This window comes from Pinus tabuliformis, chromosome X (assembly GCF_031772625.1).
Source record: "Pinus tabuliformis cultivar Carrire ecotype Pingquan chromosome X, CPIR1, whole genome shotgun sequence".
NCBI lineage: Eukaryota > Viridiplantae > Streptophyta > Pinopsida > Pinales > Pinaceae > Pinus > Pinus tabuliformis.
The window spans coordinates 1,184,214,941-1,184,287,029 of record NC_142308.1 but is presented as its reverse complement, the minus strand read 5'-3'; the positions used below and the strand labels follow the sequence as shown (position 1 = coordinate 1,184,287,029).

General features: G+C 37.1%; 1 protein-coding gene across 1 annotated transcript; it reads right to left on the bottom strand.

The window, feature by feature from the left end:
* Positions 1–29,376: 29,376 nt before the first annotated feature.
* On the bottom strand, positions 29,377–61,585 carry LOC149144174 (uncharacterized). Its single transcript, XM_089447157.1, has 2 exons — positions 59,532–61,585; positions 29,377–29,424 (listed from the first exon to the last, which is right to left on the bottom strand). Exon 1 carries the CDS (start codon positions 61,461–61,463, stop codon positions 59,664–59,666), a length of 1,800 nt encoding a protein of 599 aa, XP_089303283.1. The 5' UTR covers positions 61,464–61,585; the 3' UTR covers positions 29,377–29,424; positions 59,532–59,663.
* Positions 61,586–72,089: the final 10,504 nt, after the last annotated feature.

Genomic DNA, 72,089 nt, shown 5'->3' with positions numbered 1-72,089 from the left:
AACACAGAACGCATGTCTATTATAAATAACACAACATGGTTACAATTCTAAGGCATTTCAACCTTAGGAACAGACTCCCTCTCGACTACATCTTTTTCTGCTCTATATCACTCACTCTATATTGCCTCGAACATGCAGGTTCAACACATATTTATAATAAACATTGTTGGATCGGATCACGGAAGGATCCGATCGATCCTCTAGCCAAAAGCCTAAAAGCTCTTGCTCCATAATGCATGCATATGTGGCAAATTACAATTAAATCAAATCTTTGAGACTTATCCATTCCATCTTTTAAAATCTTTAAATCTGTTTTAAAACAGATTTTTCCCTGTTTTTCTCCCCTGGTCCACGCGCTCCTCTTTGCTTCGCTTTGGATTCCTCCCTTTATCTAAGGGTGCTGGATGCTCCTACATCAGACTCCCGAGGCACAAAAATTTACGACCTCCTGGTCATATGCTTCTCCTTGTCCTTAGCAATTCTACCCACTGCATTCTTCAGTGGAACTGCCTTCATGGTCTTTGTGAGTTGCAACCAAACCTCTGCAGTCACAGTCTCCTTCTGCTACATGATGCCTCACCAAGCTCTCATCACACAGTATTTTGGCATCCTTCAGGTTCTCTCCTCTGGAACCATATGAGCACACCTTGCTCTAGGTTTGCTGCAATCTTCTCACCTTCGGCTGTCATTCTCTGTGCGACAGTAAGACCATAACTCTCCAGCTCTATCAACTGTACCTCCTGCTCCTTCTTCTTTCTCTCTGGAATCCTTCCCCTCACAGGAAAACTTTCCCTGCTCTGATACCACTTGATGGAAAGGAGATTTTGGGGGTTAATCAAAATCTCATTTCCTTAAAAAATCAATCTTGAGGCCTGTGGGTTATGGCCCACTAAGCCTATCAGAAGCGTTCTAGGCTTTAAGCCTTTTAAACCATGGACTTACATTCAACTATCGGGAGCTTTAAACAATGCTTTTAGCCCTTAAACTCCTCGGCCACACATATATCGGGTTACATGGGATAACAAAGAACCCGCTCTGAAACCTTTGTTCGGATCTCAAACACTATAAGCCCGTGACTAGAACTGTCGGTGGGTCTGCTCCTTCTTAACATTCCGTAGCGCCGATCTCCATTTCCCAATCTCCGATCCCGAAACCTGATCGTCGATTTGTTTATCGGCGATATCGCCATCGGCGTATCAGCCATCGCTCTTCCGTCCGCCTTTGACCTCTCCGACATGCGATCACCGATCGCATCTGCATCGTCGATCTTGAGCCTCGATCCGACGGTTGCGATTTAAATCGCATTTCACTATCGCCACTTCTCATTAGCCGGTTCCGATAATACCCGAGAGGCTCCGCCGATGCGATAAAGGTTGATCTGAACTGTAGATCATTCGATCCAACGGCTTCTGTGTGTTCTCGCAATTTTCCTCCTTAATCTAATTTTGCTTGCTGACGAATGATTTTTGTGTTAAACACAGTTCTCTGCCACAGTATCTCAAACATGCATAGTTCCATTAATATCTTAGGATCGCCATCACGCCTGATGGTCAATCAACATGCATACAAAATTGGAAATTGAACCCGTGGCACATATATATATATAGATAACAGAATTGAAAAAGACATAATACGCAGACACACGGGAAAACACAGAACACATGTCTATTATAAATAACACAGGATCACTACAATTCTAAGGCATTTCAGCGTTAGGAACAAACTCCCTCTCGACTACATCTTTTTCTGCTCTATATCACTTACTCTATATTACCTTGAACACGCAGGTTCAACACATATATATAAGAAACATTGTTGGATCGGATCACGGAAGGATCCGACCGATCCTCTAGCCAAAAGCTCGAAAGCTCTCGCTCCATAATGCATGCATATGTGGCAGATTACAATTAAATCAAATCTTCGAGACTTATCCATTCCATCTTTTAAAATCTTTAAATATGTTTTAAAAAAGATTTTTCCCTGTTTTGCTCCCCTAGTCCACGCGCTCCTCTTTGCTCCGCTTTGGATTCCTCCCTTTGTCTAAGGGTGCTGGATGCTCCTGCATCAAAAGGCTAGCAAAGGAACCACTGCAGAGAAGACATGGGCACAACACTAGAGAGCACAAGGAGGAGACCAATGAAACGTGCCAAAGGCTTAACCAAAATCCACTCTAACGCACTAGAGAGGGGAAGGAAACCGTTAACTTCCTAAGCAAAGATAGGAGGAATGTTCTCCTAATCAAAGATAGGAAGAATGTTCTCTCTGCAAGGAAGTGGCATAATGAAGAAAGAAGCTCCCATCAAATCGAAGACTAGCAAAACGTAGACACCCACAAATAGAGAAAAAAATATGGCATCAAGCATGCATGAGGGAGTAAGCTTGGATATTAATGTCATCCATGAAACAAATCTATGTTGAAAATTATGGTATGTCAAACTTAAAAAAAAAAAAAATGAATAAATAAATAAAAATTAAAAATTAAATATAATTTATAATATATTAATAATTAAATTAAAATTTACCAATAATACATTATTACAAATTTTAAATATTTTAGTTTTTTTTCAATTAAATATAAATATCGCATTAAAAATTATGGTATGTCAAACTTAAAAAAAAAAATGAATAAATAAATAAAAATTAAAAATTAAATATAATTTATAATATATTAATAATTAAATTAAAATTTACCAATAATACATTATTACAAATTTTAAATATTTTAGTTTTTTTTCAATTAAATATAAATATCGCATTAAAAATTATGGTATGTCAAACTTAAAAAAAAAATGAATAAATAAATAAAAATTAAAAATTAAATATAATTTATAATATATTAATAATTAAATTAAAATTTACCAATAATACATTATTACAAATTTTAAATATTTTAGTTTTTTTTCAATTAAATATAAATATCGCATTAAAATATAAAAACTTTATTTTCACTTATATTAATTTGAAAATCAATATAACCCAATTATACTAAAAATTTGTACAAAATAGCACCAAATTACTAAATACCCTTTACTTATAGCATAACAAAATAATTGATTATTATTTTAGTTTAAACAATAACTTAATATATGCTCTTGCCTAAATGGAAAGAGAAAACATCACAATGTGTTACAGGATCGTGAAACAATCAAATTGACATATGAATAAGGATTTTAGTGGGTGGATAAGGTTATTTGTGAAGTATGTCTTTTATCGAGTTTGAAGTTGGGTAAAGTTGCAAGGTTGACCATGCGTTTTTTTTTTGTGATATCCATTTTCATACATATAAAGTAAACATAGATTTATTAAGCATATAAAGAATGTTGCATTTTAATCTAGATTAATTACATTTTCGCATAAAATATCATAAAAATAAATTGTTGCATTTTAACAAAGACTAACTATATTTTCACGTCAAATATTATAATAAAGAAGTGAATAGCATCTCCAAGAACATATCTTACTTGTGTCACTCAAAAATATAACCTACCAAATGGATATAACATTTGCAAACTACTTTGTTTAAACAATAACTCAAAACTACTTAATTCATATCTTTACAAGCTAATTTGTTTGAACAATAACTCAAAACAAAATGTGTTACTCATAAATACAGCTTACCTAATGCATACCCTTGTGTAAATTACTTTGGTTAAACAATAACTCAAAACAGAATTTAATTTACATGTGGAATACATTAATGTGACACCTTACTTCAAAGAGGTCATGATTTTGGTTTTTACTTAATTTATTAAGTATTATAAATAAATTAAAGTGTTTTGATTATATATAAATGGAGTAGTCTAGCCAGGCAGACGAATTTCTCGGTTTCTGTTCCCGCCCCCGAAAAAGACGATTCTTATTTCATTGCCTATAGAATAGTTAATGCCGCCTGACATGCAGGCATTTAACTATCCCCTTTCAGTGAAAGCACGTCAGGCATTTAACTATCCCCTTTCAGTGAAAGCACGCTCAGAGGGAGGGGATAGTTAAATCCCTGCATATCAGGCGGCATTAACTATTCTATAGGCGATGCCCGAAAAGCCTCTAGCTCCCGTTGGGAATCCTCCAACCACGACGTTGATGCGACTGTCAGATTCTATCAAAATCAGAATCTAGCGCGATCGGGTCACATCCCCTCCGTCCAGCGGGCTACTCCGCTCGCTCGTTAATGCAGCAATGAGGTCGGTAGGCGGGTTTACCATTTGAATTCAAAACTACTCGAAAAATTGAACCGCGCCCCTGCTTCCAAAACTCATCACGCCCCTACTTCCAGAACTCATCGCGCCCCTACGTCTCCAGAACTCATCGCGCTCTAGAACTGCTCGAGCTCCCCACGCCTCCAGAACTACTTGAGATCCCCGCGCCTCTGGAACTCCTGCACTGTAAGTCCTTCATCTCCATGAAACCTGCCTTCTTTGTCCTGTTGAAAAACTGATTACCGCGACATGAAGAATGAGATACATGAATCTCTCATCACAAAACCATGACTGCTCCACCATCAAGATTGAAACCGACCAAAAGATAACCTTGATGCAACATCGAAATGGTTTCAATCTGATTTTCTTTGAAAAGTTGAAGAATGCACCCTACATATAGCTATGTATTGATTTCTTAAATCATTATAAATTGTTTATAAATTATAATTTGTTAAATCATTAAGTTGAACTCAAATTTGGCATTGCTTTCAACTTTCCATCCACTTAATAATGCAACACTTCATCATTTTGGCCAACCCTCCTAAACCAGCGACAAGATTAACATTAATGTTGGAAAATGGACACTACCATGAACATGAAATACAGCCAAATGGTTTCCCATTCTTGAAATTAAACAGACTTTTAGAACAAATTGATACTTTTAGAACACGGCTTCCTCTCTTTCCAGGCAATTGCTTCTGACATTTTGACAACCTCCCAGTTCATCCTGGGCATATGGATATCCTTGTTTTCCCTATTTTTAATGCTGCCTGTCTAGTGGCAGCCTTCACAAGCACCCTACTCTTCAAGACTTCATCTAAGTTATGCCCTTCCCTTTGTAGCTTAGCTCGAAGACTCCTTCGATGTGTCCTTCGTAATTTGACTGGGTCCCTATTGGTAAAGATTGTAAACATCCTTTTTCGAAATCCACCCTCTGCATGGATATTAATATTTCTATCTTTTGAAGGTTCAAACATAAGCTCTGGAGGCACGTGATCATAGAAGTGTAGTTGATCGTAAGGGAAAGATTCTTCAGGATGTGTCTGAATGTCCAAAGACTGAAATGGATGTCTATGAATGAGACCCCTTGACTTGGATACAAACTGGGAAGCATCTGCCAAAACTTTCAGGTAAGGTAGCAACATTGCAGGAGTCTGTGACCTACCCTATTTTGACTGCCAAAGCTAAAAATATAGTTAGAAAAATTTATGAAAATATAAATGTTGTTTTCATAGCCCATGCCCTTCTTAGAAATAAAAAATAATATATCATGATTCATAAGTACTTAAAGAAACTTGGAAGCACATTCATAGTAATGACTTATGGTGTTAAATAGGTTAGAAAATCAGAACACTGAGAAATGACCAAATCATTGCAATGCTAGAGAAATTTGCTTCTAGTGAAGTTGACTATCCCCAAATTCTACACTGGTACCCATGATTACTGCAGGCTCAGGAGGATGAGACCATTCCATTAAATAATTTTCACTTGTCAACTTGAGAGATTCACTTTGAAGAAGTTTTCTCTTGTTTTAACATTTTGACAAGCTCCCAGTTCATCCTGGCATATGGATATCCTTGTTTTCCCTATTTTTTAATGTTGCATGTCTAGTGACAGCCTTCACAAGCACCCTACTCTTCAATACTTCATCTAAGTTATGCCCTTCTCTCTGTAGCTTAGCTCGAAGACTCCTTCGATGTGTCCTCCGTAATTTGACTAGGTCCCTGTTGGTAAAGATTGTAAACATCCTTTTTCTTGCCTGCACTGCATACTTGTGATCTCTCCTTATGCCTCTCTTCACATCCATGAATAGTAGCTTTTCAAATCCCCATTCCCTGCACACCAAATTTATCACCTTGAATTTCAAACCCAATAATGAAGAACTGATCAAACAATAATAATAGGTAATTAGATTTTTTATAAGAACTAATAACATCATTAACAATAATGAGATCCATAAAATGAAACAGTAACCATGAATATGTGATTAACTTATTATACAATTACCAATCTCATCGAAGAGCCTAAGACAATCTAACTATGGGCTCCCCTGTATATTTTGTCTTTATCCTACTTCACACACTAGCGATTTCACCTTCTTGCTTGGTCCTCCTAGATTCTGTGTTGTTGGAGCATAACATGGGTGTAGCTTTTTAGTATCCAAGTGATTAAGTTAAAAGGCACAAACCAAATAAAAACAATGATAAGAATTGACATTTACATGCCATGATCTGCATTGAGTCTTCAATCCCTATCTAATACAGAAGATTTTTCATTAAGGTGGGTTTGTCCTTTATACATAATATGATGAAAAATTGTCATCCATTGGTTAAAGAACAAGCTACAAACCAAAACTTGGAACCTTAATCAACCCTTGGTTGTGGGAAATGTTGATGCAAGCAGCATCCAAGGTAATATTGCTAGTGAATACTAATAAGCCTGGATAAAATATAAATCCAAAAGGGTAAACAAAAATTATTTTCCCTGACCTGCTCTTGATGCTTGTTTTGTCAATCATGAAAATCTATCTTGAGTCCTGACTAAAGTTGTAGAGAAATCACAGGTGGTTCAAGGCCAACTTCTTGTCTAGAAAGTGAAATCCCAGATATATAGATCTTCCCAAGATGAAAGTGGTTAATCGAGATATCTAGCCTAAATATTGGTAGTGTGTGCAACTTACCAAGTACAGCTTAATCTGGCACAAAGAAGGTGGCGAGAATCTGGCTCTAATAAAATACACAGAATGTCTGGTAAACTTTGAAAAACTATTTTACATCCAACAATTAAGTGTAAATATGACCACATGTAGAGCATTTAATTACTTATTTCCTTGATGGAATTTGACCAGTTTGTGTCATGTGATCAATGCCACTGCCTATATAAGAAGATAATGTGTCGGAATAAATCAGAATATCCTAAACTGTGATGGACTATCCTATTAAATGACTCAATCTAAAGGAGTATATGATTTTGTTTTGTGGCATTTTGTATCTAGCAAATTTTAAGAAAAAGACATGCCATTTTAAGGAAAAGATTCAATAGGAGCGATCTCCACAATATTAGTTGATAATACAATTGTGGGATTATTACTGAATTGAAAACTAATCGATCATAAATATGCTTGACTACTATTAACATTAACTTGTTAACAATCTCATAGCAACTCAAGATTAAACAATTGTAATATGCGAGTAACGTTCAAAATGTTCTTGCAGTGGCTTTTGAGTACATCTCAAACCGTCCAAACCACTAATGTGCATCTAGTTTTAGTTTGTGAGCATCACTTTACACTTAGCTGATTCACAGAACTACTATCTCCATGTAAGGTTAGTTTGATAGCAAATAGAACTCTTTCAATCTTTCCACACCCAATAGGCATGTTTATGGAACAAATAAAAAAAGCATCACATACTGAGAATTCTGAGGATTGCTATCAAAACCTAAATGGTCATCCTAAGTTTCCAAGTCTAACATTTTCAAACAGAAAACAACAAACAACAAACTGATGTGTACCTCACTTTTCAAAGAGAAAACAAGGCCTCCACCCTAATGCAATGATCTAAAAATCACTCGTGAATGATCTCAGTTAATTAATGAAGGTATTACAGACTCATGTGTTGGGGTGTGCATATGTTATTTTAAGCAACGGATCAATAAGATTGTGAAATACACAGGCACTTGAAACAGTAAGAGAAACACAGTAAGCAAATACAAAAACACAACAAATTTAATAAGGAGTTCACCCAATCCTCCTGGGCTACGTCTCCTGGTCCAGCCTTCAGTGGTGGCCTTTTCTATTGTGTCTTAAAGCATAGTTTTTACAATAAGGAGCTCAATTTGAGTCTCACTTAACAGATGATGGTTAGTAGGGTGGTACTTGGATTCCCCAAGCCTCTAGAGTACACAGACTCCCCCCTTACTGAGTCTTGACCTCAACTGGTCTTAGTGGTATGAGTCCAATTTGGTACTCAATACCTGACAGGTATACATAGAGGAGTTGCTTGAACCTCTCAAGCCTTCTCTGGAGTTCACAGACTCTCGAACTCTCTTTGTTCTGTCTACTCAATGTTGCCTTTGCTCTGCAGGTCAGCTCGGCTTCTCTGTTCTCTGCAATTCACTTCTTTCTCTACTTCTATCTCCTCTGCTCTTTGTCTGTTCGTGGCTTAAAGCCAATCTACTCCCTGACTGTTCGTTTCCTCTTCCCGGCTCTCTGGATCGCCTGCCTCTATCTGCTGGAATTCCCCTGCTCTGCGTCATCATCATTGTGTAACGCTGCACAGAGAGGTGGCCACTTGTTGCCTTGCGAACTAAGTGTCAGTTTTCTTCAAACGATCGTTATTTCCATTACTCCAGGATTTGCCCGCAAAACTGATTCTTCTGCCAGCTCATCGGTCATGCCGGACCTCAAATCTTTATGTGCCTCAGTCTATTTCCTTATCAAATCTGGTCATCCATCGGGTTGAATCTCCATCGTTGATCTAGAGCCTCCAGATCCTACGGTCTCCATTGATATCACGCGGGTAAGTTGCTCGACCGTTACTCACGCGATGTAAGTGGTTTTCTCTCTCATCTGCTAGACACGCGTCACCCGGTGTGTGGCATCGCTCTGAACTCAGCCAAACCCGCTTACCGCTCGAAGTGCACGTGATATCCTACCGGTTTTGGGCACGGGACCCACCTCTGACGGTTTCCGTACGGTTTTCCTATTTTTCCTCGTGACCGAGCACTCGGGGCTTTCCTTCACTAAGAGTTTTTCTCTGCTTTGCGCTAATCGCGTATTAGAAACTGCCTCTGTTTCTGGATCCGGGCTTCCGATTGCCAATTTGCGTCCATGCGCGGTCTCCATGGGCCAATGGTCAGCGTGCTTTGACCGAGGGTCCTCGTTGTTCCGTGCAGGCCACAATTGCCATTGTCCAGAGGTCATTTCTGATACTTGTTATTCATAAGATTTGATCTGACATAATTTTGAAACAGTCATGAGAAATGTTTAAGGATCCAATTCGGATCACGGCCTTCCCACTGAAAAAGCTTTTGGACCACCAAAAGTTGGTTTTCAAGCATCGACTAAGTGAGGATATAATTGTCTCACTTGTCCAATCTCTATCCATTTTGCATTGCTTGGCTTTGAACCCTTGAGTCCAATCCTGAGGTACTCAACATCTCCCCTGCGCGTCGTCCTCACCTTCCTATCCAGAACTATGTCTTCCTGCAATTCATTGAGATATTCAGGTAACATGTCATCAATAGAAGGCAATTGATTCTACTCTTCGGGATCTTCAATTAATGAAGGTTCAAATAGTCTCAAGATGTCTGCATCAACGACCGAGTAGATGTGCATGTAAGCTGGTAAATCAAGGCAAAAAGCATTCTCACCAATTTTTTCAAGTATCTTGAAAGGTCCATACCTGATTGGCTTAAGCTTTTTACCTTCACCTTGCATTCTGTCCTTGTTGATATACAGCCATACTTGATCACCAACTTGGAAACTATGCTCCATCCGATGCTTGTCATGCCTTGCCTTGTACTTGGCTTGGCTCTTTTCCAGTTGTTCCTGTACTGCTTGGTGAATCTCTTGGATTTGTTCAATGAACCTGGTTGCCTTGTCCACATCATTGTGTCCATCAACTATTATGTCTTTACCAAAGACAAAATCCAAGGGAGACCTTGGTGTGAAACCAAAACAAGTCTCAAAAGGAGATCTCTGTGTAGAAGAGTGCTTTGCTCGGTTGTAAGCACGCTGCACATAACACAAATGTTCATCCCAAAGCTTGGGATGCTTGCTGCAATAGCCTCTGAGCAACTGGATCACTGTCCTGTTGACTACTTTTGTTTGGTCATCTGTTTGTGGATGAAAGGTTGTGCTTTTCTTCAGTTTGGTGTCCATCAGTTCCCACAGACTCGACCAAAACTTCCCAAAAAATCGGGTGTCTCGATCAGATATAATGGAATTGGGTAATCCAAAATGAACCCATACATGGTGAAAGAACAACTTTGCAGTTTGTTCAGCTGTAATCTGTTTGTTACAAGGTATCAAAATACACATTTTGCTGAACCTATCCACAACAACATATAAATAATCATGACCTTTCCTAGATTTGGGTAGTCCTCCAACAAAGTCCATGGAAACACTTTCCCAAGGATGGGAATGAACTGGCAGTGGAGTGTACAAGCCTAGTTTTCTATTGCTGGGCTTGCTTTTAGCACACATGGTACACCCTCTTACATATCTAGAAACTGTCTCGTTCATTTTTGGCCAATAACCGTTTTACTTACACCAAAGTGACCTAATATTATAGAAGTGTGTGCTTCCTAAATTATCTTTACTCTTTCAGTTTGTGGAATGCACAGCTTCCCACAATGATACAAGAGTTGGTCCTTAATGTGATAATCCAATTCTTCTACTCGTTTGCCTTGACTTAAAGTTGCATATACATCTTTAAAATCTATATCTTGAGCATATTGTTCAATGTAGCTCTCATGCAATACTGAGTTATGCTTAAGTATAGTAGATGCATTTATAATTGGTTTGGATAACATATCTGCAACTTTATTGTGTATTCCCTTTTTGTATATGATGACTAAATGAAACTGTTGTAGAAAACCCATCCATCTATAGTGTCTTGATTGCTGCAACTTAGTTTGGGAGTGTAGATATTGAAGTGGTTGATGATCAGTATGTATCATCGTCTCTTTGCCCATTAAGTAATGTTTCCACTTTTTCACACTATGTACTAATACATACAATTCTTTATCATATGTGGGATAGTTAACTACTGCAGACTTAAATGTCTCAGAACAATAACATATGGGTTTACAGTGTTGTATCAACACTGCTCCCATGGCATAGTCACTGGCATCCTTTTGGATCTCAAATGGTCTTTGAAGATCAGGCAGTGCTAGTACTGGTGTTGTACTAATCTTTTCTTTCAAGGTGTCGAAGGCTTTCTGTTGTTTGCCTCCCCACTGGAACACCTTGTTCAATCCTGTTAAAGCATGTAAAGGAGCTGCAATTAAGGAAAATTTAGAAATGAACTTTCTCCAATATTGTGCTGCTCCTAAGAAGTTTCTAACTTCTGTAGCAGATTTGGGTTTAGGCCAGATAACAATGACTGCAACCTTAGAGGGATCTATCTTCAATTCACCACCCCCTACTATATCTCCCAAATAATTCAAAGATGTTTTGCCAAATTCACATTTTGAGAGTTTAATATGAAGTTTTTCTCTTTTCAAAACATCTAGTGTTTGCTTAACATGCTTTAAATGTTCTTCCCATGTTTTGCTAAATATAAGAATGTCATCCAGATATATAATAACAAAATCATCAAGAAAAGGTCTGAGTACATCATTCATTATTTCCGTGAAAATAGCAGGAGCATTAGTTAAGCCAAAAGGCATAACCAGCCACTCATACAATCCCTGCTTTGTTTTGAAATCAATCTTCCATGCATCTTGTTCTGCAACTCTGACCTGATGATATCCACTATGCAAGTCTAACTTGGAAAAATAAACAGCTTCTTTCAATTGATCTAATAGATCATCTATACGAGGGAGGGGATAACGATTTTTTATCGTTATCTTATTCAGTGCTCCTGTTGACTACAATGGAATTGGGTAATCCAAAATGAACCCATACATGGTGAAAGAACAGCTTTGCAGTTTGTTCAGCTGTAATCTATTTGTTACAAGGTATCAAAATACACATTTTGCTGAACCTATCCACAACAACATATAAATAATCATGACCTTTCCTAGATTTGGGTAGTCCTCCAACAAAGTCCATGGAAACACTTTCCCAAGGATGGGAATGAACTGGAAGTGGAGTGTACAAGCCTAGTTTTCTATCGCTAGGCTTGCTTTTAGCACACATGGTACACCCTCTTACATATCTAGAAACTGTCTCGTTCATTTTTGGCCAATAACAGTTTTACTTACACCAAAGTGACCTAATATTAGAGAAGTGTGTGCTTCCTGAATTATCTTTACTCTTTCAGTTTGTGGAATGCACAGCGTCCCACAATGATACAAGAGTTGGTCCTTAATGTGATAATCCAATTCTTCTACTTGTTTGCCTTGACTTAAAGTTGCATATACATCTTTAAAATCTATATCTTGAGCATATTGTTCAATGTAGCTCTCATGCAATACTGAGTTATGCTTAAGTATAGTAGATGCATTTATAATTGGTTTGGATAACATATCTGCAACTTTATTGTGTATGCCCTTTTTGTATCTGATGACTAAATGAAACTGTTGTAGAAAACCCATCCATCTATAGTGTCTTGATTGCTGCAACTTAGTTTGGGAGTGTAGATATTGAAGTGGTTGATGATCAGTATGTATCATCGTCTCTTTGCCCATTAAGTAATGTTTCCACTTTTTCACACTCTGTACTAATGCATACAATTCTTTATCATATGTGGGATAGTTAACTACTGCATAATTAAATGTCTCAGAATGATAACATATGGGTTTACCATGTTGTATCAACACTGCTCCCATGGCATAGTCACTGGCATCCGTTTGGATCTCAAATGGTCTTTGAAGATCAGGCAGTGCTAGTACTAGTGCTGTACTAATCTTTTCTTTCAAGGTGTCGAAGGCTTTCTATTGTTTGCCTCCCCACTGGAACACCTTGTTCAATCCTGTTAAAACATGTAAAGGAGCTGCAATTAAGGAAAATTTAGAAAGGAACTTTCTCCAATATTGTGCTGCTCCTAAGAAGTTTCTAACTTCTGTAGCAGATTTGGGTTTAGGCCAGATAACAATGACTGCAACCTTAGAGGGATCTATCTTCAATTCACCACCCCCTACTATATCTCCCAAATAATTCAAAGATGTTTTGCCAAATTCACATTTTGAGAGTTTAATATGAAGTTTTTCTCTTTTCAAAACATCTAGTGTCTGCTTAACATGCTTTAAATGTTCTTCCCATGTTTTGCTAAATATAAGAATGTCATCTAGATATACAATAACAAAATCATCAAGAAAAGGTCTGAGTACATCATTCATTATTTTCATGAAAGTAGCAGGAGCATTAGTTAAGCCAAAAGGCATAACCAGCCACTCCTACAATCCCTGCTTTGTTTTGAAATCAGTCTTCCATGCATCTTGTTCTGCAACTCTGACCTGATGATATCCACTATGCAAGTCTAACTTGGAAAAATAAACAGCTTCTTTCAATTGATCTAATAGATCATCTATACGAGGGAGGGGATAACGATTTTTTATCGTTATCTTATTCAGTGCTCAGTAATCAATGCACATTCTGCACGAGCCATCTTTCTTTCTCACCAGAACAATTGGTGACCCACATGGTGATGTGCTAGGTCTGATGAACCCTTTCTCGAGCAACCCCTGCACCTGCTTCTTGATTTCTGCATTCTCTAAAGTGGACAACCTGTACATTCCAATGTTAGGCAATGGAGCATCTTGCTGCAAATTAATATCATGCACTATTTCATTTTTGGGTGGCAGACCTTTAGGTTCTTGAAACAAGACATCATACTTTGAAACAACTTTTTCTAAATCAGCTTGTTGTTTAGCATCACAATCCTCAAATACATTGGTTTTATTAGGTTTTTTTCCTTTACAACCATCAGTAAAAATTGATTGCATGAATTTACAATTCGTTTCATTTGCCCTGAGTTTATGAGAGTGTAATTATTCTTGAGCTTATGAGCTCTTACAAAGTATTTGATTCCATCTTTAACGAGTAGATACTTGTTCTCAGCTCTATAGAAAATAGCTTTTCTATCGTACAAGTAAAGACTTCCCAAAACAATTCCACATATATCTAGAGGAATTATATCTAACTCAACCTCATCTACAAATGCTGACCCAAAAGAAAACTTAAGTTTGCATTGTCTAGTCACTTGTAGTTGTACTTTATCACTTAACCAACCTAATGGGTATGGTTTCTTGTGAGGTGTAGTCAGTAATCCCAACTTCTTTACAATTGCTTCAAAAATTAAATTTACTTGTGAGCCACTATCAAACAAAGTATCAATCTTTTGATGCTTGGAAATAACTCGAATATGGAAAAGCTCATGTCTTTTTCTCTCATTTTCTTCATCATTAATAGATTGTGCAGAATTACTAGTAGATGCTTCAGAATTTTTACCTTTTATACCTGTGGCTGCAATGGTTGTTTCATCTCCTGAGTCCAACCCCAAATCTTTCTGAATAGTTGCAACAGTCTTCTTCTTCTTGCCCTCGAACTTCTTAGGTCTTAGCTCCGAATGCAAAATCCAACAGTGCTCATCATCATGCCCATCCTTCTTACAATGAGTGCATGAAGACTTGCTTTTCTGTGCAGTATTGGCCTTCCTTTCTTTCCATTTCTGTTTTCTTTTCTCCTTATTCTTGCTTGCAATGGATTTGGATGATCCCCCAACTTCAGGGTTCTCGTTCTTTCCTCTAGCTTCTAGATGCGTAGCTTGAATAGATACTTCATCTATATTAGTGGAATTAAACATGAGGATAGTGTGTCTCATGTCACTGTGTAGACCACCTATGTACTTCAACAGAATCTCAGGTGATTCTAATGAAATTCCTAGAATCAAAGCTTTTTTCCTAAATTCTTGGGTGTAACCTTGTACACTTTTCCCTTTCAATTGGCAAAGAGTTTGCTAGCTCATCATGGCTTGCTGCATGTAAGCTAGTGGATAGAACTGCTTTTTGATTGCAGAAACAAATTCACTCCAAACAGAAAGAATCTCACCATGTTTCTTCATGTCAGCTTGTGTCCTGCCTTCCCACCATACCAAGGCAGTGCCTCTGAGGCGTAGATTGGCTAGCTGAATCTTACTTTTGTCTGAGTCGATACTCTACACTCTGCAATACACATCAATTTGTCTAATCCAATTATTCAGCTTCTCTGCATTCAACTCTCCTTCAGAGATTGGTAAATCAAATTTAACATCTAATTTAATCAAAGATGTCTTCTTTTTATGTTCAGGGCTATTAGGAGGTGTGAGAAAGTTTTCTTCTTTCCCTTTGCCTTTTGAGTGGTCATGGAGGAGAGACTCTTCTTCTCCTTTTTCTTGTTTGGAGCCTGATGAATCCTCATCTTTATGTTTCCTAAAGTCCCTATACATTTCCTCTACCATGGACCTCATGGCCAGGAAACTATCTATGAATTGAGGGTCTGGCCCCAAGGGACTTTCCTCTAACATTTTCTTCTGAGGATAGACTCTTCCAATCTCCGGGTTAGTCTCAACCAACTCTCCTTCTCCTAATTTAAGCTTTGATCTAGTTAGCATTCAATAGCAAAATCCAGCACAAGCTTGTCTAACCTTAAACAACCTAAGAGCTCTGATACCACTTGATCTGAAAATCACTCGTGAATGATCTCAGTTAATTAATGAAGGTATTATAGACTCATGTGTTGGGGTGTGCCTATGTTATTTTAAGCAACAGATCGATAAGATTGTGAAATACACAGGCACTTGAAACAGTAAGAGAAACACAGTAAGCAAAGACAAAAACACAACAAATTTAATAAGGAGTTCAGCCAATCCTCCTGGGCTATGTATCCTGGTCCAGCCTTCAGTGGTGGCCTTTTCTATTGTGTCTTAAAGCAAAGTTTTTACAATAAGGAGCTCAATTTGAGTCTCACTTAACCGCTGATGGTCAGTAGGGTGGTACTTGGATTCCCCAAGCCTCTTGAGTACACAAACTCGCCTCTTACTGAGTCTTGACCTCAACTGGTCTTGGTGGTATGAGTCCAATTTGGTACTCAATACCTGACAAGTATACACAGAGGAGTTGCTTGAACCTCTCAAGCCTTCTCTAGAGTTCACAAACTCTCGAACTCTCTCTGTTCTGTCTGCTCGATGCTGCCTTTGCTCTGCAGGTCAGCTCGGCTTCTCTGTTCTCTGCAATTCACTTCTTTCTCTACTTCTGTCTCCTCTGCTCTTTGTCTGTTCGTGGCTTAAAGCCAATCTGCTCCCTAATTGTTTGTTTCCTCTTCCTGGCTCTCTGGATCGCCTGCCTCTGTCCGCTGGAATTCCCCTGCTCTGCGTCATCATCGTTGTGTAACGCTGCACAGAGAGGTGGCCACTTGTCGCCTTGCGAACTAAGTGTTAGTTTTCTTCAAATAGTCGTTATTTCTGTTACTCCAAGATTTTCTCGCGAAACTGATTCTTCTGCTAGCTCATCGATCATGCCGGACCTCAAATCTTTATGTGCCTCAGTCTATTTCCCCGTCAAATCCGATCATCCATCGGGTTGATTCTCCGCCATTGATCTGGAGCCTCCAGATCCTACGGTCTCCGTTTATATCGCGCGGGTAAGTTGCTCGACTGTTACTCATGCGATGTAAGCAGTTTTCTCTCTCATCCACTGGACACGCGTCACCCGGTGTGTGGCATCGCGCTGAACTCGGCCAAATCCACTTACCACTCGAAGTGCACGCAATATCCTGCCGGTTTTGAGCGCAGGACCCGCCTCTGACAGTTTCTGCACGGTTTTCTTGTTTTTCCTTGTGACCAAGCGCTCGGGGCTTTCCTTCACTAAGAGTTTTGCCCTGTGATACGCGATTAGCGCGTATCAGAAACTGCCTCTGTTTATGGATCTAGGCTTCTGATTGTCAATTTGCGACCATGCACGGTCTCCATGGGCCAACGGTCAGCGCGCTTTGACCGAGGGTCCTCGTTGTTCCGTGCAGACCACAATTGCTATTGTCCAGAGGTCATTTATGATACTTGTTATTCATAAGATTTGATCTGAAATAATTTTGAAATAGTCATGAGAAATGTTTAAGGATCCAATTCGGATCATGCAATGTCATATTTCTAATAAAGTGACTTTTGATTTCAAAGGTGCAATCATCCTATAGTACATCTTTCCAATGGATCTGGTAAGTGTTAATTTTTTTCCACCCCACATTCCCAAAAGACATTAACATATTGTTTCTTTTCTCAATGAGGATGAGAAGGCTTCGTGACTCTAGTTTTTTCCAGTCTCTTCAACTAAATGACCTTCTATATTATTAACCAGGTGAAATTCCTTAAATTGTAAGGATATCTAACTGTCCACAATGTTTTTTCATCTTGAGTACTGAACTACATTCCACATAATTAATGCCTCAGTTTTATTAAAGAGTGGTACAAATAGGGCTCTAAGTAGAGGGAGAGAAGCAAATCCTTAGAGATTGCTTCTTTATTTGAATTTAGCAAGTTGTGTTTCATTTTTTGTATGAGGTATGTAAGGTTAAGAAGAAAAAGTATTTTAGAATATTTTCCTGCTTCTGCTAGTGCCGCTAAGAATTATGTGGTACTCAACTTTTACACATTTTTTTGTTAGTATGCGATCTGAGTAATTGAAATATCATGTTGGATAATAAATTGCTGTGTTTTTGTTTACACTCCACAAATTATTTAATCCAAAGCCAAGCTCTCACGCCAGACTTTTCTATAAACAACCCCTTTAAATCAAAACCCAAGAAAAACAGCCAAACCCTCTGACCTCAAAAAAAGCATAAAAGATGTTTTATATTTATATATATGTTGGATAACTTGCTAAGCTTGAAAGTTCAGCTTTAGGTCTATATATCTCTATTCATACTGCACGGTCTTTGTGCTCAGGGCAGACCATCCATAATAATAAAATTTTCAACTTGGATACCTCTTCCCACATAAAGACCGTTAAACTTATTGGGTGTGAACAGCGAATTAGCCACTACAGTGCTTATTGGCTTCTGCTACCATTGCTACTTGATTAGGGCATAATCTGTGAGACTTCCCATGTCATGTCAAAACTTGAAGCTTTATTTGCTATAGCCATTCAAAAATAAATAACTAGCTAAGGAAGGACTAATCTCAATGTATCATTTTCTATCTATTTGCTTTTGTAGTTTTGCTTTAGAATGGATAGCTTTGATGCTAACATGTTTCTATATAGACTATTTATCTGATGTCCTTGCATATTGTTTGACCAGATCAATTCAAAATAAACAAGCGAATCAAATGGAAACATATTATGGATCTTGAGGTGCAAGACCTCAAAGGCAAAATGACCTTCTCTAGTAAAGACTTGGTTTGGATGGAAATAAATCGAAAAAACAATAGTATTGATCAGGTTGTCTTAATCCCATTAGGATGAATTTTTGACTTTATCAAAGTAGAGGAAGAAAATCCTATTGCTCCATGTAAATTCATACTAAAAACAAACAAAGAACCAAAACAAAGAGCTACCGTTGCATTGTAATATGAAATGTGAGTATTTAAAAAATGTATTGTTTAGATCTTTTGAAACTACGCTTATATTTATTTGTATGTACTAACATTTGAAATTTTTGGTGTAGTTATCATTATTCATTTGACAAAGAGGACAAAAGAGAAGATCCTCCAGCTAAACGAAGGACCTCATTTGTGCAAAAGAGGGGTTGCCAATGCCATTTTATTGTGAAAGTTATGAATGAAATTCATGATAGAGAAATACTAACTTTCAATATGTATGAACATGAAGATGGGAAAGGTTGGGCTTGTCATGGTTAATGTGACACTTCAGGTGAGACCAGGACCTTGCATAGGCCAAAGCTTTCAAAGGAAGTTGTTGCATATGCAGGGAGTTGTTTCTTTTTGGTAGTGTATGTTGATATAATGTATAGAACCCACATTAAGAGACATGTTAACATGGATGTAGCAACTTGAGATAGAGATTTCTTCTTATGCAGAAAAGATATTATAAATATCTATAATAGGTTGGCAAAGGGAAATTATCAACTTCACAAAAATAATGAAATGAGTGTAAACATTTGGTATCAAAAGCATCGGGAAGATTTTTTTTTTACCAAAATCCCAAAGGTGTGGAGCTCCCTTTTATAATAAGGATTCAAACAAAGTGGATGTTGCATACAATGGTCAAGCTATCGCGCAATAGCTTAATAGTCATGGATTCAACATTTAATACAAATAAATATGGAGTAAGTCAGATGCCAATGATTGATTGAATATATTTATTTAAGTTGTAGACATTCAGAATGATTAATAGCTCGTATTTGACTTTATGTAATGTTAAATATAACAGTATCAGTTGTATACACTCGTGGTATTTGATGAACAATAAAGCGGGGTTCTAGTTACATGGGTCGTGGCATCACGAAACACATCAGATGATATTGCAATATGGTTGGAGCAGCTGATGCACAATTGTTTCCAAACCCATCCCTATTGAAAAGACAATGCTTTCATGGTTGATGATGCGTTGGCTGAAATCACTCCCTTGAGGTAACTTTAACATTGTCATGATATAACCAAACTTACATTTTTTCTAAAAATAGCACACTAAAATGCATTGAATATGGCAGGAGGATCACAAGTTGTAATGTGATCTTATGTGTTTGGCATGTACGCAGGGCTTGGTTAAAAAATGTCAATCGGTTGGCCACTAACTCCATAAAATCCAATGAGATGTTCATTGAGTTAGGTTTTATCATGAAACACACTCTCAATTATGAAGTGGAAGATGCAATCAATCATTTTTTAATCAAATTTGCAGATGAAGAGAAGTTCGTAGACTATTTCCACAAGAATTTGGTCACTGGAGATCAGATTCGTAAGTAAACAAATTTTTCGTATTATATGCATTTTTGTCTTCTATAAAGGTGATATATTAAGACTAACATGGTTCTATTTGCAATTAGGGATGTGGGTGAAAGGTTTTCGGGAGTTTCTTCATGCAAATTAGGAGACCAATAATGTTGTTGAGTCATACCATTGTTACCTAAAAACAACCTTTCTATCTGATAGAAGGAAAAAATGTGCTCGGAGGATGGATTGGTTATTGCATATGCTACTAACAACAGTTGAACCTTGTTATCGGTTCAAGGAAATCTTTAAAAAAAAAAGGATTTATAAACAACTACAAAAGAGAAAAGCAGCTAGAATCATTAGTGGAATGAGCAAAAAAAAAATTGGATATTGATTGTTGTCCTCATGAGAGCATAACTCGTGCTCACTGGGTGATAAGTCAGACAGATCGAGATAAAAAATACCTTGTCACCTAGTATCGTACTGATTCTATAATGTGTGAATGTCCATGGTCTATCTGTGGAAACATTCGCAAGCATGCCATAAAGGTTAATTGGTTGTATTTCTACACAGATAATTCAAATCCATTGCTTCATCAACATGCAGAGGATAACATATGCAATGACCCACCTGAGATTAATATAGAGCCTCAAAACCATGATGCAGATATCGTTGCTACTCTTACAGCCACAAATATTGTTGATGCAGATGTCGAGGCACTTAATTTGACAAGAAAGGAGTTGTTTAGCCATGTACATCTTATTTTAGATAACCCTCCTACTACTTTGACAAATACAAACCAGTTGACTAGTATGCTTAAAAGAATGTTGGATGAAGCCAATAAATTGCACGTTATGGATTTTGACTTCACACCTGGTTTGGGTTCTCTTGATTCATCTTTAAAGAGGAAGAAGAGTTTTCTTAACCCTACAAAGAAAAAAAGAAGCAGTAGGAAAAACAATGGTTTGGAAATTGATTTAAATGTTGATCCATCAGAATATGAACCATTTGAGTTTCGATACCTCAATAAGTGAGGACGTCATCGATCAAATAATGCCTTGTCTATGGTTCCAGGTTAGTTTCATGTGTTGAATAGAGTCAAGGTTTTATATTTAAGTATTTAATCATCACCATTCTTTAATATGTGATATTTTTATTTTTATAGCAATGCATCAATCCACAACCATAGCGATTGTTGAAAAATGGCAACAAGAAATGCTAAAAATAGAAGTGCTAAAAATAGCAGTTTAGGTACCAGTGCTGGATTGAGCAATAGGGAATGAAAAATGGAAGTGCTAAAAATAGCATTCTATTTTTAGCAGTTCGGGATGGATTCCAATTTTAGTTAGTCCCTAGACTAAAAATAGGAAGTAAAATTCGAATTTGATATTAACAGCAGTTTGTAAAGTAATTAATTAATTCATCTTGAGTTAATTAGTTAAGGAAAAACAAACTTGAAATCTATGTGAGGACATGCAACAGTTTATCTATTAATTGAGGAATTTATCCATCAGTTAAAGAGATAAGGATGAGTTCTAATTTGAGTAGTAATTAGTTGGCTCAATTAACAGAGTCAAGTCCAGTTATATTTGATTTAAACAGTTTGTTTAAATTAAGTAAGTTCAGTCATTTAATGCATGCTAGCATATAATTGTTGTACTTCAGATAACTGAAGATTCTCTCATGAATAACTCATGCATGTCAGTTCAGACAGAGACCCAGTTGAAATTAGAGAAGGGACAGTGTACTATCAGTTGGATGAATATTTTTCCTATAAAGGAAGCTCATCCATGATGAGGATTTATCTCCTTCAGGACTGCGTAGTTGGATCAGAGATTAGTGAGTGTGTGAAGAGGCCAATTCACACAAGTAGCTACACTGGACCCCAATCAAAATTGCACAAAGAAATAGGAGGCTTGGAGGGCAGACCAAAGGTTAGATAGAGGCCTTTGACTGTCTATGAGCAGCACAGGTATTGCAGAGAGAGCAGGATAGATTTTGAGCTGATTCTTTTTGTAATACTGGCTATATTTCCATTTGTATGATAACATAGAAATGGGGTTTTAGGTTGGTGCTTTCCCCTAGTTATATATTTTGTGTTATGTGTGATTGATTTCTCCATATCAGTTATATGTGTTTTTATTGATGTTGCTCATGTTCGATTAAGCTTCCGCTAAATTGTTTGTAGAAGTAGATCAAGTGTTTTGCTTTAATATATTGCATTACCAGGTGATCTACATGTGGGAATTTCTACAGCGATAACCCAAGACCAAAGGGAGATGCAAGACCATCCAACCTTACCTGCCATGCCAGGTACATTTGATACTTTATTTCATTGTATGTACACATATACCTTGATGCTCTAGCAAATTTCATTGCGCTAACATATGACACTTTGCTAAGTAACTATAGAACAAGTGGAGAAGCATCATCTTCTATCATGACTGATCATCCATGGAAGGGCTTCAAATCTAGTGGGAATGAATGAGGTATGCATAAGGAATAGATAAGCATTTTCCAGAGAGTGTATTAAAAAACAAACAAAACAAAAAAACAAAAACAAAAACAAAAAAAACAAAAACAAAAACAAAAACAAAACAAAAAAAAATAAAAAAACAAAAAACATTTTCTTAGGCATCACAACTTCCATGTCACTAGACCCAATTCTGAGTTTTATTAAATCATATAAAAATTAAATACAATATATAGATATATGTTTTATATAATGTGATTCTCAGTATTTTTCTTGTGCTCATTTGTTGAGTGTGGACTTCTTGCAGTTTTGTTACTATTTGCGGCATTCTCTTATGTGCAACACTATGCCTAGAACATCTTCAAACTATGGGATTGTGATGGAGATCCAGCTGGTTCCTATACTCCTGAAAAGAAGTATTATGGGCACTCATGACAAAATCAGCTCAAAACAGAAGAGGAGAACTTGCATGGGACCAAGGACTTTATTACACAACCAATATTATCATACTAGCAGCATTATCCTTATGTCATATTCATATTCACTTTGTTAAAAACAAAATACTCCTGCCATGGCTAAGATAACTTGTGTGAAAGCATGGCATAATCATATTTTTATTTCTGAGTTCATATATTTAAGATCATTGTATCACTGTATATTGGACAATACGTATGCTAGCCAGATTTCACACTTTTTCATGCAATCTTATGTATTGGTATCCTCTAAATGGATTGAAATTTATTGTTGATAAGTATTTGAATGGTTTTTTAATTCCATATGTGAGCAGCAAATTTGATTCCTTCTTTTGACTTTGATAAAATTGTAGATGAAAGCAGATTTTATTTTCTCTGCAAGCAGTATTGTGCTTTTCGATCTATGGGTTTCTAATATATGTACTGTATTGCTCTCTTTCCAACATATGATTTTCAAAATTTATGTTATTTTCTTTCATTTTTTCGTTTTGAACATTACATGGTTAATGGCTTTATATTGATTGTGTTTTTCGATCTATGGGTTTCTAATATATGTACTGTATTGCTCTCTTTCCAACATATGATTTTCAAAATTTATGTTATTTTCTTTCATTTTTTCGTTTTGAACATTACATGGTTAATGGCTTTATATTGATGTTACAGTTTTATGGATAATTAATAAAGATTGCACCACATATATAATATTATCATCTTGAAAAAACTTCAGTCCACGGGATATTTTAATAAGTATGTTCTCTCATTAACGCCGCAGCATTCTCGTGTTTGACATTCTACATCTAATCATTCTCTGATGAGCTATATAAACATTGCAAACATTTTTTCACTTTAATCTAAGCCACCATTTTGGTTCACTTTCCCTCTTGAGAAGCTTTCTCATAATGAATCTTGGACCAACAGAATGAACAAGAAAATAGATTGGGATAATGTTGGATCATGAAGGCAGAATGAATAAGAAAACAAAGATGTGGATTTTAGCTTTATCCATCCTTTTGAAAGTTGGGTGTAGGTTTGTCTTTGAGAGCCAACCTAGCTCCTTGTCTACTTTTTTCTCTCTCTAGAAAGGTGAGATACACCATCAAATCCTCATTATTCAAGGTTTGCATGTCAATTCTGCTCTCTCTAGCAAGGTGAGATACACCATCAACCCCTGACTATTCAAGGCTTGCATGCCAATTCTGAGCAAATATTTGGGTTCCTTGTAGAAAAGTGAATCTAATGAGGTTGCTTTCATCCACATGCAACAAGTTGCTATCATTGGTAGTGTAACTTTAGATTTGCTATATTTGGCAATGGTCACATAGACATGACCTTCATTTTCAATCTTTCTTGCTTTTTTGGGTTTTTAAAGCTAAATTATTTTTTCAAGTATGTCTATATTAAGCAGCATTTATTTGTGGAAGGTACAGTTTGTGATGCAATGGTTCAAAGTGTCCAATGATGTACTGGTTCAAGGATTTCATTGTCAAATTTGTGCATATCATTCCTTAGTTCGTTGTACTACCCAACAAACTTCCTTTTACGGACTAGAGAGAATAAATAAGTTCTTGTCTGCGTTTTACACCATTTGGATGAGGTCACAGACTATGTGACATGATTTTCAATTATAAGGGGGCATCTACTTGTGTTATGTTCACTCATATTTGGAAAATGCTAAACACCTATGATAGTCATCCTTCTCAAATGAGTCTTTTACAAAATGTTAATGTTGAACTTGATGGTAAAATTGACAAAAATGGACATTGAAGTTACATGCATACCATGAAAGTCAATTCCTCTATAGTTTTTCATCTCATTATGATTCCTCTTCAAGGAAAGGTTTTGATGCTTGATCATGTTATCTTCAAATAAGGGACATCTGATAAAAGTGCATAATGTTTTAGAATGCCCAGTTTATATGGCTGCAACAATTCAACTTTCATGCTTCAATAGGTAAGAAATAGATTTTGATCAGTTTGAGTGTGTATATTTCAAAGGAGGATCTCATCTGTGGGTGGCCACCTTTCTTTGTCTTTCCAGGATTGCCATGAGGCGTTTTAGGGGTTTTCCTGCCAATAATCAGTGACAGTGATCATTTGATGAGCCTACATAGAATCTTTCAGTGTTGGATTTCTCTGTTAAGCACATGGTATGGGTCATCTATATTGTGATCATTATTGAAGTGTTGTTCTATTTTTCTGATGTGTTTTGCTTGGATGGATTAGGGTTTGTTGTAATGTTCACCATAGATAAACAATCTCCTTATGACCTTGACATTTTGTTAGATAATGATGAACTCTTTCGTAGACAACTATTAGTTTTTATCTCCAAGATATAACCTCCATCATATGACTATTGTGTTAAAACATAATATTGCAATTTTGAGAACAAGGGATTTTATGATTATGGATATTCAAGTTAGGCCTTTTAAGTTTTAATCCAACACCCCGCACATTGTAAATGCCTAGCATGCAACCATTTTTTTCATGTTAGTGGTAAATTATACAAGTGTTATTTCTCATTTGGAGGTTGCTTTGAGAAGTACACCGCAGGGGTGGAGGCTCATCTGCATAACACAGAGTTTTTACAGCTTAGTTGCCAGCTCTGAGGGGTATTTATTTCACCAAATTCACCAGAGACTTGTATCCAATATCATCTCTTTTTAACATACCATTTGGGCAGTAACATACCATTTGGGCAGGGTAGAACATAGTGAGAATGGAACTCTGGAGGAAGGTTGGATACTCTATCAAGCTCACCAGTGGACCAATGCTCCTGTGGCGATAAAAAAATTTCACTTTAAATCCAACTGTATAAAATGTAATCAAAATAATCTATCAGCAATTCAACTTATTCTGTTGATTTCTATATAGGTCAAGCCTTTCATATGTTATCACTGCATCAGATCTTATGATCTAAAATGGTCAAATAATAAATTGAAGTGGTAGTGGAGGGACAATTGTTCAGTTTTAAGGAGTTTATCTTCTACTGAACATTTAAATATTCACACTCAAACTGATCAAAATAATAGTAGATGTTGTGGATCATCTATGGGTGGCCATCTTTCTTTGTCTTTCCAGGATTACCATGAGGCATTTTAGGGGTTTTCCTGCGAGTAATCAGTGACAGTGATCATTTGATGAGCCTGCATAGAATCTTTTAGTGTTGGATTTCTTTGTTAAGCACATGGTATGGGTCATCTATATTGTGATCATTATTGAAGTGTTGTTCTATTTTTATGTTGTGTTTTGCTTGGCTAGATTAGGGTTTGTTGTAATGTTCACCATAGATCAACAATCTCCTTATGACATTGACATTCTGTTAGATAATGTTGCACGCTTCCGTAGGCAACTATTAGTTTTTATCTCCAATATAACCTCCATCATATGACTATTGTGCTAAAAAATAATATTGCAATTTTGAGAATAAGGATTTTTATGATTATGGGTATTCAAGTTATGCCTTTTAAGTTTTGATCCAAGTTACACCTTGCACATTGTAAATGCCTAGCATGCAACCTTTTTTTTCCTGTTAGTGGTAAATACTACAAGTGTTATTTCTCATTTGGAGGTTGCTTTGAGAAGTGCACGCCAAGGGTGGAGGCTCATCTACATAACACAGACTTTTTTCAACTTAGTTGCTAGGTCTGAGGGGTATTTATTTCACCAAATTCACCAGAGACTTGTATCCAATCTCATCTCTTTTTAACATACCATTTGGGCAGGGTAAATCATAGTGAGAATGGAACTTCGGAGGAAGGTTGGATACTCTATCAAGCTCACCAGTGGACCAATGCTCTTGTGGCGATAAAAAAAATTCACTTTAAATCCAACTGTATAAAATGTAATCAAAATAATCTATCAGCAATTCAACCTATTCTACTAATTTATATAGAGGTAAAGTCTTTCATATGTTATCATTGCATCAGATCTTATGATATAAAATGGTCAAATAATAAATTGAAGTGGTAGTGGAGGGACAACTGTTCAGTCTTAAAGGGTTTATCTTCTACTGAACATTTACATATTCACACTCAAACTGATCAAAATAATAGTAGATGTCGTGGGTCTCCTATTATTTAGATGTTGTGGATCTCCTATGTCCTCCTTAAAGACATAAAAATTCATATTATTCTCCTTCAACACATAAAAATCCAGGTTGGCAACTGTATTTTTTTTGTTAGTTCACAGTCAACAAAGAAAGTGAATAAGCATGATGATGTTATTTTTTGTATTCTAACTCTTATGTCTACCTGTTATGATTTGGTGTTCATTAGAGGTAATGTAAATTGCACTTAAAAGAGAAGGGAAGTCTTTACAATTAGTGATAGTGTGATGCCTCCTGCTGCCAAGTCTACAGTAACAGTCTTTGATCACTCAGTTGCTGCCTTACAACAGTAAAATTTGAATTTAAAGAGAATTTAAGCAGTCTCACCACCCAAAAATGACATGCATGCTACTCCACTGGTCACTCTAAAGACTAGTTGATGGTGCCATCTTCTCTCGTGTGTGAGAAGTCGGACACAAGGCTATGAGAAGTCAGATTAATGCCTGATTAATAACATCCTGATTAATGCTACGAGTGCACTAACTGTCTTACAAGAGTGCAGGAACCTCACAACCTTGATTCTCTCAATCAATTTTCATGAGGGCCATATTCCTACAGATATTACGGGTTTTCGACAGCTTAAGATTTTAGCTCTTGGAAAATGTGGCCTTTCAGGCCAGGTTCCCAAATGGCTGCAAAATTGTAAAGAATTACAGGTTCTTGATCTCTCGTGGAATAAATTTACAGGAAGCATTCCTCCTTGGCTTGGCTATTTCAAATTTATGTTTTATTTGGACATGTCAAACAATTCCCTCTCAGGAGACATTCCCCTACAGCTTACCCAGTTGCAGAGTCTCACATCAATACAGAGCCTCACAACAACAAATAGAACTTCTCTGGAATTAACTCTTCACATCCTGGGACAAATTTGACCAATGCCATGATCTAGTGCATTGATATCTGAAATTTTGGGCGTTAACGGTGAGTCATACTTGCAAATAAAAGTGTAAAGATAGCTTTGCAAGAAGAGAATCTCCAACTTAAGGTCATTTTCCACTTGTGGATAAAGCAAGTTAAGTTTGGTTGGTTCTTGATCCAAAAATCCATAACTCAAACTATAATATGCTAACAACAAAATAAATAAATATGACAAAAATGAACTGGATTCGAATTTCAGTAACTCATGGTAAGTTCAATTGCTTTTTGACCTAAAAATTGGCACCTCGATTGCACTTTTCTAACACTGGCATAGAGCCATCTTAACCGTGGATCTGCAATATCAAAAACCTCAAGGTGCAAACCTCAACATTTTTTATCCCTCTCGAAAAAATACCAGGGAAAAATGCAACTATGATAGTTTTATAGTAGTCATTGTTTAAATATGGTAACAAAGATAAATATTTGTTGGTTCTTTCATATATTTTATGTTATAGCAATTAACAGAAAAGCCATGATGTAGAACTAGATCCACCCACCTAGTTGTAAAGCACCTTGACCTAGCTATTCTCTGTGCAATTAAATTAAAGCAAACCAACTGGATTTTTCTCCTTCGCAAGAAACCTTCGTGCATAATTAGGAAAAACTACAGGAATGGACTTCAGTCTTCAATTTATCTTGGCAAGCTGGCACAAAAAGGCCAAACCACTTCACTCAAAGTATACCAACTAGTATGAAGGATCTAAACAAAAATATTCAGATGATAGTCTTTCACAAAACAAGCATATAAATACTTTATCAAGAATGCCCATAAATTGCCTTGTTATAATATAAACAAGAATTACAAAAATTTGATATATGGATGTTATTAACTATTTTTGAAATATGAATAGATTAACAAATGTCCATGGAGTTGCAGGGGAAATCTACCAACAATAGTTGTACATTTTGAGACAGATACAAATCAAATAATGATTTGACTTCAAAAACAAATTGCAAGATTTCAGCAAAAAATCTAAAAGATAAAACTCAATTAGACAACACCATAATGTATTAATGATAATCACAAAACCATGAACCAGTTACTTTTCTCAAAATACATTTGTCCATATACATGGAATATACTACATTCGTCCATAAATTTGTCTCCCATACAAAAAACCGTAATTGTTGCAAGTTGGAGAAAAATAAAACATTAACAGGGTCTTCTTTAGTGAAAGAACCATGCTATCATAGACCCAAGAAAAATGATAACAACGACCCATTCACATACTAAGGATCTATATTGATGGTGATTAGTGATTTCAATTGCAGTGGATGGTGATCCTATGTCATATTTGACATCTACATATGTGCTTAACAATGCTTTGGATATTATATCACTAGACATCTTTTCAATGTCTGCAGAGTGATTGATGGTAAACTATTGAAATTGACAACTCCAATTTATTGTTTCCTTATAAAAGAATTTTAAAGTGTCCTTCTGAACCTGATAGATGTCTTTCATCTGATTACATATCAGCTCCGAATTGGTGAAGACTTCAATATCATTGTCATCATGTTGTTTTGCCTCTTTTAGCCCTTCAACAAGGGCAATGTAGTATGCCTCATTGTTTGTCATCATTCCAGGCACTTCTCTATTTCCATAAAATAAATAATTTGTTTCCATTGTAAAGGACAAATTTAACAAATGCTCGACCTAGATTTGGAAAGCAAGACACTTCAATGCATAAACGCCACTTTTTCACCATTTTTTGCACTTCAAAGCCCTGAAAAATAAGATAACAATAAATTCATGTTAAACGAGTAGACAGTTATCTATTTCTTAATACTCGGCATGTTTTTCAATGATATATAATTGAAAAAAATATTTATCTATTCCTAATCTATTCCACTAACTGCTAATCAATTGAATAGTCATAAACCATTCCATTCTTCTTTCATTTCATGTCTTTCAAATATCACTTGAATTTAATGGTGTTTCATATGGAACATTCATTCAAAAAATGTTAATTCTTTGTATATTAGTAGCCATAAATCCCAACAACGTTATGAATCTAAATAAAACAACAAGGGCCAAAGACATCAAAAATCAAAATATTCATGCTTAACATGGTGCTAATTAGCATTATGAGTCTGTTTATATATGTGTGACTATGAGGCTATAGATTTATCACAATCCATGTCTTCTTGTCTTGTTAGGAAATTTCTTTCGTTCAGTATATTTGGCTAGGAATGTGGTCCTTGCCAATTTTGTCCTGAGGTTGTGCTTGTTGTCTCAAGTCACCACCCATCATGGAGTGGCAAGCAGTTTTTAGAAAGGTGTGATTTGGAAGTAGCAACAACATCTCTGAATGTTGAACTTCATAAAAAGCAGATCGAAAATGGCAGCAGCAAAAGAAAAGGCAAAAGGTGCTTCTTCTAGTCTCTCACTAGCTCTGCAACAACTGACCTCTGAGGTTGAAGAGGCTAAGAAAGAGGTTGAAGTTCCTAACTAATTTCTTTGTCCGTTGTGATAATTAAGGGAAAAAAATTGATTCTGGCTTAGAAGATACTTCCAATAGTACATGCTTGAGTATGATTTTCCATGACTTTGATAAGCTTTAGCAGCGCTAAATAGTGACTCTTGAAATACCCTTTCTCATATACTCTTAAGATAGTAGACAAGTCCAACACTGCTAAACAAAGTACAAGAGAAATTGAAGCAGAGGCAAAAGCATGGGCATGGTTAAAAGAAGGAAAATCCTAAAGAGGAAAGCATAGCTAGTGTTAGCAGTGTTGAAAGTAACTGTATTACCAATAAAGGTGAATGAAGTTGGCTAAATTTCAAAGAACATGATGGTCTTATCAAGGAAGGGGATACCATAAGGCAACATCTTGTTGTACCAAGCAGTGAAACTCTCTAAAGTTGGTTGGTAAAAATGATGGGGCCCACATATTGAACAGTTCTAGCATCCCAATCTCTACTAGTGTTGTATGTGATGCTTATGGAAAAGACGGTGAACCTATTGGCTATTTCCTACTCCAGGAAGGTAACAAATGGGCAAATTCATGGAAAATTTGTTCCTCTATATGCAGACAAAAGTGTATGTAAATTGTGCATTCTTCACATCACATTGGCCCACAAGGATATTCTGGATGGGCATTGTTATGCATTTATTAGGCCATCTCTCTCAAACCAGTGGTATAAGCTTGATGATGCAAATGATACAGGGAGCAGGAATTCTAAGAAATGTACTCTGATTTTAACAAAGAGAGAGTCAGCTAAGGCCCTTGCGATGGCAAGGTTGGTTGTTGTTGGTCAAAACCATTATGGTGTGTTTCCTTCCAGAGGTAAGTTGTTGAATGTAAGGGAAACCAGCAATAAACAAATCATGGAAAATGCTGAGATTCAACATATCAAGCAAATCCTTGTTCTGCAACATGAAAAGGAATATGGCAATATCAAATCTCTGAGATATGGCCATCTTATGATTATGGAAGATCAAGATCATGATGGTTCACACATCAAAGGATTGTTGATCAACTTCATACACTCTTTCTGGCCATCCCTACTCAATACTCCCTCATTTCTTGTTGAATTCATTACTCCTATTGCCAAGGCAACCCATAAAGATGGGAATGAATTGTCTTTCTATACCATGCCTGAGTATGAATCATAGAGAAATTTTTTGGACTAATTAGCATCAGGGTGGACCATAAAGTTGCTAACATTTCGGGCTGGGAACTTATTCGGACCAGACTGACAAGCTTATCAAGTACAACAACTCTGTAAACAAGGAATTGTTCATATTTTCCATGGCTGGTTTGCAAAGCTCCATCCCATCCATGGTTGATGGTTTGAAACGAGGACAAAGGAAAATACCTTTTTGTTCTTTCAAAAGAAATTTTGTTACACAAGTGAAGGTGGCTCAATTCTTGGGTTATGTCTCAGAGCATTCTGCTTACCATCACGATGAGCAGAGTCTTGCTAGCACAATTATTGGAATGACACAAGATTTTGTTGGGAGTAACAACATCAACCTTCTTGTTCCACTTGGACAATTAAATAATACAATATTGAAGGTCCTTTTACCTTTTCCTGGGTGCTCATTTTTACAAGCTATCCTTGATTCTCAATTTGTGATCCTAGGGACAATCAAAGTTTGGTTGGCCGAATTTTCGTCTCCTATTTGGGGCAAATTGATGGTAAATAATGGTGGTGGTTGTACACCATGGTTGCATGGATACCCTTATATAACCTACTAAATGGAGCTCTCTCTAGCTCAGACCATTGGACGGATCTACCCCCTTCTTACAATACACTTACAAATGAAACCCATGTCTCAAGGACTCGTTATCTAGTGCCACTTTCTTGCCCGTTACTATGCTTATCTATAACAACATCATTAAATAAATGCATTAGAAACATTCAGATTGGTGTCAAAATTGATGACATAAAATTTCTTTAAAATTTACTTTGCAGGAAGCCCTTGAAGCAAATGATATTTGTTGTTGTCAATCATTTTGGGCTTTTGTCACTGTTTCATAAGTTGTGTTCTCCAAGTCTGATTCAAATAGTTTTTCAATACAAGAAAACAAACTTTGGAGAATTCATATTTTTATGAACTCTGAATTCTCTTGTTGGATAGATGAATTTGTTGGATCTTTTGTGAGTGGTAAAGAGATGATTACAACAGGAGTATCAAAATCACATGGCCATAAAGCCATCAGAATGTTGGTGAATTCCCTGTCAACAATGCTTGAAGATTTCATGAACGAATTTATCCTTATGTTATCTAAAGTAGGATTCTTATCTTTTCCAAATCAACCGAGGTAGAAGAATTGCCCATCAAAATCTGTTCTAAAAGTGTAAGTGAAAATATTGTACTATAGCATCTCAAAAACATAGGCTAGTAGCCTCAACCGTAGTTGGATTGGTGAAGTGTGTTCAAATGCCCATGTACAGAGAGAAGATAAACAGGGGAAAACTTCTTCAAAGTGAATCTCTCAAGCTGACAAGTGAAAATGATTTAATGCAATGGTCTCGTCCTCCTGAGCCTACAGTAATCATGGGTACTAGTGTAGAATTTGGGGATAGTCAACTTCACGAGAAGAAAATTTCTCTAGCATTGAAACAATTTGGTCATTTCTCGTTGTTCTGCTTTTCTAACCTATTTAACACCGTAAGTCACTACTATGAATGTGCTTCCAAGTTTCTTTAAGTACTTACGAATCATGATACAATGATATATTATTTTTTATTTCTAAGAAGGGCATGGGCTATGAAAACGACATTTATATTTTCATCGAATTTTCTAACTATATTTTTAGCTATGTCAGTCAAAACAGGGTAGTTCACAGACTCCGGAATGTTGCTACCTTTCCTGAAAGTTTTGACAGATGCTTCCCAGTTTGTATCCAAGTCAATGGGTCTCCTTCATAGACATCCATTTCAGCCTCTAGACATTCAGGCATCCCGAAGAATCTTTCCCTTATGATCAACTACACTTCTATGATCACGTGCCTCCAGAGCTTATGTTTGAACCTTCAAAAGATAGAAATATTGATAATCGTGCAGAGGGTGGATTTCGAAAAAGGATGTTTACAGTCCTTACCAACAAGGACCTAGTCAAATTACGAAGGACACATCGAAGGAGTCTTCGAGCTAAGCTACAGAGGAAAGGGCATAACTTAGATGAAGTCTTGAAGAGTAGGGTGTTTGTGAACGCTGTCACTAGAAAGGCAACATTAAAAAATAGGGAAAACAAGGATATCCATATGCCCGGGATGAACTGGGATGTTGTTAATTTCAAGAATGGGAAACCATTTGGTTGAATTTCATGTTCATGGCAGTGCCCATTTTCCAACATTATTGTTAATCTTGTCGCCGGTTTAGGAGGACGGGCCAAAATGATGAAGTGTTGCATTATTAAGTGGATGGAAAGTTGAAAGCAATGCCGAATTTGAGTTCAACTTAATATTTTAACAAATTATAATTTATAAACAATTTATAAGGATTTAATAACTCAGTACATAGTTATATGCAGGGTGCATTCTTCATGTCGAAAGCAGTGCATAGCTATATGCAGGGTGCATTCTTCAACTTTTCAAAGCAAATCAGATTGAAACCATTTCGATGTTGCATCAAGGTCATCTTTTGGTCGGTTTCAATCTTGATGGAGGGGCAGTGGTTCTGTGATGAGAGATTCATGTATCTCGTTCTTCATGTCGCGATAATCAGTTATTCAACAGGACAGAGAAGGCAGGTTTCATGGAGATCAAGGACTTACAGTTCAGGAGTTCCGGAGGCGCAGGCAGCTTGAGCAGTTCTAGAGGCACAGGGAGCTCGAGCAGTTCTGGAGCGTGATGAGTTCTGGAGAAGCAAGGGTGTGATGAGTTCTGGAAGCAGGGGTGCAGTTCAATTTTTTGAGTAGTTTTGAATTCAAACGGTAAACCCACCCACCACCCTCATTGTTGCATTAATGAGCAAGCGGAGTAGCCGACTGGACGGAGGGGATGTGACCCGATCAAATCGCGCTAGATTCTGATTCTAACATAATCTGATAATCGCATCAGCGTCGCAGGTTGGAGGATTGTTGGCCGGAGCCGGAGGTTTTTCCGGGCGAGAACGGAAACTGGGCAATTCTTCCACCTGGCTAGACTACTCATATATAAATAGCGTCATTGTCCCTAATTTTTTCAAAAAGATGGTATTCAAAGGAATTTTTTTGGTTAAGCATTGATGGGTTGGTCAAAGTTGTCACTTGAATATGTTACTCATAAGAGTAACCTACCTAATGCATACCCCTTTGCAAACTACTTTGGTTAAACAATAACTCAAAACAAAATTTAATTTACATGTGGAATACATTAATGGGACACCTTAATGCAAAAAGGGGTTGTGATTTTGGATTTTACATTATAAATTAAAGTGTTTTGTGTTTTGATTTGATTATATATAAATAGCATCATTGATTTTTTTTGGTTGAAGCATGGGTGTGTTGGTCAAAATTAACTCACTTGAATTTGCAAAGAATATTTGTAGAACCATGTGTACCATTTGACATTAATTAATCCTGAGTTATTGGGTAGAGAACCTTTGGTTTGCATTAAGAATGATCAGTTTCAACCTTTAATATATCTTGGTTACTACCGACCAAAACAATATTGCAATTGAGCTTTAAGATATGATTTTCTTCTAAATTGTGTAATAAAGCATTAATTAGCCAAGATAAAATAGGTTGTCATTTTGAGAATAAATGAATAATATATTTTATCCTACATTTGGTGATAAAACACTGACTAACCAAGATAGGAATAGATAGCACCATTTCAAAAACATAAAAATAAAGCATTTAGCCAGGGAGATGTAGCTTTTGCTAGCCATGAGATATACTACTTGGAAAAATGATAGGAATAGATATTGTCATTTAAGAACAAACCAATATTTCTTCTACATTTTGTAATGAAACACTAACTAACCAAAATCAGAATAGATAATGCAATTTCGAGATCAAACAAATAAAGCATTTAGTTAGAAGAATGTAAATTTTGCAAGCCATGAGCTGTTGCACTTGGAAAAATGGTGTTCTTGTTTTATCATTAGGGGATTTTTGAGGTCTAAAATGGGCCTCTCAAGGAAATTATAAAATAGTAGTGGAAATAATAAAATAAGATTATATGACATCATCAAAGTTTAGAGAGAAAAAAGAAAAAATATTTTTTCAACTCATATTTTCAACTTATCTCCCTATGGGTTTGCTCAAATTTGGAGCGGAAACACTCGTTGAATGCATAATTTGATTCTTCATCCAAGGAGTACCCATGTTTCCTACTTTCAATGGACCCTGTTACACGAAAATTAAGAAATACATGAAAAATGCGATTGCAATCACATTTTTCCATGTATTTCTCATTTTTCATGTAGCAAGGTCCATCAAAAGTATGCAACATGGATACTCTTTGGATGAGGAATTAAATTTTGCATCCAACAAATACTCCCACTCAAAATTTGAGTAAAACCTTCGGGAAATAAGTTGAACATACGAGTTGAAAAAAGCAATTTTATTATTTTATTGTTTTTTAATATTTTTGTCTTTTTACTCCAAAAATGGTGAATCATCCCCCGTGGTTGACATCATCATCTTGAATTCTATTGGTTCTTATAAAGTTTATTTTGATTGTACATTTGTATTAGGAGGCCCATTTTAGACCTCAAAAGTCCCCTAATGTCTTCTGTTTGCAAGGCTAATTTTTTTTGGGAAAAAGATGTTATGATGGCAAGATAATGTCTTTGAATATGGCATGGTATTTTTTTTGCTTAAAGATGTGGGAAGGTTCCTATTGAGTTCAAGATTATTTTCTCTTGGATTTTTGTGTCGTTGTGTGGTAGTGAAGTTTTTGACAACTATAACTATTAGTCCATAGAGGTTTTCGATTAATCCAAAGATATATGATGAATCGAAAAGCATGATATTAAAAGTGTTGGTGTTGTTATAAGGATGCTATCACAAGGACTTACAATTCAAAGCCAAATTCCATGTTGAAAAAGGTTTTGGTGCAAATAATGCCTTATTGATCTTTTGTATCTCACACTTGTTATGTATGTGGAATTATACAAAACACACACCCAACAACAATCTCAACATGTACTTAGATGAGAATGAATGTGAAACAAAATATTGACATATTGATATGTCAATGTAGCTAAATAACCTATAACATTATATAGATAACAATCACAAGCCAAAGACAACCCACAAGAAGTGACACAAAAATCGTCGTCAATATCAATAACAAAAAATGGAGAATGCTAATGCAGCGAAGAAGCCTCAAGCCATTTTTGAAGTTAAACAAGCTTCAATACATTTTTAAAGTTTGATTTCAATTAAAATATCTTTGGAGGAAATATCCAATTTAATGTGATCATATTCCCCTACAGTTTAACAAGACAGTATTAAAGGCATACCTTGTAGACCCTGTTTAACTTCAAATTGTATATGTTTAATTCATTACAATCACAAATTCTACTATTATGATGAGAGAGAGCTCTTTATAATTAATTCTACAATCTAATTATATATATAAATTAACTATAATTTTGAAGAGCCTTTCTTCATATAAAACTATATATATATATATATATATATATATCCTTCTTATCTTTTAAATGAATAAAAATATGCAGAATATCTATTGCATAAGCAGGGTTGATTAAGTTTGAATTGAAACAATTAAATTGAAAGGGCTTGAGAAAAATTCAAAGTTTGCATGAACTTAGCATGGATAATAAAAAATAATAATAATAATAAACAGGTTAAAAGAATAGCAAAGATTAATATATTAAAAAACAAATATTAAACATTAAAAATCTTCTCTGATTTAGACCTTAATTTAAATTTGCAGTAAATCACATTATTGAAGTGATTTTGTTAAATAAGTCACTTATTTAAAGTAAATGTAACCTAAGCACTTCCAATTGAAATATGTCATAGGTCACCTTAATTAAGTGATTAAATTAAACATGTAACTTGTGTAGAAAATCCACGAAATTTTGATATGCTAAGAACACTTTATTTTCATATAGACACAGAGTTTTTACTAAAATTTGCAGCGGAATAGGAACATAAATAAACACAATCACACAATAAAAACACATTGTTTTTCTAGGGAATCCAACTGGGCAAACCCTCTGCTTGATTGGGAATTTTATTGATAGAAATTGAATAATTAATCTCTTACAATACAATTGTTTCAATCTGAAAGACACATTTGTCTTTCTTGCTTGATCTAAGCTTGAAACTATTGCAAGAAAAGTTGATCATGTTGCCCTCTTCCTTTGCTTGATCTCTGCTCTGAATTCCTAACGTAAGAGTAAGGGAAATTTGCCTTCTACCAACTCACACAAGCCTCTCATTGGCTTTTTCTATCTCTCACAAGCTCCACATACAACCCTGTGCAGCGTTCTCACAAACCCGTGAGCTCTATTATCTTGTCTCGCCAACTCATGCTCACAAAACAATGATCAAATTTTGTCTTTATTCCTCCTTTTAAACCAATTTGAATGGCTAAGTTTAGTGAGTTTCTAATTAAGGAGCTTACTTTTGTGATCGATTGAGTTAGCATGAGTTAACTACTCATGCAACTCCTATCTCAAATCAAGGACTTCAGACTCGAACACATGTTCTTTTCCTCAATTAACCCGCACTAGAATAATAATAACTCGACCTTCCACTTTAACACATCAGTTAACTACTTCATTACTCCTCCTAACTTTTAGAAATGAATCCTAAATTATAGGAATTTGTCCTAACATATAGGAAACTCGAGTATGCCAAGGAGAAACTCATTGTGGTTCCTTTGATTAAGGCAGAAATCAAGGAACCCTTTCTCACTATTATTTCCAATGCTCCCTCTTAGCGAAGAAGGTGTTCCTCAAAGAACCTCATCCACCTGGATTTGTCTCCAATACTACCATGTTCTCTGCTACTGCAACTGCTCCCTCTGAGTTAAAAGGCTTCCTTGCTTTCTTCAGCAGAACCTGATTTGAAGACTTGTTCTTTCCCAACATGCTCTGCAAGTCCACCACTTTAATCATAAGTGTCATGTGCCCTATATACCTCTTCGTTGCTTCCTCTCGCTGGAAGTGATACTAGAAGATCCAACTCTCTTCTGATCTCCCTTAATGAAATCCTCTGCCCACTAGGCTCGAACTCTCCCTATACTGGAAGTCTTTCACTGAGTGGTTGCCTCCACTCGCCCTGGGCTATGCTCCTCATCATCTTGTTGGTCAACCCAACTGCCAACTAGGTTAGACTCAAATTGAGACATTGATTGAGGCTCCACCTTAATAGCTCTATCCTGCTCTCACTACACCACCACATCTCTACTCTGAGAACTCCCTGCCTTGCTACTCAAGGTCACATATGTCTCTACTTGCAACTTGTAGAGATTCTTCACCCTCACACCTATCTGCTTCTTACATCCATAAGCTAAGTGTTGGAGGTATGCCTTACCTCTATTGAAGATGGTATCATATCCCTTGTCCTCATGGGTAGCTACCGAAACAAGATTCTGCCTCAATCCTGGAACATAGATAACATCCCTAAGATTAAGGGGATTACTTAACTCCCTCTGAAAACTGACAGTACCAACTCCTCTAGTTTCATATTGACCATAATCTCTTAGCTCAATCTAAAACTACATGTCCTTCTCCTTCAGGTGGCTAAAACTTTTCTTGTTCCCGGCCATGTGGAAGGGACTCTTGAATCGATATACCATATACTATTATATGTTGAGCTTTCCATGCAAGCAATCAATGATAATTTTTTTTCGAACTGGGCAGAAAAAAGCATATATCTTCGTTGATGCAGCAACATGATCCTTACTGGACTCCTTCTTCCAATTAGGACACTTACTAGCATAATTCCCAAACTCATGGTAATGGAAGCACTTGATCTTGCTCGCATCCTTCTTCTTGCCCTTCTGACTGGACTCGACCTCTCCTTGGCCCTTCTTGACCTTGGCCTCACTGGCCAGGGAAAGTTTCTCCTCGTCCATTGTCATAACTGATCTCCCTTCTATAGTTCCTCTTTGAATCTCTTCATGTATGCAGTCAGTCCAAAAACTTTCCCAATTTGGAAAGTTCTCTCTCCCACTAACAACATCTTGGAACCCTTTCCAAGACTTGTGAAGTCCAAGGAAAAAATCACAAGGTCATGATCATATGCAACCATGCCCACACCATCCAGTTCGTACTGTACTTGAGTGAACCTTGTCAAATATGTGACGATGGGCTCATCCTTGCTCATCCAGATACTCCTTAGCTTATTAAGAGCAAGATTCCTGGTATCACTGGTACTCTGCTATAGTTTTAAGATGGTATCGTACATCTCAAAAGTCGTCTTCTTATCATGGATATGAGGTACTATATGATCTTTGACCCCTTCTAGAATGATCTTCCTTGCCTTGATATCATTCTTATTATGTTGGGCCAATTGTTGGGGATCTTGAGGTGGCACTATAGCCTACTTCACAAATTCTCCCACCCCATTATCCTCCACCGCTATCATAATCCTTCCTTTCCATGGAACAAAGTTTGATGCTCCTTTTAAACAGTGATCTACTCTCAATCCTTGGTAGGCCATCCTACATACTTAGCTCACAAACTCTTGCCCAATAACACTTGTAGTCCTTCACAAGAGACTATACTTAGGGCCTCTAATTCTACCTCTCCTACCATATCTGAGTTCTGTCACAAATCTAGAGTTAAGGATTCTTTTGACACCTACTAGCAGCCCTCCTTACTACGCTTAAGATGCCAAACAATCATAGTCCAACCTGGACCATCACCCTGCAAATTTCATCAACTTAGAATGGCATACGTACCTCTTGAAGACTCCTTCCTCCAAATGTTTGAAACCCTCGTTTGTGCATTAATATTATGGGATCTCTGCCCTAGTTACGGCTGCTTGTAGCAGTTGCTACGTCCCACCTACTCAGCCTTCAAATCTCTTCCAGATCTACGTTGTTCCTCCTTCTAGCCAACTCTTCTATCTTTTGCACAATACTTCAAGAGACTCGACCTCTCTTGATGACACAGAGATGTCTTGTTGCGACCTATACACAGAGATTTATACCCAAACACCACACAGAACTACCCTTAACTCGGCCCTGTCCAAACTTCAAAAGATACCCTACCTTGCTCCTTTGATCCACCTAAACTAGCTCCTTCGCTCCACCCAAACTAGCTCCTTCGCTCCACCCAAACTAGCTCCTTAAGTGTTGCAGCGATCGCAGACCATATACCCACTCACTATGACAAATTTGTTCTTGAATGTTATATTTATTCTGATCCACACTCTGGTACCATGTAGAAAATCCACGAAAATTTGATCTACTAATATGAACAATCTGAAAAACACTTTCTTTTCAGGGAAATAGGAACATAAATAAACACAATCACACAATAAAAACACATTGTTTTTCTAGGGAACCCAACTGGGAAAACCCTCTGCTTGATTGAGAATTTTATTGATAGAAACTGAGCAATTAATCTCTTACAAATACAATTGTTTCAATCTGAAAGACACACTTATCTTTTTTGCATGATCTAAGCTTGAAACTCTTGCAAGAAATGTTGATCATGCTACCCTCTTTCCTTGCTTGATCTCTGCTCTGAATTCCTAGAGCAAGAGCAAGGGAAATTTTCCTTCTACCAACTCGCACAGGGCTCTCCTTGGCACGCTCTATCTCTCACAAGCTCCACACACAACCCTATGCAGCCTTCTCACAAACCTGTGAGCTCTATTATCTTGTTTCACAAACTCATGCTCAGAAGACAATGATCAAATTGTGCCTTCGTTCCTCCTTTTAAAGCAATTCAAATGGCTAAGTTTAGTGAGTTTCTAATTAAGGAGTTTGCTTTTGTGATTGATTGAGTTAACATGAGTTAACTACTCATGCAACTCCCCCTATCTGAAATGAAGGGCTTGAGACTCAAACACGCGTTTGTTTCCTCAATTAACTCGCACTAGAAGACTAATAACTCGGTCTTCCACTTTAACACATCAGTTCGCTACTTCATAACTCCTCCTAAATTTTAGGAATGAATCCTAAATTATATGAATTCATCCTAACTTATAGGAAACTCGAGTATGTATAGGAGAAACTCATTGTGGTTCCTTTGATTAAGGCACAAATCAAGGAACCTTTTTTTGTTATTATTTTCAACACTCCCTCTTAGCAAGGAAGGTGTTCCTTGAAGAACCTCATCCACCTGGATATGTCTCCAATACTACCATGTTCTCTGTTGTTGCGACTGCTCCTTTGAGTTAAAAGGCTCCCCTACTTTCTTCTGCAAACGTTGCTTTGAAGACTTGTTCTTTCCCACCATGCTCTGCGAGTCTAGCACTTTAGTCATAAGTGCCATGTGCCTTGTGTACCTTTGTGGTCGCTTCCTCTGGCTAGAAGTGATATTAGAAGATCAAACTCTCTTTTGATCTCCCTTAATCAAATCCTCTGCCCACTTGGCTCAAACTCTCCCTATATTGGAAGTTTATGACTAAGTGGTTGCCTCCACTCGCCTTGGGCTATGCTCCTCATCATCCTGCTGGTCAGCCCAACTGCCAACTAGCTTAGACTCAAACTAAGACACTAGTTGAGGCTCCATCTTGAGAGTGTTATCCTGCGCTCGCTCCACCACCGCATCTCTACTCTGAGAACTCCCTGCCTTGCTGCTCAAGGCCACATCTATCTCTACCTGCAACTTGTAAAGATTATTTACCCTCGCACCTATTTGCTTCTTACATCCAGAAGCTAAGTGTTGGAGGTACGCCTTACCTATGATGAAGATGATATCATATCCTTTGTCCTCAATGGTAACTATCGAAACAAGATTCTACCTCAATCTTGGAACATAGAGAACATCTCTGAGATGAAGAGGATTACCTAACTCCCTCTGAAAATTGATAGTACCAACTCCTCTAGCTACATATTGACCATCATCTCCTAGCTCAATCTGAAACTGCATGTCCTTCTCCTTCAGGTGGTTGAAACTCTTCTTGTTCTCGATCATGTGGAAGGATGCCCCTGAATCAATATACCATATATTGTTTATCTGCTAAGCTTGTCATGCAAGCAATCAATGATAAATATTTCTCAAACTAGGCAGAAAAAAGCATCTAACTTTGTTGATGTAGCAACATTGTCCTTACTGGACTCCTTATTAAGACATGTTGACGGTGTTGGACCCACCAACATTCAGGGGATCACCCGGTATGAAGTTCCAACTAGACCTCACATCGTTTGGTGTGGGAGTATCATCCGATATGATGGCCCGATTGCCATTATCTTAAATGTTTGCCTCAACTCTTGCTTGTCAGCACAGGAGAGTGGTATGCTTTGTCTTCGAGTAGTGAGGTTTGTGTGCCTAGTGATTGCTAGTGTTACTTGTGTCAATGGTTCTTTCACTGCAGAGGGAGAGGGTGAGAGTGAGTCCCAAGTCGGATGGGAGGAAGCCCCAACTCTATTAGGAACACACAACACAACAGGACGTGCAGCTTCTGGAGGAGCAGTCCACACGGATGTGGCAGTCACAACACACAAGGAAAGATAACACATACAACACACAATGGAGGAGTCTGCGTGAGTGCGACGGTCGTTATAACAAGTTTACGTGAAAGGTTTGTCTAATGTCCGGGGAGGTAACCAACACGGGCAGGACATCATTAACAACTCATACAACACATTTTCATTAATATATATGTATTACAACAATTGAATGAGTTCAAGTGTTAAACACAGGTTAAAGCAACATGTATTACAAGTGTTCAAGATTAGTCTTACAACAATTACAACACGTGTGAAAACGTGTTGGCATGTTAGCAGGCTTTTGAATTAAGTGAAAGTTCCAAGACACATCATTACACCATACATCACTAACCTCGTGGGTGGGGCATTGGAGCCACTACTTACTCCTCAAAGAAAAGATTACAAACTCTCAAGGCTATGTGGGAGGAGCCGAGGTGAAAATTCCTTTGCATGTACAAATGAGGAGGTATTTATAGCCAAAGGTGAAACTGATCCTTGTGGTTGTTCGACTTCCCTCATGACTGTTTGACTGCCATGGCCTTTCAACTTTATATGACTCTTCATATGACAAGTGGGTATCTTGGACTTCCACGTTACATTACATTGATTGACAGTATGGCCCACAGTAGAGATGTGGAAGACATGACTCATGACAAGACTAGACATAACAGTGCTGGTACATTCGTATTGTTGCTGGTGTGCATGTCGAGTTGCAGTGTTGTTGGGTTATGGATGTCCTCATGTTGTGTCACAACTTCACCTCTGCATGGAAAAATGCGTGTAGTCTTCAATGGTTGTTGGATTCACGTGATGTTGCATTCGCATGTTGCTCCTTGCTTCTTTGTTGGCATGCTTGACAGGTTCGTCCGTTCGCGAAAAGTGCATGTTCGTCCGTCCGTGAACACATCTCTTGCATGATCGTTTGTTCGTCTGTTGGCGAACATGTCCTTCTGCATGTACTCCCTTTGTTCATCTCATTCGTCGCCACGCCATGTTTTTTGTGTATCTGTATCTGCAGTCACCATGATGAGATGACATCAAATCCATAAATCTCCTAGTCTACCATGATGCATGATCGTTTTGGATGCAGGTCACTGGGAGAGAAGACAAGGTCATGAAACTGCGCGAGGCAAGCTTCAAGCTGGGATGGAGGCTCCGGACACTGCTGGTGAAAACTGCGCAGAAGTCACTGGAAGATGATGATGGGCAATCTGGATCGACAGTGACTGTCTACGGGGTCTGGCTCGGTTGGAGGACAAACCTGTGCAATTTTTGGGAGAAGCAGTCAAGCCTGCGGGAAGGCTGGGCAGACAAAATTTGTGCAATTTTTGGAAGGAGCGGGCAGCAGGAGCCTGGAAGACAAAACTGCGCAATTCCTAGAGCGAACCGGTAGTTGGCTGTTGGGACCTTGGCAGCAAAAACTGCGCAATTCCTAGAGGGAACTAGCAGCTCGCTGCTGGGACCTTGGCAGCAAAAATTGCGCAATTCCTGGAGGGAACTGGCATCCGGCTGTTGGGAGCTGCTAGCAGGAAAAACTGTGTTGATGCTGGGAGGTTGGCCTATTGGTCACCTCTGCGCAGTTTTTGAGCTAAGCGAACTACTGGGCAACAGAGGGCTTGCTCATGAAACCTGCGCAATTTTCTAGGTGAGCAGTCAGTCGGCTGACTAATGGGCTGGCTGAAAAAACTAAGCAATTTTTTGAGGGAGATAGGGATGGGCACTGGGTGTCTGCCCAAGCTGTCTGCGCAATTTTCTCAGTCAGCGGAGAGGGAAAGGTTTGAAGCCTCTGCACAATTTTTGAGGGGAATCAATCCCGGGGTGACTGTCGGGTCAAACTCTCCTGTTGACCAGCAGCAAGGTTGATTGATCATCTTGCAGGCAATGCAGCTTGAAATGGCTTGCTTGGTGCTTCTGCGTTGTTTTGGGTGACAGTCAATCAAGTCAATGGCGGGGTAAAAGTCCGGTTGTCTGAGGGGAATCCGGTCGTCAGAACTTTAGCAAAACGACTAAGTGTATGAGTGAGTGAAAAGGTGTGTATGTGTACTTGCAAACACACACTTACATGACTTAACGACGAGACGACTCAAACCATCCAGACACACATGCTCAACATGACTAACCAACGGTGTGAGCGACAAGCGCGACGCTTGTGATTGATCGTTGGACAACCGCGATGACGCTTGCGTGACAGTGTATATGACTCTGTGTGTGAGCACGACGGATGTTTACATAGTGAACACAACATGTACACACGAAGCAAAGACCTTATGTATGACCAAAACATGGTCGCAAGCATGACATTGACATCAACATGCAAAAATTATCTATCGAACGATCAAGCAGGGTGGGTGCGAAGACTCACATGAGCTCACGGGGTGAACCCGAGTGTGTGCAAACATCAAGTAAAACTCTCAAAGGAGGCTCCGAAATTAGATGCGGGCCAAAATTTTGGAGGGTGTTGCAGCCGCTACAACAGGACACTAACTAGCATAGTGCCCAAACTCATGGCAACAGAAGCACTTGATCTTGCTTAGATCTTTCTTCTTGCCCTTCTGACTAGACTCAGCCTCTCCCTGGCCCTTCTTGCCCTTGGCCTTGCTTGACGAGGCAAGTTCTCCTCATCCACTATCATAATTGATCTCCCTTCTATGGTTCATGTTTGGATCCCTTCCTATCTGTAGTCAGTCCAAAACCTTTCCTAATTTGAAAAGTTCTCTCTCCCACTAACAGCGTCGTGGAACCCTTTCCAAGAATTGTGAAGTTCAAGTAAGGCAAACTCTCAAGGTCATTATTAGATACAACCACATCCACACCACCCAGTTCATCTCGTACTTGAGGGAACCTTTTCAAATATGTGACGATGGGCTCATCATTGCTCATCCAGATACTCCTCAGCTTCTCCTTAAGGGAAAGCTTCATGGTATCACTGATACTCTGATATGTTAAAAAATCGGAAAGCCAGAAAGATTTTCTTATGTTGATAATTACTTGTGATACCTTTGAGTTCTTATTAACTTTCTTATGGTCTTCTTTTATCTTTGTTTCATCAAGAAATTATCAAAATTAAAACACAGAGATCAAAGACCCAGATGTAGGCACTCTGCCAAGGCTAAAACCCCTATATAGGAGAAAAACCAATCAAACTCTTCCACTAGCAAATTCAAATTGAGACAGACCAAAATCCTAGACCCAAAGACCTTCCTCCTCCACCAAGTCAGCCTTTCAATATAATTCAACAACCTTCAATAGTCTCTTATCCAGTGGCTATAACCCAGAATTTCAGCCACCAGCTACTCAAAGTTTCGGCCCAGCTTTAGCACTATAGTTTCTGCCCCTCCAGTAGCCCAACAGCATCACACGTGAGAGAGAGAGAGAGAGAGAGAGAGAGAGAATTTCAACTTCTTCTGCTTGATAGAGTTCTCCTTCTCCTTTGCTAGCCCTTTCCTCTTCTTCCCTTGAATTTTTCACTTTTTCTAGCCCCAGAAGTTTCAAATCGAACTTGATGAGTGAGTGCACCAAATGAGGTCGAATTGATGCTTTTATATAGGGGTGATGCCCCTCAATTAGGTCGACTTGTCTAGTTTGAGGCCGACTCCGTGGAGGAGGCATAGAAGACCTAATTTACATTAAAATGAATTTCTTTCTTGACAAATTGGGCCCAAGAAGGGTCTTTTACATTATGACATGGACAAGGATACTTGACATAAACTCTAGAAGCCTTCAATAGAGGCTTTGACCTAAAAACAATTGACCTAAGTGTGAAACCCATGTTTTAATAAGTCAATTTCTTTAATAATAAAATTTATTTTTCTTTCTTTTGACAAATACATTACATCGTGACTCAAATATAATTATGAAGATCGGCACTAGTTACATTCTTCACCAGTCCCTCTTAACTAGGGAGGTATTCATAATTACGTATATACATAGGTACATGGAAGATCCCAAAATTATATGCTCTATGAAGATTCATAGCACACTCAGTGTTGCGGACTAGATATCTGACCAGGGTATTCTATCCGAGTGGGACTAAGGGGACTCAAGCTTTAACCACTCTAGGTACCAATGGGATTTTAAGCTCTACCACCAACCAAGGATCTAGGTGTTTATCCAAGGTTAAAGCTCCCTGACCAATGCCACCCTCCCTCTTCGAGATCTAAACATCAACACATAGGTCAGCCATATGTCCTCCCAAGAATCTTGCCATAAGATGTTTCATCTCTCACTAGCAACTAAATCAGATATATCCATTTGTGTAAGAATGCTTCCAGAGTGTTCAACCTTTTTATGGAGAAATGTACCTGTACAAACACAAACCCCAATCAATAATAAACTTTCAAATATAATGCAAACCTTCGGGGTCCTCAATCATTTTGATGCTACTTTCATCATCAAGTTATCCATATACAATTTGTCGGAAGCTTTCTTCTTCTTTCATTTCTTCAGCAACACCAAATACATCCTCAAATCTTCTCAAGTCTTTTGTTTGCAACTTCATGAACATTCATCTATAGTACTTTTGCTTACTTCAAGGTATTTACTATCATAATATGCCCTCCCTCTCAACTAGGGAGATATACCCTTTCTTCTATCCAAGCTCCCTCTCAACTTAGGGAGATCAACCACTTCCTTCTTCTATAACATCAACGAACTTTCCACAACTTCATTCTTTCTTGCGACATCAAGGTCATCTTAATCATCATCATTCATATAACTCCCTTCGTCATGCTTATTATTAACATGTGAACATCTTCATCATCTTGAAGATTATGTACATACAAAACTTTAATAGCAAGTACAACCAAATACAAACATACAAAAGCATGAAGTTGACTATATCAAAATCGCATTAAGATAATGGAAGCATCAAACACCTAAACCTAGTTAGGTGAATAATCAGCAAGAGACCCATCTTTCTACATACTAGACGTCAACTTATTGCTAGGGTTTTGTCATAAACCCTAGACTTCATCTTCGAGACACAAAGCCTTAGATATAAACAATTCAATCAAATAATAGTTCTACCATATATCTAAGGTTTTAACAATATACTTTTAGAATTACATGTCAAACTCTACCAATATTTTATCATCAAAACTAAATAAAAACAATATCATCATATCCTAGAATATCAATCTCTACTAGGGCTTTGTTACAAACCCTAGAATTCACAAACTAAAACATGAGTATCAACAATTAGGTTAGCATACTCGCATATACATATCTAGGATTTCATGCACTAGCATTTCTCATCAATATCAGTACATTGAAGTTAGATATACAACAATTTTCTCCAGGTTAGGGTTTTGATCATACAAACAAATATACACCTAAGGTCTTATTCATAAGATCTTACTATAAATATTACAGGGGTTTTGTTCATAAACCGTAATTCACCAAACCCTAAAGATCTAAGGTTTCTATCATAACAATACCAAAACTCTAAATATCAAAAGAATAGGATTTCCAAACTTTATTAGCAACCCTAAGAGGACTAGAGTTTCAACATTATTGACATACCCTTAGGATCAAGAGGCTAAGGTTTTATAGTGAACCCTAAAGGTTAGGGCTTCACAAGAATGATCAAAATTTTGGTATGACAAGGGTAGATTTATTCTAATGATTAATCACCCTAACAAGAATCTTTAAGATTCAAAACCCTAGACATAACAATGTCAATCATGTAAAGCAAATTTCAAAAAAAGAATAATCATACCTTTTACATGAAGAGAACTTTCTAACAAAGTTTATAGTCTAAGACATACCTTGAGTTGTTCCTTAACAAACCTTGTAGGACATCAATCCTTGAAGGGCTTCCTTTGCAACATAACTTCTTCCATGCTTCAAGTCTATCCTTTAAAGTCTCCTCCATAACCTTTGAGCATTCAGCAAGCTTTCCTAATCAAGGAAAATATAAAGAAAGTGGTTATTAGCATACAATATAAACAAATCTTGATGTGAGGAGGAAACCAAACATGAAAAGATGAAACAAAGAACAAAATATTTATCTTTTTCGTAAAAATGGTGGAAGCTCCCTCTTAATCCAATCTTGAAGGATACCTACAACTTTATCAAAAAAAATAAAAAAAGTTCTAACAAGACATGTTAGACCTACAACCTCTAGAAATCAAAACATAAAAGAAAACAATACAAGGCTAAGAAGGATATGTAAGAGAGGACTTAGTGTTATAAGTCCTTGACTTATGATTCCTTAGTCTTGTTCTTCTTAGGTCGAGTTTCCTCGGTAATATTTGTTTGTTCCCTATCTCTCTTCTTATTCCTTGGATTCTCAAGACATTGATTCTTGTAATGACCCATCTTATGACAGTTGTAACATTCAATTTTGGATAGGTCAACTTTCTTCTTTGGTCCTTTGAACTTCTTGAAGGTTCCCATTTTCTTGTGATGAGCAGAATAGACATTAGAGGTATTTTCTTCTTCATCTTCCTTCTTGTCGTTTACTAATGATATTCGAGTTTTTTCTTGACTGCATGCATTCCACATTTGTTCAAATGTTGGAGTATCCTTCCAACTACTAATTCCTAATGCAAAAGCACTCCAAGATTTTGGTAGTCCTAGAAGAGCAGTAATTACAAGCTCTTTTTTTGGTACAACTTCATCTATTTCTTGGAGTTCATCTTTGATTCTAGATATCCTTATAAAGTAGGATGATCATCTTAATAGTTCTTAATTCATTCTTGAGGCTTGCTATTTGACCAATGTTCTTGATGGTGAATAATTTGGAGAGAGCCTCATACATTTCTTGAGCAGAATCTATGTTGGATATGTATGGAATTAGGTTGTCCTTTACTCCATCCACTATTAGGTTCATGGCCAAGATTTTGGTTTCTCTAAACTTCTCTTTCTTTGCTTCATCAATAGGCTTCTTGACTTTTCCTTGAACAAGATTCAAAACTTTGTGTTTTTCGAGGATAAGATCTATCCTCTTTTTCCATGCCCTGTAGTTGGAGGCTCCTTCTAGCTTGTTTTCTCCCTTCATTGAAGTTGACATAGTTCTTGTAGGCAGTAGGCTTCTCTTCTTATATAATCCTTTTCCTTAATGACCTTTGTTTGATCCCCTTTTCTTCAATAGATCTTTAGTCTGCCTTTTTCCTTCTTCTTCACCTTAGCTCTGATACCATATTAGAAAATCAGAAAAGGCAGAAATATTTTCTTATGTTCATAATTGCTTGTGATATCTTTGAGTTCTTATTAACTTTCTTGTGTTCTTTTATCTTTGTTTCATCAAGCAATTATCAAAATCAAAACACGAAGATCGAAGACACCAGATATAGGCATTGTACCAGGGCTAAAACCCCTATATAGGAGAAAACCCAATGAAACTCTTCCGCTAGAAAATTCAAGTTGAGATAGACCAAGACCCTAGACCTTCCTCCTCCACCAAGTCAGTGTTTCAATATAATTCAACAACCTTCAATATTCTCTTCTTGTCCAGCAGCTATAACCCAGCGATAACCTAGAATTTCGGCCCCCGACAATTCAAAATTTCAGCCCATCTTTAGCACTGCAGTTTCGGCCCCTACAACAGCACAACAACTTCACACGTGAGTGAGAGAGATAGAGAGAGAGAGAGAATTTCGACTTCTTGTGCTAGATAGAGATCTCCTTCTCCTTTGTTAGCCCTTTCCTCTTCTTCCCTTGAATTTTGCATTTTTTCTGGCCCCATAAGTTTCAGATCGAACTTGATGAGTGAGTGCACCAAATGAGATCGAATTGATGCTTTTATATACGAGTTTTTGCCCCTCAGTTAGGCCAACTTGTCCAGTTTGAGGGCGACTTGGTGGAGGCCAATTATGAATACCTACACTAGTTATATTCTTCAACATGATATAGTTTTAAGATGGTGTCATACATCTCAAAATTTGTCTTCTTCTCGTGGATATGAGGCACTATATGAACTTTGACCCCTTCTAGAATAATCCTCCTTGCCTTGATATCATTGTTATTATGTTGGGCCAATTGTTAGGGATCTTGAGGTGGCGCTATAGCCTGCGTCACAAATTTTCCCACCCCATTATCCTCCAAAACTATCATAATCCTCCCTTTCCATGGAATAAAGTTCGATGCTCCCTCTAAACAGTGATCTACTCTCAATCCTTGGTAGGCCATCCAGCCCACTTAGAGAGCTCACAAACTCCTGCCCGCTAGCAGTCTTGTAGTTCTTCACAAGAGACTGTACTTAGGGCCTCTAATTTTGCCTCTCCTACCATATTTGAAGTCCTTCACAAATCTAGACTTAGGGCTTCTTTTAACACCTACTAGCAGCTCTCCTTACTTCATTTAAAGTGCCAAACAATCATTGTCCAACCTGGACCATCACCCTGCAAATTTCATCAACTTAGAATGGCATACATAACTCTTGAAGACTCATTTTAGTTGTCTAAAACCCTTGACCTGTGCACTAATCTTCTGGGATCTCAACCCTAGTTAGCGCTGCCTGTAGCAACTGTTACAGCCCACCTACTCAGCGTTCAAATATCTTCTAGAACGTTGTTCCTCCTTCTAGCAGGCTCTTCTATCTTTTGCACAATACTTCAAGAGACTTAGACTGCGACCTATACACAGAGATTTATATCCAAACACCATGCACAGAACTACCCTTAAACGTTGTCTACAAACTGCCCTTAACTCAACCCTATCCAAAGTTCAAAAGAGACCCTACCTTGCTCCTTCGCTCCACCTAAACTATCTCCTTAAGTGTTGCATCTATCGCAGACTATATGCCCACCCACTATCATGAATTTTCTCTTGAATGTGTTATCTTTATTCTGATCCATGCTCTAGTACAATGTGGAAAATCCACAAAATTTGGATCTGCTAATATGAACAATCTGAAAAACAGTGTCTTTTCATATAAACACAGAATTTCTCTACTAAACTTTGCACCATAATAGGAACATAAATAAACACAATCACATAATAAAAACACATTGTTTTTCTAGAGAACCCAACAGGGAAAACCATATGCTTGATTGAGAATTTTATTGATAGAAACTAAGCAATTGATCTCTTACAAATACAAATGTTTCAATCTAAAAGACACACATGTCTTTCTTGCTTGATCTAAGTTTGAAACTCTTGCAAGAAATGTTGATCACGCTGCCCTCTTCCTTTGCTTGATCTTCGCTCCAAATTTCTAGCACAAGAGCAAGGGAAATCTGCCTTCTACCAACTCGCATAAGCCTCTCCTTGGCTCATTCCATCTCTCACAAGCTCCACACACAACCCTATGCAACCTTCTAACAAACTCATGAGCTCTATTATCTTGTCTCACCAACTCGTGCTCACAAGGCAATGATCGAATTGTGCCTTTGTTCCTCCTTTTAAAGCAATTCAAATGGCTAAGTTTAGTGAGTTTCTAATTAAAGAGATTGTTTTTGTGATTGATTGAGTTAGCATGAGTTAGCTACTCATGCAACTCCTATCTCAAATCAACGACTTGAGACTCAAACACACGTTCTTTTCCTCAATTAACTTGCACTAGATGACTAATAACTCGGCCTTCCACTTTAACATATCAGTTAACTACTTCATAACTCCTCATAATGTTTAGGAACTAATCCTAAATTATAGGAATTCATCCTAACTTATAGGAAACTCGTGTACGCCAAGGAGAAACTCGTTGTGGTCCCTTTGATTAAGGCACAAATCAAGAAACCCCTTCTCACTATTATTTTCAACAATTTGGTGAATGGTAAATGCAACTTTGGAATATTGTTGATAAACCTAAGCATGTGAAAGACAAATGATAAGTTCAATAGCAAGTTATCATACTATTAAGATATGTTTAATCATAACATTCATTAATATGGTCCATATAGGTGAAGCAAAATTGAAAAGGGAGAGACAGAGGTATGGCAAGCGCATGAGTGCAATGCATGAAGGTTAAGTATATGATTATTGTTGCGGTAAACTTAGCAACATATATGTATACTTAAAGGTGTCAAATAAGACTTTGTAAAGTGCCACATGAAGGGTAATTAATCTTTCTTTGTTAGAGTTTTCATATATATTTTGTGTTCTATAACAGTATGCTATCAGAACTAAGAACTATTAGTACTTTCTCCTTATTGTGCCATTCTCTTTAAAGGAGGACAGAAAGACAAGATTTAAGAGGGGCAATTTCTTTCGTAGGTCTTGGTTTGATTTTTTATTTGCCCACTCTTATCCATATTTAGCTTCATTTTTTGAAAACAATTGGAAGGCCACCAGAAATGTTAACGAAATAACCCAATAATCCCTGACACATTATCTACATCTACCAGTTTGTATTTGACAAACAACTTATTGAATTGATCAATGCATTATTGGAGAGACCGGTTGTTGAACCACTATAGCTGTAAGTACTGCACAGATAAATTATATCTATATAGCCCAAATTATTGAATCGCTTGATGCCATTACAGGTTTCTTAGTAGCAGCAATGTACAGGTTATGCAACTGCCACCAAATAGGTGCTTGATCTTACTGATAACAAATGAGTGCTTGTCATCCATATGAATTGGAACAGCCATAATCTTTTGTCGGTTGAACAATGTGGGTTGAGCCTAAAAATTGGACTCAAGCCTACAGAGCTTAGTGTTGAGCTTCTCATCATCCAAATTACACTTAAAGCTTTGAGGAGTGATCTTAGTATCTAACTGGAAGGCCCACCGAGCAAATGGAGTTGTAGGAATCATTTGTATGGGTGCAATCCGTTGCCCTTGCATTGTTCACTATTATAATATCATAGTACAGCAGTTGTACTTGAGTTGTTGACATTTAAATTCTCCTTGCTGATGTTCATATTTTCAAAAATTATGAAAATTTGCGTAGCATAAAGTGCATCTTTGCACAGATTGTTGATTGTGGTTATTTGGCCAACTTTAAGTGCAAACTTGCAGTTTTGTATGGAAGTATTGTTGCAAGAAAAGTGCAGGAGAGAATAGGTGTCAAATGTGTAATAACATGAAGTGGAAAATCTGTTGTTAAGTGTAACAAAGGCAGGGGAGCTAAAGTTGACTTAGTCAAAGGTGATTGCCAAAACTATATTACCTACCATGAATCAATGTTGTTAGTTCCCTGGAGATATCAGGACAATGCTCATATATATGAAAACACGAGAGCAAGTATGATAGGAGATTGCAGGAGACATGTGATACGCACATCTGTATTAATATATACAGTCAAAATTGTGGGAGAAAGATACAATAAATAGAGATTCTAGATGAAGGAAGGTTCTAAGAGAAGATAGGTTTACATAGAGTTCTAGAAGGAAGTTTATGGGGAAAATGTACATAGAGATGTGTACAATCCACAAGGTTACAATAAAATATAATAGTCCATGTGGCTATGTCTCATCAGTTCCTCCCTGTGTAGAGGAATCCATTTCAAATTTCAATTGGTGTTGATGTGCACCCCCTCCAATGAAAGACAAACTAATCTTCAAGCATTTTGTAATCGGGGTCTTTGTACCCATGTCCTTGATAAACATGGAGTGCTCAAACCAGTGGCAGAATTCTTTGTTGAAAGTAAAACGGTCATGGAAGAAAGTTGTTCCATGTCCTTCTTGTTGAAGAACATCAGCAAAAGCATGTTGAAATTCACAGAGGAGAAGCAATGATGTAAAAGAAGCATGAATAAAAGCAACTACACAAACAATGATGCTGTACTACGAATTGTTGAGTTCATTTTTATTTATATTGATGGGAGCAAAGAGTCTATTAAATCTTTGTCTGAAGAGAAATGAAGAAATAGAGAACCATGAGCTGCAAGAAGTCCTCTTTGCTTACGTTTGAACATTTAAGTTCCCATGAGCCATCTAAACAACCAAAGGAGTGCAGAGTGAGAGCAACTATGAATGGGAAAAAGATAAAGAGTCCGCAGAAGGCAACGGGGCTTGATATGATGATGTTGTGGTGAATTCTGAATGATTCTTCAATGCCATAGGCTCACCATTTTTTGGACAGTTGGAATAGTCTAATCCATCTCCATAGTGAGAGCAATGGAAAGAATTGGCAGTGAAGTATGTGCTTGGAAACTAGTAGAGGATGGCATGAAAAAACTGTAGTTGAGGTTGCCCTAGCTCATAAGATCGTTCATGAAGCTTTGGCCACCGCTTCTCTATCTCTGAAGAACCTAGAACCAAATCAATGTTGTGTTGGATGGTTCTAAGAGGAATCACTCCTTGAGGTTTTCCAAAAACCCCTGAAGATACGTTAGTAATACCCTGAGAACACACAGGAGGGAGCTTCTCGATGTTATGATCTTTTGCTTCGCAAAGCACACTAATAGAAGTACTTATGGATATTCCATAATACATACTGTCACTCATAATGAATCATATGTCAATCACATTAGCAAGGATGCCTTGATGCACAAAACGAGGAAAAAATATAACTTGAACGGAAACTATAGTTACCTTGTCATACGCAGGGACTAAGAATCCAAGTTTGGTTACTTATGGATATTCCATGATACATACTGTCACTCATAATGAATCATATGCCAATCATACTAGCAAGGATGCCTTGATGCACAAAACGATGAAAAAATATAACTTGAACGGAAACTATAGTTACCTTGTCATACGCAGGGACTAAGAATCCAAGTTTGGTTAAGCATTAGACCAAGTCTAGGATCTAGTGTTAAGAACTAGTCATTCAGTTCACAACTATTGCATTCTATGAGAAAACCCAATTAACCTACAAATCATACAATGTTGAACAATGCTCCAAGCACTCCAAAAATTTTAGTGTGATCCAAAGATTCAAACTTTACAATGATTCGAACGCTATCTCGAAGCAGAAGAATTTAATTAAGATACTTCTTGTTGTTGATCATTTGAGAGATTTTCACTTGCATTTAAGATACAATATAAGACATTTAGGATGAGTCTCAAAGAATGGGTTCTGAAAGATTGGTCACCTCAAATTATCATGGGCAACGAAATCCAAGGAACCTTGTATCGCAATGTTTACTCAAGCCCTTACAGTTGGCTACTACACCATATCCACATCCATATCATCTTGATTGGTTAAAGGGTTCAAGTAAATTTACACTTGTGGATAAGCATTATTGTGTTAATTTTGTGAGAGAACCATTCATACATATATTTGGTTGTGATGTCACCATTGATTTTTGAGTAGCTTGGGAGGTACTCCAAGCCCTAGGTTTCAGGGTTTGAAAGTTGGAGCACCACAAGAGTCACTTGTGGGCTTGGAACCCAAGGTTGGGGTTTTGCACCTATCAATGTTTGGGCCAAAACCATGGAGCATTTTGGACATGAGATGGATGGAGATGATAGAGGATGGCAAGGAGAATCCAACGCTTTGAGAATCGTCGAATTTTGAGATGTCCTTGATGAGTTATGAATTTTTGAAGTTGAAAAATGAATTTTTGGCACATAAGTCATGTAGGCTTGGTGTGAATGTGCCAAGAGACATGTCTATTTGTTGACCCTTCTAAAATGTATAAATAGAAGGTGAGAGGATTCATTTTAGAGCATCCAAGTGCATCAAATATCATCAATACATCTCTGAAATAAGGCCGATCTCAAGAGGACAGGACGTGGGATTAAGGACTGTTTTGGAGTGAATTTGTATCCACAACAGGGCCGAGATGCTGCAATAGGACAGCCGCAAGTCTGGAGATGTTTCTGGGCAGGTTGTGTGGGATAATTTGTCAATTGCAAGTCCAAATTAAGAGCAGGTAGCAGCCGCTTGGAGAGAGGGAGTTCTGGTCTGTTTCCAGGGTGGTTTTGAGTGGAAAACTACCTCTGTTCATGAGGCCGCAGCCCAGATAGAAGACAGAAGTAGGCCGCAGGCCCTACTGAGGGCTGAAAAGTAGTCTAAGGGAGCAACCTAGTAGGACAGGAGGCAAGGGAAACCGCAGCAGTTAGGGAGATTTTGGTGGAGAAAAGAGGAGCTGAAGCAGTAAGCTTAACCAGGACCAGAATCTACTGCAGTAAAACAGACCCCAGAACAAGGTATGTATTGGTGAAGTTGTAGTTGATTTGATGCAAGGGATGGTGTCCTAGTGTGGACAGAATTTGTAGCAGCCTGTGGGAGTCAATTGGAAGGCTTAACGTGGTGGTTAGAAGCCTCTCCTTGGAGCAGATTTTCACAGTGGGATTGGGTGCCATTGGACTAGTGGAGGGCAGCATGTTGGCTAGCCCTTGACAAGCAGTCATAAAGTGCAATTGACAGCTGAAAGTTGGGTGAAGATTGGAGCCTAATGTGCAGCACTTTGATGGACAAAAGTGACTAGCCCTTGACAAGCAGTCATAAAGTGACATTGACAGCTGGAGGCTGGGTGAAGATTGCAGCCTAATGTGCAGCACTTTGATGGACAAAAGTGACTGCTAGATTGACAGATTGGAGCTCAGGTGTTGGCCAACCTAGAAAAGCAGATAGGATCAGCCCATGTTCATTGTAGCAAAAGCGACTTGCAGCAGTGATAGGTGCCAGCCCTCTTGGAGACTCTATGTGGTGTCTCTTGATGGACTAAGGGGCAGCTACAGAGTAGAACGGGAGCGAAAGACCTGCAAGACGAGATATGACATAGAGACCACAGCGAGATTGTCTGTGTAGCTTGTATTCTTGTACTTGTGGATAGTTGAGGGCCATTATCCCTTGTATGGGAGCCCTAGACAGTGGTATTATATGTTGATTAATATAACAAAGTTGGGTTGAAATTTGTTAAAAGTTGTCTATACTTGTGCATGTGTGATTTACTGTTTTATATTGTTCCACTGTGCAAAGTAGTTATGTTGAGATTCTTGGTTTGGTAGCATCAGAGATTCTAAGATTCCATCCTAGACCCAAGATCGTGGAAATTCAACATCCCATGGACTATTTCGATGTGGTACTCTACGAGTCTACACAGCATATCAATATGATTGCAAGGCCGCAACTACAATAAAACATATGAGCTGCACAAGGATAGCAAGACATGTACTCTTAAGTCTTCTTCTCTCACCTCTTTACTTTTAGGACAGTCAATGCTTAAACAACCACCTGTGTGAGTATATAATTCTCTGTGTAGTGAGAAGTTGAGCAGCATAATACTAGTAAGCTACCGCTGCAAGCAACAAGGACATTCTTAGATTAATACACTGATGCATTTAAAGAACTGAAAGGTCTTCTTCTTTTGCAGTATAATCAACGGTTTATTGAGTTGATGCAAGAATCTGTGCTTCCAAATCAACCTTATATAAAGGCATTATCACAAAAAGTGCAAAATTTGAGAAACAATTGAAACAACTTCTTGAAGAAGGAAAGACTTAGTTGAGCACGTCCCACTGTGATTCTCCCATGATATTGAGGCAAGAGTAGATTTGCACTGACTACTAGCTTCTCATTAAGATCACTGATAAAACTAAATATCCCCTTCATAGGATTGATGATATTCTTGATTAGGAGAAAATTACTTTCCAGAAATCAATTAAGCTTCAAGGCATCATTAAGTTTGTAGGAAGCCTACACAGGCATGGAAGACAGCTTGAGCTCTATGACTGGTTAACAATGCTGTTTGAATTAACGGTGCACCACTGACCAGCTACCTTCATGCAACATCTTCGGAAACCAATTTGGTGTAGTTGAATGACATTCTAATCTACAACAAGACCTAGAATGATCACATGCAACAGGAAACTTGTGCAATATAGCTTTTCAACAGCTCAAGAATGCTTTATGCTTTGCACCAGTGCTTTCTCTTCCCAATCTAGACCCTTAGATTTTGATATGGATGCTTCATAATAAGCCATAGGACAATTAGAGAGGACACTAATAGCCAACTGATCAGAGGCTCCTTCACAAGCAAGGCTTAACTAGGGTCTCACTATATAGGGTTCTATGCCTTGGTTCAAGTACTCAGCAACCACAACACTATCATGTCAGCAAGGAAGTTATTTTGTACATATATCTCAAACAGGCATTTCAATTTCTTACATCTTAATCTAAATTTGAGGATCATCTGCACATTAAGTGGGCATTATATTTGCAGAAATTTCATCAGAGTGTTTTAATACAAGAATGGGACCACGAACAAAATGGCTGATTTTCTTTGCTTTCCTCCAGTGTAAGTACTAAGAATCTCGATGTTAGGCTCACTGCATCTTAGGATTGGAAGGATCTGAACCGTTTTAAGTTTGCACTTTCCTCCTAGTATTTCAGCATTGCAGCAAACCTACAATGACTTATTGACTATTTTTGGATTACACCCTCCAGGAGGGCTTGCTATATAGCATTTGGATTCTTGCTGGAAGCGTTCAAGAGATTCTTCTAAAAAAGGTTTGGTCTTCTTCATGTAGGGCACATTTTGTAGTAAAAAGAACATTTCACAATCTGCAACGCTATTTCTACTAATCTATCACCCACCAATAAAAGAGAGCATTTTCACAATTATCTTCACAGATGTTTACCTTACAGTAGACCTAAGCATTCCAATATGAAACTAGAATTATGTCAGCGCTTGCTAGTCCGCTCTCATTATCTCAAAAAACAATATATCCTAGCTAAGCAATGGGAACCCTTAATCACCTCTAGAACTTCAGGTTAAATTTACATTCAATACATAAATTGTTGTCAAATATTTGAGAGCCCGCATATGCACATTTACTTTATCTACAAGCTTAGGACAGAATTGAAAGAGCTTCGGGCTGCTTGCGAAACTGATATAGTAGCCTCGTACAAAAGACATGTTTATTTGCTTTTGGTACTGGTATAATAAACTACATTTGCACTCTACAATTTTTCCTCTACAGTTTTTCCTCATAAAAACCATCAAGGGTAGAGTATGATACCTTTAGAACAGTTGGCTCTAATCATGAAAAAGCATCAAAAGAAATGATGGTTGCAGTACTTTGTTGCTGTTGATTCAGCCACCATACCTCCCCCAATATTTCTATTTACGTCCTCCTCCATCAAGCTTTTTTTCACTTCCGAAGCCTAATTTGCTGGCGAACCTTGGCAATAAATGCATCTGCTTTCCTATTTACCTCATCGGGGCTTGGACTTGGACAAAATTGTGCATTAACATTATCCAGAGAAAACTGCTTTCTAAAAGCAAATGCCCGCCCATGTTCAGGCTCAGCCTCAGACTCAGATTTGGCTGATTCTGCAGTAGAACTTCTCCTCTTTTCACGTTTTGTGTCATTGGACAGAGGCCATTGGTGCTCAAAAATGGGAAATGGAGGTGGTGGAGGAGGAGGTGGAAGATGGATCGGCGATGATTTCCAACTAGCTAACTCTTCCTCAACTTTGTCATCTCCAACACTCTTCCCCTTACTGGAATTAATCGGATCTTTGTTTTCGGAGGTCTCATCTCTTCTAGACTTTGACAAACCATTACTTTCAGAGATTCCTCCATTTCTATGGTGTTTTGAGATTTTTTCAACAATGGGGGCCGTGGAGGAATGTACCCTCCTTTGGTGTTTTGACATTGAATCAACTATGGAAGTGGGAGGAAGAGGAGGACGAGCAGAAGGGTGAGAGGATGAGGAGGAATGCACATTCCTGTTTGATATATCTGAATGGGGCCGAAGTGAACGCTCCGAATCTTTGTTCTTGTGTTTGGATTCTTTTTGGTAAGAAGACCACCATTGTTGAAGTGGGGGAATGGTTGAGGATGGGATTGTTGTGTGTTTTCTGTCAAGCACACCAAATGCATTGGCAAAATCCTCGGCATTGTTGTGTTTGTGTTCATGCTTGCTTCTTCTGCGCTTGTGTTCATCCTCCTTAGTTCTGTGCTGGGAATCCTCCTTGCTTTTGCTTCTTCTGCGTCTGGATTCATGGCTCACGTTTACCCTATCTTCAGTAGGTCGGGGAGGACGAAGAGGGGATAGGTCAGATAGGTTTTTGTTTTCTGATTTTATTTTGTCCCTTTTGGGGGGTTTTTCTAATTTTTCATGCCCAGATGCATCTTTGCTCCTCTGTTTAGGGAAAAGGGTTTCTGATGCTGAAAAAGCAGAAGCTGAGGTAGGATGCAGGTTACTAGACACAATTCTCCTCTTACGTTTCAGAGAACGGTAACGCATAATAGGTGGCGCCATGTTCGAATCCTTCTGTAGTGGTGGATTAATACTTACGGGAGGCTGTAGTGGTGGATTAATACTTACAGGAGGCTGTGGGAGCAGAGGAGGCAGTCTCATCCCATCGACTGTAATCAAACTCTGTTTATTGTCTAGACCTTCAGTAACCTCTGAAGCAACATTAGGAAAAAGAGAAACTGCATGATTTACCTCTGAGTTTTGGGAGCTCTGATATCCAGAATCCGAAAAGGCCTCAAACCCATCTGATTTCTGGGGGAAATCTTCACAGCCATTAGATTCCAAAGCATAATCATTCCACTCAATTGATTTCGGAGCAGAATCTCCAAAGCTGCTATTTGATTCGAAGAGGCTGTTGACATAAAAAACGTTTTCATTTCTGTCGTTCTCTTGGACGTCTGGTTTCCTCCGCCCCAAAAATCCAAAAAATATGACGAAGCTCACCAGAAGAATACTGACGGCGTCCCATGACCTTAAAACCACGGCAGAACGGGAATATCTGGCGAATGCCGTGAAGTGTAACGGCAAGAGAGACAAGAATCCAAGGGCGACGGCAAGCACCAGCGCCTTATAGAGCATGGAAGTCAGTCTGTTCACGAACTTTTGGGTCTCGTTACGCTGGTGAAGATGACGGAAATGTAACAACTTCATTTCTTGTTCGGCTCGGTGGTGCTCGTGGTCATCCATGGCGGAGATGTACGCTGCAATAAGAAACGTATGTAGAATGAACTCGATTATCCGGTCTAGTCACTCGCATTTAGTTGTATGTATGTATAATTATTTGTCGGAGAGTAAAAACAGAGCCTGACATGTGTTTGTTATGTTGTGGAGGCATTCAGCGTTTGATGCGGCAAATGTAACACTTAAATTTGACAAGCTGAACTGGATAAAATGGCTGGAGTCTAACCAGTTGTTTTTTTGCTTTGAATATTATGAAAATTATTGTAATATTTTGATAAAATTCGTAGGAATTTTTCTAAATCTAAGTTATAATTGTTAAATTTTAATATTTTAGATGTTTTAAAGTTTTTGATGGTCTTAATCTATTTTCACTATAAAAACAAAAAATAAGATTCAAACACTTTTTATTACAAAAATTTTTGAAATTGTTTTCTCCGGATATTCTGGTCACTTTTGGCTGTTCGAGCAATTCCTCCACTCCCTAGACTAGTCGGATAAAGTCCGAGCAATTCCTCCACCTCCGTAGACCACTTAGATAAAATGAGGTTCAATTTTTTTTTTATGATTTAAGTCATAATGATGTTTTATCTTTTTTTTTTCTTTTTCTTTTTTCTTATTTTTTTGGGATTATCTTGAGTAGATTTTCTTGGGATTATTTTGAATAAATCGGGTTTAAGTGAAATTTACTCTCTTTTAGGTTTAGGGTTCAAATGTTATGACCGAAATTGATGATGAAAGTTATTATGGGAAAATTAAACTATTCTAAGAAACTTCTAAAGTTCCATCAAATTTTACACTATTTTAATGATAACATTTCATTATAGGTTGTTCATTCTTCTTCTATATAAAAAAATAAAAATATTTGGAAAAAAAATATATATTAAATTCATTTATAAATTCAAAAATATTATTAAAAAAAAAATTAGAATCTCACTCAAAATTATAACGCCAATTCTATTTAAAAATATTTAAACTTAAAACACTTGAATTACATCCCATTAAAACCATAACCCAAAACTCATTACCAATAAAAACATCTTATCCAAAAATTCTTCACCAATAAAAACATATTATGGAGAAAGGATGATAATTAAATTATGAACTTCTTTTTATCTCAAAATTCTCATTAAAACCATAACCGAAAACTCATTACCAATAAAAACATCTTATTCAAAAATTCTTCACCAATAAAAACATCTTAGGTGGAAAGGATGATAATGAAATTATGAACTTTTTTTTATCTCAATTTTTATTAATATATTTTGGGAGGTTAATCATGGCTTACTAATTAATATCTTTTGGGATGTTAGTCATGGCCCTCTTCTTAGTAAGGGGTTTAAATTAAAAGTTAATTAATTTTGAGTATCTTTTATTGAAATTTTGTATATAATAATTTATTAATAAAATTAGAATATATTTAATTTTTTTAAATCATAAGTGTTTATAAAATTAAATAAGTATTTATAAAATTAAATGAATTTTTTATCAAGACAAAAAAATTTATTTTTATGTTTGTAACACAAAGACATTAGAATTAAAGTGATTGTTAATGTCAAATTCTAATGCACAAATCTAAAAAATATTGTGTTTTTAAAGAATATGGGATACTTTTCAATACTAAGTTAGTGGGCGAAAATTTGCATTTGGTGACTGGCCTCACATTAGGGTTGGAATTTCAAAATAGACTCATTCGTCAAATTTGTAGGTTTTCACACCTCTTTTGCTAGTTTTCATAGTTTAAACAAAATATTTGGATGGTTTGTAAATTTTTTAATGGTATTTGACACGGAAATTGCTAATCAAATTCCATTCATGCCTCAAACTACAAGTCCTAACTATGGTGTACTCTAGGTGTTCAATAAGCTCATCATTGTATTAAAGATACAAATCCAAGTAGTAAAGTGTTAAAGTGGGTATGGTGTACTCTAGGTGTTGAATAAGCTCATTATTGTACTAAAGCTACAAAACCAAGTAGTAAAGTGTTGAAGTGAGTATGGAGTACTCAAAGTGTTGAATAAGCTCATCATTGTATTAAAGAAATAAAGACACAAATCCCAGTGCTAAAGTGTTGAAGTTTGGGAAGAAGTAGCCTTTTAGAATTACACCATGTGAATTTAAGGGATTTAAGGGAGAGAAGAAATAGCCTTTTAGACTTAGATTATGCGTAAAGTGTTGAAGTTTGGGAAGAAGTAGCCTTTTAGAATTACACCATGTGAATTTAAGGGATTTAAGGGAGAGAAGAAATAGCCTTTTAGACTTAGATTATGCGAATTTAAGGAAGATATACTCTATAAACCTCAACATGAATATTTTTATTTATTTCAACATTGCAGAGAAAAAAATGATCTAAAAAAAACTATATAAGAGCGGTTTGTCAATATCAAGCTCAATGAGAGAAATAATGAAGAGATATTTATATACTAACTTTGAATCAATTTCATGATTTATTTATTATGTAGAAAAAATAAAAATAATATATAAATGTTTAAGAAAGTCATGATGTAAATTGCATATCATTATAAATAATAAATAAATAAAATACAATTTTAAGGTCATGGCTAAGTCATCCGTGAGACTCTCTTGTTTGTGAGACTTTAGTTTTGAATGTAATCTTTTAAAAAAATACATACTCTTAGCCATTAAAATCATATAAAAAAAATAATAATTTAAAATTACACTACATTTTATAAAAATAATATTATAAAATACTAATATTTAAATATATTTTCAATCTTATTTCAATTTTTTAATAATAATATAAGCTTATTAAAAATATATTTAATAATAATAATAATAATAAATCATTTAAATTTTGATAAATATAACTACGCACCCATAGAGAGTCGGTTTCTCCCACTTTAGCTCCTCTGTACACTTCCGTAATACGTGGCAATGGCTAATTCATGTTTAAGATGGTCACTTTATAAATTCAATTAATAATTTATGACCCCAACTATGAATATTTTTTTTCAATGATTGTGGTCTTGAGATAATGTTCGAACAAGGGTAAGCTGCACAGCTGGTTCCTGTATTTATTTGACTAGTTAGATTCTTTGGTTTCAACTTTTTAGCTTTTACTGATTTGATTTTTTCAGTGTGTGTTTTGTTTTATTATCATAAAAGTTTAATCATAACATGGGTTTGTTATATATAATAAATATGAATAAATTTATTTCTAAATATTTGTTTTGTTATTTTTAAATATATGAGAATGTGCCATTTATATAAAATAATAAAAGTGAAGATAAAATTAAATAAATAAATTTTATGTTTAAAATTTCTTTCGTTCACGTATATTTTAAAAATAATTTATATAGCTTTTAATCGCAATAAAAGTATTTAATATATAATAATAATAATTTATATATTTAAAATTATTTAATATAAAAAATAAGTTAAAATAGAAAACTGTACTATAAACCAATTTTCATAATAGTTAGTGATTTCTATCTGAAAAATATTAGTATAAAAAAAACAATAAAAATCGCAATGAAAATAAATAATAATAATAATATATTTAAAATTATTTAATATAAAAAATAATCTAAAAGGGAAAATTGTTCTATAAATTTTTCTCTGAAAAAGTGTTGGTATAAGAAAAAACAACTCTACTACATTCATGTACAGAGAAGAATTAATGTCAAATAATAATTTATATATGTACAGAGAAGAATTAATGTCAAATAATAATTTATATATAAATGGGTGTAATTCAAAATTTAAAATAATTATGTTTTCATGGGGTAGCTCAGTAGAATGAAGTTTCACTGAATGGGAGATCTTGAATTGAAATCTTATGCTACGCTCCCCTACGGCAACCAATAGATCCCATGCTATTGGGCCATTAATGCTTACCCCCATCTTATGCCTATAGCATGGGATTCATGGCTTGCCATCGTATGCAGCACCATACCCCGCCCCCATGGCATCCTCCGGCAGTAAATGCAATGCTGCGAATGGATCTGATGTATAGATCCGACCGAGATTTCCGGCTTACCCCAATAGATTTGCGGCTGGCATTTACGACCGGATCGGCTCGTATCTACCAATTTATAATTTTCCCGCCGTCTGATAAATGAATTCCGCCTTTTAAATAACAGCGGAAGGGCGAAATCGACGTATCCATTTCTGCGTTTTGAAACCAGTCTTTCTCAGAGCTGAAGCTGCGTACTCCGACCGCGTACTCAGACCTACTGCTGCGTTCTCAGCCCTGACAGGTAAGTTTATTCTGCTAACATTACGTTTATTCTGCTAACATTACGATTTCGCATAGCCCAATAGCATGGATTAGCGGAATATAAGGGCGGATTTGCTATTCCCCGCAGAGTTCAGAATAATGTGATTAGTTGTTCATACTTTGATACTGTATGAGCGATTAGTTGTTGATACTTTGATACCCATTATTCTGCCTTATTCTACAAGCGCAACCCTAAACAGGAGAGAAATGGCGGAACTTTACTAACGCTATTAACGCTAGTTTATGAAATGATAATGGGTATCACTAACGCTATTAACGCTATTAACTTTACTGATCTCCCACGAATTCGAGGAAATTACCCTGGTGCAAAGATTCATGGATTCGGTTCAGGTTTCCGTCGTTCCAAGGCCTGATGGTCCTTTCCCCCACCATTGGAGTTTTGCGGTAGGCTCGAATGGCCTTCGGTGCAGAGTTAAAGAAGTCGCCTGGGGTTCTCCGATTTTTTCTACGATTTTAGCCGAAGCTCTTGGGCCGAGGGCACACGCAGGCACGAAGGGATTTATGGTGAAAGCCCTTTCTGAAAACAGCCGGAAGCCAGTTTTGGACTCTGTTTTGTGGGGTTTGAAGACAGAAGGAGCCGGCGGAGCTACAGGAAGGGCCCTCCAGTGCCGAAGGGCAGGTCTGGCTACGTGAAATTGCTTAGATTCGGATGTTGGCGCCCTGGTTGCAGCGGCCAACAGTGTCCAAAGGGAGTGGATTTGGAGAATGGGGGAAATCAGGAGCGTGGGCATCCAGAACCAGCATCGTCAACCTCTTCATTTCAGATCCAAGAAGGCTGCGGGGCAAGTGTTTGACAAAAAGCCCCTCCGAGATTTGGACCCAAATAGGGGCCTGTTCTCTATCTCAGCTCAGAATGAATGTGCTGGAAAGGTTTTAGGATTCAGGCATGAATCACAAGGCTCAGTGGAGATTTGGCCTGAGCATGGTCTTGCAAACCCAATAAACGTGAGTCTCAGGAGTGCTTCATCCCTAGGCAAGATGAACTCTGAGAGTTTTCTTGCTTGCTCTACGGCTCAGGAAATAACAGAACCAACACAGATTGAGCCATTAGACAAGAGGAGCTCTGATTTTTTTGTCTCGTTTCAGATCCAAATCAAGCTCATTTCCGGTAAAACCCTGCTCCATTGGGTGAATTCCACAGATCTAGTGTAGGACCTCAAGCACACACTGGATCTCAAGCTGGGGATCCCTTCGGCAGCTCAACGGCTCCTCTTCGAAGGTAAACAACTTGAGGATCATTACTCTCTTTCTTTTTACAGTATTAAAAGAAATGCTTCCATTAGTATTGCCCTTCGTTTGAGAGGGGGAGCTGCAGGACAATCTTCTTCTGCCAAGGCATACTCATGCAAAGAGGCTGTCCATGCACAGAAACAGGAAAAAACAGTTCCACCAGACCAGGCTCCCAAACCTTTTCTGGTGGACAAACTGGAGGAAACCCCCTCAATCGAAATAGGGCATCCAACGCTGGATGAGCAAACCCAAAAGTTTGTTGAGCACGGTATTATATGCAGGTTCAATGGGCTATGGCCGTGCACAGCAGACCTCTACCAGTGGATTCACTCCAACTGGACCAACAACTGTCGAGTTCTGTTATGCTCAAAAGGCTTTTTCATTACAGTGTTTGCTTTTGATGAGGACTACCAAAAGGCCTAAAAAGAAGGGCCATGGTTCTGGGGTTCAGCAGGTCTATTCCTCACCCCCTGGTTCCCAGACTTCGATCCATCCACAACAATCATCACCAAGCTCCCAATCTGGGTCAGACTACCTAACCTCCCAGCACATCTTTGGCACTTCGCAGTGTTCCAAGGGATAGGTAACTCTCTAGGCCGCCTTCTAGACACAGACACGTCTAGAGGAGAAAAGGGCCTATACACCTTTGCCAGAATCTGTGCAGAAATAGACATGAGCAAAGGTCTCCCGGACAAGATCAATCTCAAGATTGGAGACTTCCACTAGACTCAGAACTTGGACTACGAGAACACAGTGTTCCGTTGCCGCAACTGCCATCACACAGGGCACCTTCAGAGCTCTTGTCCCTCGATGCCAGCCCAAAAAAAGAAAGCCAATCCTAAGCAGAAATCCAAAAGCCGGAAGCCTCATGATCCTCCACCCATGGATGATTTTGATTTCAGTTCGGATGAAGAGGAGGAGAATGAGGAGGAAGGGGATGCAAAGATGGCATAGGATCCACCCTCGGCTGAGCCTGAAAATTTGTCCGTCCAGCCATTCTCTCAGAAAAGAATTCATGAATCTTCTACCTCAGATTCAGATAAGGAAAACTCTCAGTCAACCCAGCTCAGTTTGCAATCCATGCCAGCTCAACATTGCCCTCCTGAATGGGTCAAAGTTGGTAAAAAGAAAGGGAAAAAGTGCCGAATAGTCGACTCTGCCCATGTTGGGTAGAATCCTATTCTTTGCTTTCGCTCCCTGGTTCTTCTAGTTAATTCCTGCTCATCTCTTCCTTCTTCTCTCTTCTTCTAGGAGCCGAGGTGGATAGCATATCCTTTCCGGCTGCCTGTGCTCCTGCTTCTCCTGGTTGTATTTTCCTGATGTACATTACTTTCCTTTAATAGACTTAATCTTTACCGAGAAAAAAAAACGCTATTAACTTTACTAACGCTATTAACGCTATTATTCTTCAGAAAAGTGGTATCACTGTCTCTTTTTGCCTCCACATATGTCAGAGAATGTTTGAGGAATTTCGATAAAATACTAACTATGTGCACCTATTTTTGAAGTTTTTTAGTTTTTAATTGATTTTAAAGGAAGGTTGATTCGTGATTAAATAAATATGTTGTTAAAAGTTGACATGAATCTATTATTAGATGATGTTACTTGTTGATGATAGAATAAACTAGCATACATAGATTATGTGATAGTATTCACTATGATGATATGTTACTAATGATTTTCTATGTGTGTACAAGGCCATGGTAGTGTATAGGAATAAGATTGAGTAGTGATTCTAGTTTAATTAGCGAGTAATTTTAACCTTGAATTTTAATTATTAATGATAAATGTTCTTATAGAATACTACCGACATGTATAATGGATGTAAGAACATGTATGTGTTTACCGATTAACTCACATATTGGTAATGTTATTTTATGAACTAATTTTGGTCGTTTTTGAACGGTAGAACAATGTCTTTGATTTTACCTAGTAACATTATAATCATGGCTTAATTTAAAAAGTGTAGGGTATTCTACCTCAGAGTTGCATGATGCCATGAGGATTTAACTATGAATTCAGTCATTCATGAGGTGCTTAAAGGAAGGTTGATTCGTGATTAAATAAATATGTTGTTAAAAGTTGACATGTGTTTTGTTCAAATCATGTAAGACTTTTTTTTTTTTTACCTCAACATTCTTCAAAATAGTCAAAATCATTAATTGAAAGGAATAATGGCCCAATAGCATGGATTAGTTCGAGTTTCTTAACATATAATTAAATTTTATGGAATATAAATTATTTTCTATAAAAAATTAATTACATTTACTTTTGAGTCAAAATAATATTTGTTTATATAATTTGGTTTATTTGTATTAGTTACTATTTATTAGTTTGCAATGTTAAAATAAATTGGTTACCAAAACTATATTGGGTTGCATGATTTTTCAATTTAATTTAATTTAATTTGGCATAATTTTACATATGAATTTGTTATGATTTTGGTTTCAAAAATGCATATCTACTCATATTTTGGTTTCGAAAATAGCTGTGAGATGAGATATAATTTTGTTTATTTAATTGAACACTACATATTTGTGAATGAAAGTTTATAGCTAGCCTCTTAAGAGAAACGAAGTGTGACATCGTTTTTAATTTGTTTTTTTATTTTTCACAAGTCACATAACTTAATTAGTAAAGGAGTAAGTGGTCCATAATCCACACATATTTTTTTACTAACCAAAGCATTTTTACTTCATTAGCAGTGGGACTTTGAACAAAGGGCATCAAGTTTCAAGAGCTTTTGTTCATAGTTTATTTGAGCTTACTTTTTCACACCATAAGTGAAGGAAGACACCTAAAAGCAATCATAACTTGAACAAACTAAATTTCCCCACAGGGGCCATAAAATAATTTATTTTGTACAAATTGAAATATGTTCCGAAAATACTCTTGTTAATATCTAAATGGAAATTTTGTTATACTAAAATGGAAATAATTCACGTATTTGTCATTGAGATTTTGAAATTTGTTACCAAATGATATAGAACCGGTTATGGTTTATTAAGTTTTATGTCTTAGGAGCCAAATCAATGTTCTTAACATTTATTTATAAGTGGAGAAAGAAATACAACTAACACATTTTAATAAAAGCACACACATATTGAATAAATAAATAACCTACCGAGTTCATCAAATGTACTGACAAAAGTAGGATTCTAATTCTTACAACTAGCTGCAAAGTTTATATCAATATATATCAAAGTAAAAAAAATTACTTCCAAAGCTTGTGTTTTTGAAAAACAATATGTTTGATTAGAAAAGTTCAATGAAACTACTGCAACCATATAAATTAGATGACTAGTAAATAATAGATATCAATTCATAATCAATAACAATAGACACTACTTTAGTATATCTCATTTTATTAAGATTTAAAAAACATAAAACCCAACTAATCTATAATTGTATTTCCCTTCGACCCCTTCTACCTCAACCACTCATCACAAGTTGTACCATGAGACCAACATGGTGACACCACCTCCACAAAGACATCATATGTCATACATGGTTAGTCTAAATTTGTATGAAATCTATAAGTTGATTAATGACCCAAATATTACCTTTACCAAAGTGGTTTACCTGAAAAGTATAAAATAGTTACCTAAAAATGTGATTGCTATTCTTAGTGATATGCATTAATCAAGACCATAATATCTACTCAAACCAAATTATTTTCGATGCAATTTTTATAGGTATTTGAAGAATGAAGAAGTGGGAGAGGATTAATGAGTTGGAAGTTGAAGACCCAGAGGATATGATTGAATTTTCAGCAGAAGATTTAACATGGACAGAGATTAATGGGGACCAAGTTGCAATTATTCCATATTGTCGACTTGATGATTTTATAAGAGGAGAGGAATCGAGTGAATGGGCACCCACTCAATTTCTTCTTGCTTCTCAATGAAGTAAAAAAGCAGAGGATATCGGACAAACATATTTTTCAACATATCTGGAGTACATGATGTGAGTCTTTATATCTTTTTTCAATATATGTATAATTCTTTTCAATATGCATAAATTTTATATCTAATTTGTTGTAAATGTTTTATATATAGTTATTGGTGTGCATATGGTCCGAAGTGCAACAACAGAATTATGAGTGCATCCTCAGATCAAAACAAAAAACACAATCAACATGAAAGTATTAAAGTTGGTTGCCAATGTCACTTCATTGTGCGGCGACTTCAACTTAGACTAGATGATGCTGTAATAATATATACTGCATGTAGGCATATTGATAAATCCAATGTTGTTTGTCATGGAAAAGATGCAATCGGTAGGCCTATGAGATTCAGTTATGCACCACATTTAACAAGGGATATGCGATCTATTGTCCAACATTTAATCCAAAGAGGTTTTAATGTTACAATGATATGGGATAAGTTCATCTCTGATGTGAAGGATGGATTCGGTGAGTTATACACAGGGACATCTCGAGATACATACATGACAAGACAAGATATATTAAACATTTACAATGATACCATAAGGCTAGAGTATGTTAAAGATCAAAGTGATCCAATCAGTGTAGAATGTTGGTATAAGGAACACGCTGAGAGCTTTTTCTTCTACCAGAAACAAGATCTTGATGAAAACATCCCTTTTATCATAGGCATACAGACAAAGTGGATGCGTTCAATGATGCTAAAATATTCTCACAACAATATAATCTCAATGGATTCAACATTTGGTACAAATAAGTACGGGGTGAGTACAAAATTACCCTAAATCTAATTCATTTATTCAACACCATTTTAATGCTTGTATCTTATATAAATATAATTATGTACTTTGTTTGTAATGTAGTATCAACTTTACACTTTAATGGTCTTCGACAAACATCACAATGGGGTTCCAATAGCTTGGGTGATATCATCACGCAATACTATAGTTGATATTTGTAAATGGATGTCAACTCTCTTTGCCATTGGGAAGAAAGAGCAACCAGATTGGCATGTTAAAGCCTTCATTACAGATGATGCTACTGCTGAAATTGAAGCATTAAGGTGATGTGTTTATTCTTTTTATAAGAGACATAAAAATATTCTTAATGTATATTCTCTCTAAAAATTATGTTATTCCAGGTCTTCAATCAACTGTACAATATTATTATGTGTGTGGCATGTTCGTCGTGCATGGTT

Bases quoted from the DNA above. Each gene is read 5' to 3' on its own strand.
- LOC149144174 (XM_089447157.1), bottom strand. From the start codon at position 61,463: ATGGATGACCACGAGCACCACCGAGCCGAACAAGAAATGAAGTTGTTA.